A 51,525-nucleotide genomic window follows, 5' to 3' on the forward strand; every position below is an offset into this window, starting at 1 on the left:
ATCTTAAAACTTGGTTATCACTCATTCTGCAGATATATGAAAAAACTAACAATAAACTAACAACTAACGAGGAAAACACATATACATCCCTACAAGAACAGATATATATGTATATAAATGTGCATGCATCTTTTTCCAAACAATCACTATGAGTAATCATATATACATTACACGAGTAAGAAGAGAACAAGAACCAATACATGAACCAATACATGTGATCGAGATTGAGATGAGAGAAGATGCAAGCAAAGAAGAATCCCCCATCGCTCCGCTCCGCTTAAACCCTATGTTCAATTAGAGAAGAAGAAGAGTTTTGTCCATTATATTCTTTCTTTTTTTTGGATTTTTTCTATTTTGTCGCTGCTCAACACGTGTCCCTGTGTTTTAACTGTATACATGCTTAAATACATTTAATTCCCCTTATGCAAACATTTTCTTAACGGTTGCTCGACGGAGCGGTTTCGTAACTCTAATATTTAAACACAATAGTACCACTTGTAATTCAAAAATTCGAAGTGGTACCACTCATACAAGCCAATTACACAATAATACCATACATAATTTCCCTTAAATTAATATTTTATATATGTTACATTTATTTTTAATACTAATAGTTATAATAATTTTATGTCACGGTATTTTGTATGTAGTATTTATAAAATCATGTTTATATAATTTTAATTTATAATTAGTTTAATATAATTATTACTAATTATATTTTATAAGTTGTTTTAAACAATATACATAAATATAATTTATATTTATAATTATATTTATATAGTTTTTTTATTAATAGAATTATATTTATATTTAAATATATTTTTATATAATGAATCTATCTAATTTTAGTATTTTAAAATTTTAAAAAAATGTAAATATAATTATAGTTAAATAGTTTAAACCAAACACGTGTTTTATCAATATATTAATATATGAGCTCATTTTTAATAATCTTTTCATTTATTCTATAAATATCAATATATACTTTTTACTTTTAATGTTATATTAAAATTTATATAATTTTATTTAATATTACAACTCAAATTATTTCTATTTTATATATGTTTGTATAAATTTATTAATTTTATATTACATAAATAATCAAAATTTCAGTTACATAATTACATACATTTGTGAATAAACTCACCAAACACAGTTTTTTGGAGTTCCAAGTTAAGACTTATGAGTGATTAAAGTGTTTGGAAAAAAAGTTGAAGATGTGAAACAAAAACTAACATTCCTAACTTTTTACAAATGCTTCTTAATTTTTTACACAAACGATACAAGTACTTTTAATTTATAAATACAGAATCCGAACTTTGAAGCCAAACCAAACACCCCGTGAGTCTTTGTAAAACAAACGAGGCGTATATCATCCTGTATCTGAAAGACCATACGGGGATACTAGGACAGTTGCCAAGATACGATGGTGAATTATTAGATGTCCTCATCATATTTTCGCTGTTTTCTATTTTGAATTGAAAATTTCAAAGCCGTCGTATTCATTCGCATCTACTCCCTATTTTAAAGTCAAGAGAGCTTGATTCGGTGGAAAGTAGGGGTGGCAGCTTCGGGTATCGGGTCGTGTTCGTGTCAGCAATCGGGTCAATTTCGAGTCGATTTCGGGTAAGTTAAAATCACTTAAAATTGAATAAAACTGTAAATTGAAGTTATTAGAAATGAAATTAGAATTTCGGGTCATGTCGGGTCCATTTCGTGTCAAAACGGGTGATTTTCGGGTCACTTTCGGGTTTTGTCTCAGTAAATCGGGTTACGGGTTCGGGTCGGGTTCGGGTCGGGTCTGATATTGCCAGCCCTAGTGGAAAGGGGCGGCCGGCAGCTGTGCCAATACTATATTCAAACTCTTTGACAGAGTTAGTCACATGGCTTTGCTATATATGATGATGTTCTTTATTAATTTAAGGTGCCTCTAATTTTTTTTTAAAGTTTTTTTAAATTATTTAGTATGTGCTTTAAAATATAAATAAAATATAATTTTATATCTTATTTTTGACTAAAATGGTTTATAACCTTACAATTTGAGTATCTATTCTAAGATAATCAGTAAGAGTTTAACCTCAGGACCTGGGCCAACAGAGGATAAACCCTTAACCACTTGGGTTATCCATGAAAAATTTAAATGTTTTTTTGTTTAGAAAGAAAAAAATTCAAAATAATTTAATCAAATTATTTTATAAGAACATTAAAATGTGTGCCGAACCATTGTCCTATAATATAAACAATAAAGAATTGTAATGACAATTATTTTGACTTTTTTCTTGTTATATTAATCAATTTTTGGCGAAAATTTAAAAATTCTATCAATAACGAGATACATGTATATTTTTCAGTTATTAAAATTAAAAATTTGTAACTTTCGAAGAAAATCAGTTATTTTCGTATTAGATCTATTGGAGCCATTAAAATCATTTGTTTGTACCGTACGAATGTGCTAGCATGCCTAATCGAATTAGTTGAGATGGGCATAAGCTGGCCCAAATATCCGTTTAAGAAAAAAAAAGTCATTTGTTTAAAAAAAAAAAAGTCATTTGTTGAATGAAGACAAAACATGCAAAATCACGACAAACCCGTTTCAGTTGTGTTCCTTGGGATGGCGAAGACTGCAATAATTCCAAGCTTACTATAAGTTAGAAGTACACACAAGTCATCTTCATCACACAAATGAATAGTCCACGTTACTATAAAAAAAGGTAGAGACTAAAGATTTCCGTGCAATCAACAGAAATGGAATACCTTGTCTTAATAGCATCCTCCCTATTTTTCTTAATTTTAGTACAATATCTTTTCGGTTTATATGCTAGATCAAAGCTTCCACCAGGGCCAATAGGCCTCCCACTCTTTGGCAACCTCTTGCAGATCGGGCCCAAACCGCATAAATCGCTCGCACAGCTAGCCAGAGAGTATGGCCCTCTGATGAGGATCCAACTAGGCAGTGTCACAAATGTTGTGGTATCTTCTTCCGAAGTGGCTAGAGAGATATTTCAGACTCATGATGCTGAGTTCTCCGGGAGGTCTGTCCCTGACGCGGTCGCGGGGGGCCTGCAGAATCATGATGTGGCAATGCCATGGATCTCTGCTGGAGATCAGTGGAGAACGTTACGTAAAGCCTTGAGTATTTACCTCACGAATCCGAAGAAATTGGATAAGTTGCAGGAGCTGAGGCTACGAGTTGTGAAAAAAATGGTTGATCATGTCAGGGAAATTAGTAGGAGAGGAGAAGTTGTGGATATTGGGAAGTTGGCGTTTACTACAGCTCTGAATCAGATGTCCAACACTTGCTTCTCTGTCGATGTCGCGGATTTTGGGTCGAATCAGGATGTGAATGGGTTTCATTATGCTGTGAATACTGTGATGGAAGTTGATGGGAAGATGAATTTCAGTGACTATTTTCCTTGGCTTAAAAAATTTGATCCGCAGGGTATAAGGAAAGATGCTAAGGCTGCTTATGGTTGGCTAGATAAACTTTGCGAAAAGTTCATCATGCAAAGGATGAGCCATAGAGAATCCAATCTTCCGCCTCATGGGGATCTCTTGGATTCGTTTCTTGATTTTCGCCAGGATAATCCAGTTGGTTTCGATGTTAAACAGATCAAGGTCCTTTTAATGGTACGTTTTCATCCTTCTAATCCTTACCAAAGTCTCAGATAAGACTTAAGAGCAATGCTACGTACCCCAAATTCTGTTCCCAAATTTTTTCCCAAGTGACGTGGCAGACAAATGGCTAATTTTAATTAGATGATTGATGTCTCTTTATTATTATGAGTGAAACCAATCATATATTGCCAACTAGATCTGGGAACAATTTTTGGATACCTAACAATTTCCCTTAGATAATGCATACTCGCTATTTCAGTTTTGTTTGAAACAAAAATAATATAGAATTAACACATGTATATTGGTTTTTCAGGATTTGTTTATAGCTGGAACTGATACAAACTCAAGCACAATCGAATGGGCGATGACTGAGCTTATGATCCACTCGAATATCATGCAGAAACTACGCGAAGAGATCAGCGAAAGAAAAAGAGAAAAAGCACATCTGGAAGAAGCTGATATTCTTGAACTGCCATTCTTACAATCTGTTCTGAAAGAAACTATGAGGCTTCACCTAGTGGTGCCTCTTCTTCTGCCCCACAAATCCGAGACGAATGTGAAACTCAATGGCTACACGATCCCCAAGGATACTCGAGTCGTGATCAATGCTTGGGCAATTGCACGAGATCCTAATTCATGGGAAAATCCTAATCAATTTACACCAGAAAGGTTCTTGAACTCAGAAGTCGACTACAAAGGTCGATACTTCAGCTTTGTGCCGTTTGGTTCAGGACGTAGAATTTGTCCCGGTGTTCGCCTAGCTGAGAGGGTTATGAGCTTGATGTTAGTGTCTCTTGTAGGACAGTTCGACTGGGAGCTTCCCAACAACATGTCGCCTGAGGAGCTGGACCTTGATGATACTTTTGGCGTTACCTCGCAAAAGGCTATCCCACTTGTTTTAATCCCGAAAACTTTAAATCACTAGATGCTTAAACATATATGTTTTCCTTCCTGATTTATGTAAATTAGATTGGTTTGTTTACACACAGCAATTTCATTTCCACCTCCTGGTTCTTGTTTCTTATGTAATTTGTATGTACTCGAATATGCCACGGTCATTCATCTTCAGTCAGAACTTTATAGTCATCCATGAAGTTGAAAAATTCCTGCAAGCTATTATGGTTGATCATGAGCAAGATGCTAGAATTTGACAGGGATTTTGTTGTTGTCCTCCTATCTGAGCGGAACCAAGGCCGTGCTAGTCAAGACTCCAGCCCGGTTGAGTTTCAAAATTAATTGAATTTTTGTTTCAAATCTTAACTTTTTTTTTTTTATAGAAAAATTAGTAAACAATCATTTTTAAATTTGCATATGCGAGAGAACCTGGAGGTATGTATGAATCTATCTAGACAAATCTATCAAGGAAATGAGCGACTATTAGTTTATTAGTTAGTCTGGTGTGTGCCCATGCGCACACACTAACATTCTAACAACTATTTTACACTCAGGATTATTATTGGTGGAGATTTTTGTACATACAGGAGGGTCATCATTATCAATGAGATTGGAGACAACAACAATCCACCATCTAACTAAAGAGCTCTTCCAGATCCCATAGAGTAACCAGTCTATTAGGAAACCTCCCTCAACGATCCCTGTATGGTACCTCAATGTCCCTTCGTCTTGGCACTTCCCTCCGAGGGAGTCCAGGTATGCACCTGGGATTAATAAACATGAAACTGATAGCGGCTCAGGTGGTGCATATTCCACATTCTGGCACAAAACCTGATGAACTGGATCTCATATAATTAAAAAGCTCGATGATGCAGAATATTGAAAATAAGTCTACTTTTTATTTATCTGCAATTATTTTTGTTTACTAAATGTGTGATATCATTAAAATGTATCAATTGTTTCGGTATGCAAAGCTTCCATATATGTTGTCGTGTACATTGCAGTTTTAATACAGATTATTTTCGGCTTTTGTAGTACATGACACTCTGACAAAGGCGTAAACAAAATACAAAATATAGATAGACTCGACACATACACAGATCAACTGATTTAACTACACGAGATCGACCTTGTTTTTAAATCTGGCTGGTATATGAGCTCCAGGCCTCCAGCCGAGCACTGATAAACAAGTTTGAGCTTGGCCTATTCGCCAGCAGCCTTGAATTACAGCTCTATTCTTATATGAGTGATAATTCTTTAATTCCTCACCATTTTTGTTTGGCATTTACAATTTCTTTAAATATTATTGTTGTGCTAGTTGTGACAAAGCTTCTATGAGAACAACTTCAATCTTTAGCCTATTGTCTCTGAGACTCTCCCCAGAAAGTTCTATCAGGTCTGTTTTTTTTTTCCCAGCATTATTTTGGCAAATTTCATGTTACCAGTTAAAACTAAACTTATTCTGTCGAAAGATGGTCGCAAGTTCTGTTCTTTGCATGGGAGGACCTAGTAAAAGGCGAAGATATTATAATAAAATTTCAAAATAGGACACCAAGAAGAATGTTACTGTAAGACTTATTTCTATATTATATGTATTGAATTCGAATTATCATAATGCTAACGTATTGTAATGTTATTTTCTCATCCGTAACTTTTCAAGCTGCTATATTTCATAAATAATCTGAACAAAATCAGATTCTGAAACTTGCTTCTAATATATCCGAAACTAAAAAAGGTAGTTCTAATTTTTGATATTTTTCATCTAAAAATTCTAGAAAATTAGAAAAATAGAACGGGGCGATGTGGGAGGCGCCACCTACACGCCCCTCGCTTCTCCTTTATATAAGTATACTAGTTGAGAAGCCGCGCGTTGCGGCGGCCTATAAAAATTATATTAATTATTCAATATTAATATTTGTGGAATAAAATAATTTTGTGGCTGTCTATAAAATGTATATTAATGTTTCAAAATTAATATTTGTAGGATAAAATAAATTTTATAATATAAAAATCTTGATGTAATACCCATACTAATATATAAAATTGCAAAATTGGAATATAATTCATGGTAAAAAAATGAAAATAAATTTATACACGTATTAACAATTTAAAGCACGACGAATCTTAATTTTATTTGTGTTTTTTTTAAAAATAATCATGTTCTTACATTGTCACATTCCACAAAAATATCTAACTTAAATCCGTGAGATAGTGGTCTATAACTACCCTTTCTTGTAATAACCTTTATTTTTTAATACCATATAAACAGCCTTCACTTAGAAGTTGCTTGAACGGAGCAAACAGATTATGCATAAACAATTTTTTCCTGTATGCAAAGTAAATCATATAAACTTGAACGGAGCAAACAGATCATGCATAAACAATTTTTTCCTGTATGCAAAGTAAATCATATAAAAATTAACAACTAACATGTCTGATGAACAAAACAAATATTATAAAAGAATAACCAACAAACATGCATCACTAATAGTTAGTTTATTGATATCATCCATCAATATCATGTCAAGATATTTTTCATTCGGAAATTCCAGAAAATTAGAAAAATAGAACGGAGCGATCTGAGAGGCGCCAGCACCTACACGTCCCTCGCTTTTCTTTTGTATAAGTATATTGATGATGATTGATGATTGATGATTGATATATTGATTATGGACTAAAAATTTTAAATTATTATATTTTAACATAATTATCGTTTGTTTCGGAATTTTGAGAGGAAGCTTTATTTTCTAAATGCCGATTATTTTTTTCATGGCCTTCTATGGGCCGAAATTATACAATGGATTGATGCCGGGTCAAAAAAACCTGCCCCGAATTGATACATATATTTTCCCCCAAAATACATACAATCCCATTTGCCTGATTCTTCCTAGCTCTGCCCTAACCTGGTAATTTCAACCCTCTCTCTCTCTCTCTCTCTCTCTCTCTCTCTCTCTCTCTCTCTCTCTCTCTCTCTCTCTCTCTCCCTCCCTCTGTCCCTCTCTCTCTCTCTCACACACACACATACACTAACTCGCCACACACCAATCTCTCTCTCTCACTCTCTCTCTCCCCCTCTCCTTCTCCCTCTCCCTCTCCCTCTCCCTGCAATTGCATATGTATATATCTTTTCTGTATTCTGCTACTATTTTCTTGTTGAGTTTGAGTTTACATACATGCTGAAATTTAAAGTTTGGATTTTTACATGAAATCAGTGATTGAACTAGCTGTAAAGCTTAAAGATTTGAACTTTAGTTTAAAAGTCAACTTGCATTGCCCATTTTCTTTGAATAAATTATATATTTCGAGTGTCAGTAGCATTCTTCTAATGTTTATATGTCTGCATAAATAAACATGATTGGAGTTGCCATGAATCCTAAGGATTCCAACTTTGGCTTGAAGTTCAACCTGCATTGCCAATTTTTTGGAAAAAATTATATTTTTCGAGTGTGAGTAGCCTTTTTTTTAGTGTTTGTATGTATGTATATAAAATAAACATGATTGGAGTTGCGATGAAGCCCAAAGATTTCAACTTTAGCTTGAAATTTAACTTGCATTGCCCGATTTCTTGCAAAAGTTAATAATTTTCGAGTGTGAGTAACATCTTTTTTCTAGTGTTTATATGTATGTATATAAAATAAACATGATTGGAGTTGCGATGAAGCTTAAAGATTTTAACTTTAGCTTGAAATTCAACTTGCACTGCACAATTTCTTGGAAAAAATGAAGCGTGAGCAGCATTTGAACCTAGCTAGGAATTTAACTTGCCTTGCCCAGTTTCTTGAGAAAATATATATTACATCCTTCAAGTGTGAGTAGCATATCTACATGTAAACTAAACTTTGAATTTTAATTAAATGAAAACTTTGAATTTTGGTTTAGATTCCAAAGATAACATGTGAGTAGCATATCTACATGTAAACTAAACTTTGAATTTTAATTAAATGAAAACTTTGAATTTTGGTTTAGATTCCAAAGATAACATGTGAGTAGCATTTATATATGTATATCTTTAGGTTGTATACACAAATAGAGAATTAATAAATGTGCCCTATTGGTCCTATTTTAGTTTACAGTTTGAAACGCTGAACTGTAAATGCATTACGTATTTATGATTTATGACGTAGTTGAGAATCTGCTTATGGGGCTGTTAAAAATAAACTAGGAGTACGCTTGTTCTAATTTTAAATTTGCAAATTTTATTGCACTTGATCTTGTATAGTTGAAATACTTGGGGAAATATATAGAATTTTTTGACATACAATGTGCTCTGAAGCTAGTTGTGGATAACCAGATAAATCACCTATTTTCCATTGAGTTTGTTGTCTGAAGCTTGAGGTGAAAACATATGGTGACCAGGGGAATTTTTTTTATTGCTTTATTAGTTGTAGTAAACCTTTTTGGTGCATTCTTTTCCTTATATGTGTATCTTTCACTCGTGTTTATGTACAATATGATGGTCATATGTTTGTTGTCTTGATTTTAAAGGAATGATTCTGGCAAATTGTCTTCCTGAACCGGCACGTAACATGGTCTCAGAATCTGTGCAAGCGAGTTGTCTTAAAAATGACGAGGCTGAAAACAGTTCTCCAGAACGGAAGGACCAAAAGGATCTTCAGCATGAAGATATGACGCTACATGATATGTACTATCACAAACTTTCTGATGATGATAGTGACAGTGACTGGGATCCCTTGCAAGAGCCTCCTGCAGCGCTGAAGTGGTTTTGTGTTAACTGTACCATGCCTAACTCTGATGATGTTGTCCATTGTGGTGTATGTCCATCTATCATCTGTTCTATCCATTATACTGTTGATTGTAATTTTCTAGTAGTATTACATGGTCTCCATACTTGCATCCTGAAATGAGCCAGTTTTGTTTAAGATGTGCATGAATCATCTAAAATCATCTGATGCGATATTTTATGCAGATATGTGGGGAACATAGAGAATCTGAAATCCTTGTGCACGGATTTTTTGCATCCCCTTTTTCTAAAGGACTACTTGGGAGCAAATTAGAAGTAGAAGGGATATTAAAAGGTGGTTGCACATGGTCAACTGGCTTGCTCTTTGTCACGTATTATTCCTTTAAGCATTTACTTTTATCTTTCTTGGATATATATTAATTGCTGTATCATTGTCATCGCTTAATTGGGAAAATAATCAAGAATATCACAACACACTCTCTCTCTCTCTCTCTCTCTCTCTCTCTCTCGCTCTAACTATGTGAGTGTATAGGGATCAAATTATCTTTTACAAGCATTTTCCAAATACTGGTTGCTGTTTCGGATTGTTGAAGTGTCAGACTGTCATCACGACAACAATCTTAAATTTGTTTTTGTTCCATTGATGTCAGAATTTGTCATACATGGTAGTTTTCACTAGATGTTGTCGTTACTATCAGGTAATTAAATTCCTCATGCAAATTTCAAATTCATATATATGTCCAATGTAGCAAAAAAAAAATTGTAGTCCAGAAAGTTCCAATGATCAGTTGCTGCTTTTGGAATTGCTTGTAAATTATATCAAAAATTCGGTCGACAACCTCTTATCTTGCTGCTATCTTTCTTGGACTCTTCCAAGAAGGGACAACATTTTTCTTTCTTTAATCATGACTCAAAGATTAAGGTTGTACATGTGTATCTTATGCTTCACGCCATCCATACAGGAGTAGAAAGCAACTGTGTTGCATATTGACGCAGTTGCTAATGATATTGGAACTTTTTAAAATGAGTTGAAAAAGCTTTCAACTAAATCTTACATCTATGTAAATATCATATGTTGACGGTACAGGTTGTAGTATAAAATACAGGAATGCACACTCCACTTTAATGTCTAGTAATGATTATTAAGCATATTAAATTGAGGTAAAATATGTTTAACGCCCAAAAGTTCCATTTATGACATGTATAGACCTGTTGGGTTATAGTTTATATAGATAGTCATATGAGCCTACATATGTACAGAATACATAGCCAATATGTAGTGGAAAATTCGAAATTAAAACAAAGAGAGCAGTAAACTCATCTATGTTTGAATTCATGACTATTGTGCCATGGAAGGGAAGTGGATCTACTTGAAATATCACAGATAAAAATAACTTCATGGCTTGTTTTATCCAACTTGCAACAAGTAAGATATATTTTTATGTTATTTTGTCACTTCTCTGAGTTTCTTCTGTGGTGTAAAAGCTGCCATTGTATATTTGTAATATCTGTCTTATATTATGATAAGGATATATTAAACCATTCAACAAGATTTGAACGTTTCATTGTTACAGTGTCATATTGTATGGTGTCATGAACAAGGAGATAGTGAGATGCCAAGAATATTCAATTAAATGTGCTCTTGTATTATGTTTGCAAGATATGTAGCTCATACTGTCTGATGCCAAGAACCTATATTTAGATATTAAACATATTTCTTCAGGATCAAATATAGTTTAGAATTTTCTATACAGGGAGTATTGTTTTGACCGAATTGTTTAGCACATATTTTATGACTATGTTTATTGAACTGTTTTTATCTGTTATTAGATCTCGACTGAGTTACATGCAAACTTTCTCATCCCCATTCGTATCTTCAGCACAGTTAGTAATTAATTATTTTGATGAAGCTTGTCCTGCTATTACAAGCCTTGAAAATACGTTGACATCATGTAGTGGTAAAAACAAACCTATGATTTATTAGGGGCATGAAAAAGAGAAGTTTATAAGGATTTTGCTAGATATTTGGTGATATAGTGGATGAAAAAAGGAAATACCTGATTCAGGAAGACTAAAAGGAACTAATGCTTACAGTTATTATGACTAAGATAGAATACCAGGTGGGATCTTTTAGAGCCACTTGCTAGTTGGTAAATATATGGTCATAACAGCGGACAGGGTAAGAAATTTCACGTTCCTGCCTGTGCTGCATGGGCCAACATTTTTCACTAATGTCTTTTATTATGTTATTAGCTAATTTCACCTCTTGGTGATGCCAAGTCATTGTGTCTTATACAGTAATTCAAGTTGTAGTGTATATTGACTACATTCGTTGATTATGCTGTATTACATTGTCATACCTTGGGCCCACCAAACTCAAGGCTTGAAGACATTTGCTAGGTGTAAGAACAAAGTGGCCGGAATGAGGCCCAGTCCAAGAACTTGAGAGTAAAAGAAATGGAGTGAATCGGGATAAAGAGAAATATTAATAATGACAGAAACGGGGAAAATAATTAGTAAAAAAAAGAGTGAGTGGTAGGACCTGAGAAAGGGGTATGAGGGTTTCTAATGAAAAGTGTGATTTCTAATTAGGGTTTGGGAGAGGCGGTGGACTTCTCGAATTATCCATGCAACTTGTCTTTTGTTACTTTATTTTCAGTTTTAACAGTAGAACAGTTTGAGTGAGCTATTGTTCCTTATTATTCTCTTGTTTGAATTGTGTGTTCCTAAATTAGTAATTCGTAGACAAAATTATTGCATACATGTCACATGAATTGGTGGATTACTTGATGCATTATGTTGGATGCTTTCCTTTAAAGTAAAAATACTGAAATGCAGCAATAAGTGATGTAAAAATTATCAAAAAATGTCCTTCGAAGGTTTTATTTATGGTAGATTTGTCACAATGACATGATTTTACTGAACTTGTGTTCTTTTATTTAAAAAAAGTTTTGACTTTGGTTGGTTTGCTTGTAAAACAAAACCTTTCAGCGGATGCGCTTTGTTAGAAGCAATTTGCTTTCTGTCAATTAATGAAATAATTGCTTTGCTGCTCATCGACTTTTACTTTCTTCCTAATTGTAGATTCATGCTTTCAAGATTTAACATCAGACAATATCACAGCAGTAGGATTTGATGAAAGAATGTTGCTTCACTCAGAAGTATGTTTCTTCCATCATCTTTTATTTAACATAAATATATTCTGTAAAGCTTTATTTTTGTTATTGATAATAAATTTATTTTCATTGTTATTATTGCCATTTTCTGTTGTAATCATTATTGCTAATATTATTGTATCAGTAATATTTCTTATGTATGCTTATGACTAGTCTGCTGTGTCAATCAGTTACTCTCTTAGGTCACCACTTTATAGGATCTATGCTCTTGGTGATTTTTGGATGAATTCCAACAATTGTCCTATTCTACTTAGTAATTTATCAAGTGACCGCTAACTTCTAATCGCACACATTTAATTTTCTTGAGCTTTTACTGGATTAGGTTATAATGAAACCGCATCCGCATCCAGAAAGACCAGATCGACTACGAGTGATTGCTGCTAGCCTTGCAACCGCAGGTATTATGTTGTATGTGCCTGTATAATCTTATTACACGCTAATATACAAAAATTAGGTTTTGTATTTCTTTTTGCTTAAATCTTTTTTTTTTCCATTGAGTTATGGGTGTAAAAGCTCCATATTTGCACAAATAGAAAACCTTAAGATTCCAAACTTGGTCAAATTAAATGCTTTTTACTGATATTTAAACCTTAAAGAGTGCAAGGAAAATTAATTGTAATCTCCTCTACTGTTTTAAGAATGGAATGTTTTGTTTTCTGTTAAAACAAAATCTCTATAGAAGGCTAAGCAGGAATTGAAAAAGTTGTACTTGTTTCAGGTATATTCCCTGGAAAATGCTTCAATATACCTGCAAGAGAAATTACTAGGGAAGAACTCAAGAAGGTATGCCCACACTCATTGTCAAGGCCCACAAGGGAACATAATCATCTTGGCTGGGAAATTTATCATCAGACATATTTAGCTTCCTTACATATTTGGAAGTAAAAAATAGATATGGAATGTCGGAATTTTATACTTGGATCCCTCTGAAAAATATATACTTTTACCATATATTAAATGTGGAAGCATCATGTAAGTAGCTTTCCCCTCCACCTGAAGGTATAATCTTATAAGGTTTGTGTTTTTATGCTATTTATAGGTTCATTCTTTGGAGAATATTGAAGCTGTAGAACAGTCCAGCCAAATTGTTGCCAGGTACTTTTTTCAAGGCTTTTGATAATTAATTATTGTTCTTTTTCCAAAATTTAAGGCATCCCTCTGATTTTTAATTGTATAACATTTTCTTGTTTATATGTCCTTAACTGAGTATTTTGGCATGCTCGAATGGACGAGTTCAGTTAATATGAGTGTTGAATCGTTGGATCCATTATAGGGGAAATTGTTCACTTTGATTTATTTCTTAAACTGGCAGTTATTTTACCTCTGATACGTATGCAAATGAACATTCAGCACTTGCTGCTCGTTTGGCAGCAGGTTTATGTGCTGACCTAGCTTCAACGATTTTCTCTGGCCGTGTCAAAAATGGATTTGCTTTGGTAAGGGAAACTTAGTCTTAATATTTTGGTACTTTTGCTTTATTCTAACTTATTAGTTCTTGCATAGCTCGAGTGTCAAGGTGAAAATTATATGATTGAGACCTTTTCCTTTTGCTTAATGGACTGCATGTGTGTCAGGTTCGTCCTCCTGGTCACCACGCTGGTGTAAGTCATGCTATGGGATTTTGTCTGCACAACAATGCTGCAGTTGCTGCTTTAGCAGCTCAGACGGCTGGAGCAAAGAGAGTTTTAATTTTAGATTGGGTAATTGAAAGGAGCCCTTTGTTTGGATTGCTCTATTAATATAGAGGAGAAAGATTTCAGGTTTTATATTCTTGCCAGAAGTGCATATACTTTTTGTCGAGCAATAATTTTCTGTTTCCCTCTCTTTTAGGATGTTCATCATGGAAACGGCACTCAGGAAATATTTGAGCAGAACAAATCAGTGAGTTACATTATCATTAAAATTTTGAACTAAGAATAACTTAATGTGAGAAAGTGTTTTGATAAATGTGCCATGTTCTGTTGGAAACCAATGTAGTTACAAGTTTGGTTCTATGTTGAATGCAATACTAGTTACATTTAGACTGATATAAACATGGCAGAGCAACATATTGGGATTGTGATTACAAATTACATGTTATAATTTTTTTAGGGAGAAAGAGCAACATGTAATACTTAAAGTCTTAAACAATATATCATATTAGAATATTAAATCATTTTCTAATAGTCGATATCTTCGATTTGCTTTAACCCTCTGTCTTCAAGAACTGGCTGATTGTCGAGTTTCCTTTTACCCATTTTATCATCTTGTTTAATATCATTATATCTACCTAATCTAATTTTCCCCAAATTTATTGTCAAGAAATTCCTAATATTTGATTAATTTCTTGACAGAAACATTTCTGTAAGTTATTACCTTTTTCTATTGTTTTTTAGTTCTTGATCATGTTTATATATTTTATAGGTTTTATACATATCCTTGCATAGACACGAGGGTGGGAAGTTTTACCCTTGTTCTGGAGCTGCTTCTGAGGTACCTGCTTTCTCTTCGGTAAATTGTGTAGTGGTAACAGTATGATGCCAGTTAGCTTGAGGAGCATCAAAGCTGAGTTTTTCTCTATGATTTCTGTTTCTGTATGCACAGTCAGAAGTGTCTCATTTATGCAGCATGGTATCTTTAATATAATTGTTGGCCTACATGATGGTTTTAATCAAATAAAGTACTCTATATAAAACCTGTGTTACCCTCACTTATTGTATAACATCGTAAGCCCGCAACTAGATGCATATTGGACCTAACAACCCACCAAAGCTCTGTCCAAAGGAGCTAGTAATTTGGTATATATTAGTTGTTTGCTTGTGCTTATAAAGGCCCCAAATACTCTATCTCACCGATGTGGCATGTTACACTTTATTTCACTTTAAATACCCATGCCGGACACTTGGCAGTTGACACTTCATTTTGGGTCAAAACATGCAATTTGTTCCCAAAACATTGTTGAGTCCCACGTTCGGACACGAATCCATATTGAGACTTTCAGCGAGTCTTTTTAAACCATACTTTACTTTGTATTTAAACATCAGATTTGGCAATTTTTTATGACGAGACCCTACTCTTAATCCTGTATTATTCCTTTTCACCAACATGTATAATTAGGACACACTATTATAATACATTAATTCTAAACAATCAATAGTTTAATACATTGTAGCAGTGTTTTAAAACTGCTAGCGGGTTAGGCGGTTGGGATACCTTCTTTAGTTGGGTATTCGAGGACTGATGGGAACATCAGTTGGATTTGTTTAACTATTATGTTTGACTAAAATTATAATTCATTACTAGTTCGATCTTGGTCCATCTTTTTTCACCTATTCTTGTCAGATTAGTCCCTTATAATACCAGAAGAGAGTGTTATTGGATTTAATGCTTGTGTTTTGTGGGAAGATTGATGAAGGGAATGGGTCATGGGTGCGTAGGATTAGAGATGGAGAAAGCAAAGATGGTGCATGATAAGGAAGGGTATTAATTGTATTAATGGAAGAGGACCTTGAAGTTGAAGGGATGGGTTGCTTTGTCTCCTTTATATAATCCTTCTAACAAAACCAAAGAAAAATGCCTTAGCGTCCTATTTTCCCCTCATCTAGGCATTTTTATGCCTCCTAGTGCCTTGGCAACTGCCCAGCCATGTTTTAGAACTGCATAATAAATCTACATAAAACTTACAGATGATTAATAAATATAAATTTGTTGTTATACAGGTTGGTAAAATGGGTGCAGAAGGTTACTGCGTGAATGTTCCCTGGAGCCGTGGAGGAGTGGGTGATAATGACTATATCTTTGCATTTCAGCAAGTTGTGCTCCCAATAGGCAAGTAGATGTGCATTCAGTGTTTCTAATATAATTTTTAACCCTGAAATTTTGTAGTATTAAAAGATTATTATACGTCTTACTGGTTAAATGCTCGAGTGCAGTGAACTTTCTTGCGAATCTATAACTGCAATGATTTTGTTATAGTTTCAGTGATATACCATATACAGTGTTGATTGTTATACTTTGTATGCTAGCTACAATTTTAATGGTCTTAAACTGAACCGTTTATATCACTACTTAACTTTGTCAGATATGTTTCATTTTCAAATTTTGCAGCTTCTGAGTTTGCCCCTGATTTCACAATAATATCGGCTGGATTTGATGCTGCTCGGGGTGATCCTCTTGGTTGTTGTGATGTAAACGTTCTTGCCCATTAGTTCTTCCCTTGGTCAAGTTTCTGGTTACACTTCTACATTTTTTCAAGTTTAGCCACATTTTATAAAAAAATTATACCTTGCATTAGAAGGATATTACCCTTACCTTTGTAAAGAAGCTGAAATTATAGAAACCGGGCTCTAAAGTTGAAGCGCAGCACTTGGGGACCACCTAAACATATACTAGTCTCTAGAAACTGTTGTGTGCTGCAGAAATTCATAGACAAACCGTATGACCGTACAGAAGTTCAATTTTAATACCGAACTACTTTTTTAAGAAAGTCAAAACTTTGTGGTGTTAATAAAATTTAATTTGTACGCAGTGGATCGCGTATCATTATTAAAAGTAGGACATGTTACATGCGATTGTGTTTCTTATTGTGCTCTTGTGGTCCGTGATTACTACAGGTTAGATTTGGAATTCTAGCATCCATAAAGAAAAGAATCACCTGGAAGGAAAAGATTAAGGGTAGAGGCATGTAACCATCAGAGAGCTTGTTTTTCTGAAGAGAATTAAGATGCAGTAGTTTAGAAGTGGGAGAGAAGAGGAGTCTGGCCGATGTAGCTTAGGCAATTGTAATTCGTGGAAATACTGCAAGAATACATTAGACAGTTCTAGGACTATCCCATGAAGACATGGTAGTAGGCAAACATAGAAAGAAAATTAGCAGCAAGTTGGAAATATCTTTTTTATTTGTGCAAATTTTTAAAGAAGCTTTTATATGTTTTTTTTTTCAGTAGTATTGTGTTAATCTGTTTTAATTTTACCAACCTTAACAACTGTACTGCTTTTATAGGTAACTCCTGCTGGTTTTGCACAAATGACAGAAATGCTAAGTACATTGTCGGGGGGAAAATTACTTGTTATACTTGAGGGCGGGTTAGTTATTTCTTTTATGGTATTTTTTAACTGTTTAGTGGCTATTCGTTACTCTTTGTCTCTTTATTTGTTTTCTCTTATGTTTGCAGATATAATTTGCGATCAATATCATCCTCTGCTACAGAAGTAATTAAGGTAAACTATATTTAAACTATTTATCACATAATGAACTCATGATTATAGCTTGACAATTGTAATAATTTATAATTACTTGACTTAAGCTAATTATACTTTGAAAGATGAGCATATATACAGTTTCAAAATTATATATTACAAAGACTGTATCGACTTAGCCCCTTACCCCTTACCAACACTGGCCTCTAAATTATGGTCCTGGAACCTTGTTGGGAGGGGAGAAATAGAGAAAATGGTTCATCTCTTAGTTTTTATGAGAAATTGAATGCCTTTACCTGGGATGGGTATGATTTTCTTATTATTAATTATAGTATATATAGTCTGCCTTTTAGTTACCTAATATATTGGTATGCTGGTTCTCAACTTTATTTAGTAATCTCTCACTTCGATTATGCTGTTATTAATAAAGTGAGTTTCAAGTATGTTAATTATGCTGTTATGTTTTTTACAATAGAATACTGAGAGAGTTGCCTCATAACCTTCCTGCTCCAGTATGAAATCATTGATAGAGCTTTTAGGATTAGAAGGACTTGTGATTGTCTTGCACAATTATGTTGGTTGATGGCATCAGTTACAGACTTTTTTTTTCTTTCTCATTTGGAGCTTTTGACATGGCTTTCTTTAAATAAAGGTCTTGCTTGGTGAAAGACATGGATGCAAAGTGGACAAGGTTGTACCATCTAGATCCGGACTGCGGACTGTTGTTGAAGTTTTACAAATTCAGAAGAATTTTTGGTCTAAACTAGAACCAGTCCTCTCAAACCTGCTCTCAGTATGGGGTGTTCATCTGCAGGAAAGAAGTGAGTGTAGTTCTCAACTTTTCATTGTCATAGCGTATATCTTTTTCCAACCAAGTGCTTTCTGATTCTACTTCTGTTTCTAGAGTACTGTTTATCTTTTACCTTATTAGACTAACCCAGTCTGGTGTCTACCCCAATTCTAGAGAAAAGTTGAATTTCTCTTTTCTAATATTAACAAAGACGTGGAAATATTGTACATAATCTTTATAGTATAAGTAAGGGGGGCAGAAGAATAAGCATTGATATAGATGGTGAGCCTCTACATGACACAATGGGGATGGGGGTGGGGTGGACTTGAATCTGGCTTATTAGTTAATTTGGTTGCAGTTTATGGTAGAAAAAATTGTTCCATGAAATAACTTTTGGTTCTTGGTGATATTCCTGCATCTATACGTGTACCTTATTTCTAGTTGTTCATTGATTATTGATCGGGGAACTGCAAGCAACTATATGATCCATGACAGAGTTGATGCTCCAAAATCGACCTAGGATGTTTGGTTCAAATGTGGTTCTCTTATTTAAATATAACTTTCCATTTCCCTGTTTCTTTCTGGGTAATTTTTATGTCCTGGAAACTCAAAGACATGTATGTGGAAATGTGTATATCGACAGACAATTATGAGAAGTGGAATAGATCTACTTGTGTGCTTTTCTACACATATTCTAACTTAGCATGCCTTAAATTTCAGGGAAAAAGATGATAAAAAGGAAACGCGCTTTTGTACCCGTGTGGTGGAAATTTGGGCGGAAAAGGTTTGCATATCAGGTCCTGACTAGAAGTGTTCGATCAAAATCAAAGAAATGGTAGAAGTTAAAAAAGTCATTAAATGATAGGAATGTTAGCCATAGCAGCAAAGGAGCATGCTTCCTCAGTCTTTATTTTGATCGTCTGTAAAAGAGTCATCTCACAGAAGGTCTAGAATTTCAGGATGTTTTTTTATTGTGGAAAGCTACTTGTTGCTGCTGCTTTATTTTGTGCTGCTGATCGCACACACAGTGTGTTTGCAAATGACGTGGCTGTTGTGACTTTCCTTTTGCGTAAATACAGAAAGGTAGAGAACAATTGATGAGCTTCTGTGTTTCTGCTAGTTTTTCTTGGATTTATGGCCGTGCTAATTGCCTATTTACGGGAGTTATATTTTCACGAGGTATATGAAGTCGCGTCATAGAAAGCATAAATTAGGCAGATAAAATGAGAAAAACCAATAACATTAAAAAGTCATCTCTCCAATCCTTTGTTCTCCTTAATGCTCTATTGAGGCCTATACAAACATTGATCTTCCTCATTTGGAAGCAATTTCTAAAGATAGTAGGTACAGAGAGAATGAAGGCCAGAGAAGCTGGCTCCTCCTTATCCTTTTGATCAAAATTAGTCCTAAAGTTTGGTATCAACAATTCTAGACCATATGTGATAAAAATATCTGAGTGCATGATCATAGTCCTCTGTTCAAGTATTTACAAACACTTGATTAGGACACCATGGCCCTCCTGTTCTTCAAGTTGAGCCTATCGCTTTTCATTCCATGTGAATGCTTATTGACAAATTATGAAGCTGAATTATTACATAGTTGATAGGGATTGATTGCGACAGAGGGAAAGCGTGTGGCGCGGCCCTTGTTATTGGTGCATCGCTGGTGGTGGTGCCATAGGATATGCCACTGGAAGGACGTAAGGGTGATGATGATGAATCGGAGGAGGAAGCATGACTGGAGTTCCGACAGCTGAACCAAGATGCGCGGAGCCAGCAACCACCGGGTGTCCTAGTGGTGCACCGTACATCGCCATTCCCGGGGGCCCGGGATGCTTCATCGGTGGCCCTACTGCCATACCATTTGATGGGTCTGAGGTAAGTTGTTGGCCAGTTATTGGGATATGCTGAGAGGACACATCTCCATTATTGACACTGGTAATGTCATGAATACTTGTTCTTCTTCTGTCTCTGTTCATAGAATTCAACCTGATGAAGTATTTCTGGGCATGGCTAGCTACCTGTGTTGGTGTTCTAGAAATCACATAGTTCCGCGATATGCTTCTCCAGTCTCCTTTCCCGAACTTGTCCAAACCGATCAAAAATAACCTGAAAAATATTAGATTATTAGTTCTTTGCTGAAAAAAGGCGTATTACAGAACACCCTAGCCTTTCTCTACCTTCTTAGTTGTCGAGAATCATAATCAAATTGACTATTTTAAAGTTCAGTTTGGATAGCAAGATCATATTTGTGTTACCTGTGCTCTTCCTCAGTCCATGGAATCCCTTTTCGTCGTTCTTGCTCCAGCCTTGAACTCCCCTTCGATCCCAGACACGTAGAGTCACCTCCAAACGCAGAAAACCCACTAGAGAAGTTACAACTAGACCTCTTAGCTGTGGCATTCATTAGACCCTGCTGATGGTTACTCTTCGTCGATGATGATGAGACTGCAGCTGCAGCCGCCGCAGCCTCCTCCTCACCAGCATACTTAGGAAGAGGCACCAGACCAGCTTCAATAGCATTCACATCTTCAACCAGCAACTTATAGTGCTCATGAAGTTGCTCAACTGATTTTGTGGGAACCATAGTTGCAATCTTATCCCATTGCTCCTTAGAGTCTTCAATCCAATGCATGGCAATGGCATTTTCGAAACACTTCTCTTCTTCCCTGCTCCACATTTCTGAACCCGAACCCGAATCCGACATTCTTGATTCTTGGTTTTTTCTCTCACAACTTCTGTAACACAAAACTAAGAGCTGCAGTTTACTGCAGAACTCAGTGATGTGAAGAGAGTCTTGTTGGATATAATGCTTGTGTTTTGTGGGAAGATTGATGAAGGGAATGGGTCAGGGGTGCGTAGGATTAGAGATGGAGAAAGCAAAGATGGTGCATTATAAGGAAGGGTATCAATTGTATTAATGGAAGAGGACCACCTTGAAGTTGAAGGAATGGGTTGCTTTGTCTCCTTCATATAACCCTTCTAACAAAACCATACAAAAAAAGAGTCCCCGAAATTCGGTTATTTTCTCGTATCTCGTGAATTAGTTTGTTTCGGATGTTTACGGGAACACAAATAATATATGTATCTCGTGAATTATTTTGTTTGTATAAGTTTTTATGACAAATAATGTATATCTCGTGAATTAATCTGTTTCGGACCTGTATACGTTTTTATGACGAATAATACATGGATATTGGACTTATTGAATTATATCCTGTGGACAAAATTCATACTTATATAAGGAGTGGTGTACTTGCTTATACAGATGATATTAATAATTGTCAGAATTTTCAAACCTCGCACTTTTTTTTTTCCTTTCTTTTATGCAATGATTGGCACAAACTTTTTACCTTAGATTCTCCTACTGCCATCGAATTCATCATTCATATACATCTATAGTCTATACCTTTACTTTTGAATCTGTGTGAGTCCGAGTCCCTGACATATTTAAAGAACGATATTTGGTCAGAAGATTCAGAACTATGCATGCGAAATATCTCACGCATGAACATGAACAATTGAGATGACAAAAAATTGAGTGTCATTTTCGAGCAAACAATTTTTCAATCTTTTCACTATTGACATTTCAGAGTCTAGCGATAAGATTACAATTTTCATTGTGGTCCACGTTTCATCTTGAGATCTCTTCTTTCTTTTTTTTTTCTCCCCTCACTTTTTCACTTTCGTAAAGATAAATAAAATTACGTATTTTTTACTTTAATGTTATAAACAGATAATAATCAATATCAAAATGAGTCAACTCCAAGTCAATTTTGAATTTTGAATTTTAAATTTGAGTCGAACCGAGCGAACTCCATTAAACTGATAGTTTCGATTACATAAATCAAATCGAGTTGAGTCAAGTCCAGCGGAAAAAAACCTAGTTAAGCTTAGGCTAAGCTGATAATTTCGTGTTAGTCTTGTGCCACTACAGGGATCAGATAAAGCATAAAGTACCCATTAAAAAAAAAGGACGACGTGGTCAAAGCCAGACCAACACATTTTGTCAATGACCAAATTAACACTAGGGTTGTGTTCACTTGGCATGAATGGAATGGAGGGAGAATGGAATGAATTTTGTACTCTAAAATGGTGTTGCTTAAAGAAAATGTATATATTTTTCATTCCTTCAATCATTCCAATCATACTGTTTTAACTATAATTCTAACCCACATGTTTTGGAAGGAATGCTTATTCCATCTCTGCATCATGTTTCTTTACCTACTTTCTCACAAGAAGTTTAACTACATCCATATTTTGTCCCTATTATTTCATACTTTCTTTTTTTCTCCTTAAAACTTCTATATAATTTTTCATTCCATTCTCCCCTCATTCCTTTCTATGAAGTGAACACAGCCTAGATTTGTGGACTATAAGGAGTAGTTTTAAACTAAAAACAAGAGAATATAATCATGAATATGTATGGGCCTTTTAGATTGGTTGTGGTTCTTGCATGGTTCATAATACACTGTCTTTTTGGTAAATGCCACACACAATTGTAATTTTCTGATAATGGAAGTGGAACTGAAGTGGGAAGGAATACAAGGTACATAGAAAAACTAGGATGATCATTGGACAAAAATTTAAGTGAAAATTATTTCGCTACTAAATGCAAGACTTGGGTATGATGACAAAAAATTACGATGGATTATAGTCATTTAAGCTGCTTCTGAGTGAGACGCATCGTTCAACTAGAATTCGTAAAGATACCTTTGTGAAAAGGCAACCACGCTGCTGAAAGGATGTCCTAGAACCCAGATGCATACAACTCCCCCATGCTGGCCTTCTAACGCCATTAAAAGAAGCATGTTGTAGCTTCCTGGAGATCTCCTTTATTTTTAAGCGCGACATTGGGAGTCTTCAAGTCTATAGAGTAAACAGAAAATTCATGGGGAAAGTAAAATAACAGATACAAGTAGAAAAAGATGATATCACATAATATCCAGGAAAGAGCAGGATCTTGAAATTTAAAAATGAGAACAAATCAGAAAAGCAGGCCACAAGATCTAGACTGGAAACAGATGAAATGAAGGCCCAAAGAATATAGACTTGTGAAGGCCCAAGATAATATAATGCATGCATTGTTAAGCAAGAATGTTGTCATGGCTTTGAATCTTCATTATATAAGTCTATAGCAAGGAAAACCATATCTTCCGCATTCATTCACTACTGTTGCATGTAACATAGAAAGAAATTACTAAGCACGCAAAAATCAAAATCACCACAATAATCTTAACATAATATAAACTCTGCTGAGTAACTTCTAGAGGAATATAGAATACACGGAGATATAAAATCTTAAAACTCAAAAGAGTAAAAGCAAAATTGTACAACCTGCCTGCAGGGATGCTCAGGAACATGTAGCCACTTCCAAGTCTAATTGCTAAATACATCATAGTTTGTAAAGAGAGAATACATAACTAGTCATTAATTCGACAAGTAACCTCCACAAACATATATAATAAATCCCCGCTACTCTCATTGTTTGTATTCTTCTCCAGGAAAGCTTCATGTAGCTGATGTCAACTTACGTACCTTATTGTTCCCTGAGATTAGAGAAGCAGCAAAACATATTACATCCAATGAAATAGGAAACATTATTAGAAAAATTCAGAGTATTGTTAGGAAAGGAATTATATAAGCGGCTTAACATGTATATGGAATATACGCAAAAAGGTGTGCGTTAGACTGTTCTGCCCATCAATAGTAATAGTGCAGTAGGTATCACTAATAGGTTGAAGCATTAAAAACAAATGGTTGACGGGCTTCAGGAATCAGGGGTACAATAACTCTATCATGAGAAGTTATCTTCAAAATGAAGCAACGTGATAGTTGCCTGAGGATTGGGGACAGTGAAAGTCTTGTATAGCAACCGAGCGGTTATCTGAGACATAACTTCATGACGTGCCATCATTTATACGCCAACAAATGCTCATAGAGTATCCCTTTGCAATACTTATATACACAACAAATTTGATTTATTTCCTAAAATAAATATAAGTTTTTAGTATAATAATCATTAAATGGCATATGTTATCATACTTTAGAAAGATACGCCATTCTTTCTGTTTATAAAATTTTAAGCATACACATTTTGTAAAACAGAAAATGTGACGTAAACAAACAGAGTGCATATTTGTAAGAAAAGGACAGTGTTTAGACATTTGTAGACCTGTAAAATACACCCAACTCCAATATTGCAGCAATACACCTGAATTGTATATATGTCAGATTCATATCTTCATTATTACAATCTATTCTAATTACGCTACATGGCTGCCCCAGATAGCTTGCTATAAAAGTTATTGTTCAGTTTACTTGGGCAATTAACTACATATGTAGACAAAACATTATTGTTCAGGAGCAATAAACAGTATTCAATCTTCACATTTATATATCAGCAGTATGGTTAATAATGTATTAAAGCTAGATAAGGTCATGATCTGCTTCACTAGGGTTTCAGACTCAATAACATTTACCTAATTTAAACATAGGCCAATTGTATATCTCAGTAATTGCTACGGCCAACAGTAAATGAGATTCAGTATATATAATTTTTTGTGTAATTTCTTACCACGGAATGATTGATCCAAACAAGAAATGCTGCATGATAGGAACCTTTTCCAACACTTCCACCTTGTACATCTTAAGCAAACCACCATTGACCTTCTTCCAATTCGGCACGCCACTAATATCATCCAACAGAGGTGAATGCTCAGCAAACAAACCTTTTTTCACCTTTTTCACAAACGCAATGCACGAAAGATACAAATATTCATTCGAAAAGTTCTCAATAATATCATCATTATGAATAGACTTTGGCTTCATATACTTATGATCAATTAACTGAGACGACCCAAATATAAACGGCAGAAAATGATAATCATCAAGCCCCCAAACACCATGAGACCCTGCAGGCTCAAGACTATAAACCAACTGCAACTTCCTCATCAAATCCAAGTACTTAACAAACACTCTCAAAACAACAGCATGATAATCCTCAGTTTTAATAACACCTAACCTAGCCAAACAATACAAAAATGCAGCAAAATTTGTCTCGTGACCAGTCCCGTAATCTACCCTGTTCCAATTCCCAAAACTATCAGTAAAATAAGGAACTAGCTCAACAACAGCACCCTTTAGATCATCCACAAGTAACTCCAGCACAAAAGACTCGGCCTTTTCGGTCATTCTCTCATGCCAAGATCGATACGCTAAGTTCCCATATCTCGCAGCTTGAGGCAATGGAGGAATCTCATCGACAAACTTCTCTAGGTTTTCAAGAACTGACAAAAGACACATTATTTTCCCTGATTGGTTACACGGGTCAGACAGTTTATGACCCCTAATTGATTCGGACAGTGAAACAACAAACCCCAGGAAGTTTTTACAAGTGGGTGAGGATTGAAAATGATGTATATCAGATTGACAAGTGATTTTCTTAACGGGGGTTTGGAAATTGTAAGGGGGGTCAAGAATAGGGGTTTCTTGGGATTGAGGAACTGGGGTGAGCATAATAGCTTGTTGGGTGTTTTGGGGATTTGGGGGGAGATAATTAGCAGGTGCTCTAATGGGTACATAAACTGGTGGTGGCGAGTTGATGTCAGAGATGTGTGGGGGTGGTGGGAATGCTGTTGGGCCGCCACAGTTGGTGCAGGCTGAAGTGTGGTGGTGGCTTGGGGATGTTTGGGTGGGTGGATCCATCAGAAACTTGTTGAATTTTGTGTGTAAAAATGCTGAGGAATTTTTAAAAGAATGATGAAGCTCAGGGGTTATTTGGAGATTGAGAAAGCAAGTTTTTTCGAAGTTTATTATTTTAACTAGAATAGGTCACCTCTGTAAGAAAATAGCTTGTTGACCACTTGCTTGAACAAAATTCCTCTACCTGAAATACACAAACAATAACGCAATGTCACATAATTTGGATAAACAAAATTACAATTAAATCACATTCCCATAAACATTTTGCAGATCATTTGTCTGCATTAATGTATCATAATTACCAGCCGTCATAGCTCAGATCTCTCTCTCTCTTCCCCTCCCTCCCCCCCCCCCCCTCTCTCCCTCCCTTTCCTCTAGTCCTCCTCCCTCCCTCTCCTCCAGTCCTCCTCCCTCCCCCCCCCCCTCTCTCCTCTCTCTCTTTCTCCCTCCCTCCCCCATCTCTCTCTCTCTTTCTCCCCTCCCTCCTCTCCCCCCCGCCCCCTCTCTTGTCTAAAGCTCCTACTTCTCAGGCTCCATGTATAAAACATATGACAAATTAAATTAAAAAGCATGCATCTCTCCTAATTGAGTATAACAAAGAACCCATTTCGAGCTAAACATCATCATCCCATACCCATCACCAAAGGGAGCAGATAAATACAATTAAATAGTTACAAAACCATAAAATGAGCCCATTTTAAATATTTCAAAATTAACAACAGCATAGCAAAGAATTAGATGAGAGCGTTACCCGATGTTGTGAGAGTTGAGAAGAGAGGCAGGAGATTTGATTTCCAAGACAAACCCGAAAATCAAAAATGTGTGTTTTGTGTGCGAGCAAAGGAGAGGCAGTGAAATGAAAATATGCAGGTTGCTTCGATCAGAGAGAAGGCATCGCAAAATCGACCGAGTAATGTTCAAAATAACAAATCAGAGAAAAATGATCTAAATTATATTTATTAATATTGAATAATCTAGTATTTTGATATTCGGATGAAAACACAAATCATACAAAATATAGAATACATGAATTAACGTTTAAGATTCAAAACACTAGTTTGTGACTTTATGTAGCGCTAAGAAGGGAAAAAAAAAAATCCTACACAATCTAGAGGAAAGTTCAATGGAGACCGCTATTTCATCAGAGACCTCGGAGACCACGTATATTCTGCAATCAAAACACTATAAAATACATTATTTTGTAAAATATGTTCTGCAGATATCATGTATTCATTAAAATTGTTGAAGATCATCTGCGTTTAATAAGTAGATAATGTATGTTTTGCAAGTTGAACAAATGTTCTGCAAACCAAACATATTTCATAGAACAAAATATTTTGTAATGTTCCACATGTAAAACTTATATGATATTTAAGATTTTAAATGAAATAATGATTTTGTAGAACATGATTTGCAAAATTAGACGTTTTGCAATGTTTTTATGAAATATTTTACTTGCACAACATACGTGGTCTCCAGGTCTCCAAAAAAAATGTGGTCTCCATTGAACTTAACTCACACAATCTAATATTTTGAATTACAAAATGATAGTTGAGTATCAGGATTTGGTTTGGGACTATATTCTTCGTATCTCACATAAATGATATAATTTTTGAATGAATGATTTAATTAAGATAGTTAGTGACCAATTTGATATAAAACCGTTTTTACTATGTTCAAAATAAAGTTTCATAAAAAATTTCGGGTGTATGCTAATTACGCCAAAAAAATTTGTAAAATATATTTATTAATGCAATAATAAAAGTAGATTATATTTAATTAAGAATATACTTTTTTAATATCATTTCTCAATTATATTAGAACGTGTTTGGAAAGTATTTCATTTCAAAATTTGAATTTCAAATGATGTCACATTTGTCATTTCAAATTCTCAAGTTTATACTAATATATTAAATTTCAATTTAATCCAAATTCTTTTGATATCCGAACATATCAATTGATCAAATTCAAGATTTGAAATAAAAACCAAATTTAAGTATCCGAACATATCATTTGATCAAATTCAGGATTTCAAATACAATTCAAAATATGTAATTATTATTTAGTTTAATATCTTATCTTGAACATAAACATTTGCATAGGCAAGAGATTATAATCAACTGCTAAGAAAAGCAGGCGACAGAATTAACAAGTTATAAACCAAAAACAGAAGAATTAAAGGCCAAAACTTACTGAAATGCGAGTAATTCAACATCATTAGAGCCAATAGATTAGATTCTACTTACAAAATTGGCCAAGAAAACCACATTGCTAGTTACTACACGCAATAGTATGTTAACTTGAATGATTCTCTATACATAATTGCAAGATATTGCCCCCATACTTCTAAGTTTTGATGAATCAAAAGCTAGGAGAAACTATAGACAGCGCGGGACAAAGCTCTTGAACTGGAGTTGCTAACCGAAAGAAAGGACATGTTGCATAAGGGTAGTCCTGAATATGTAAAATGAAAAAACCATTGTCGAATTAACTAAAAGAACTGCTGCAGCCACCCGCAGCCAACAGCATCCTTTTGCAAATCATTCTTCAAGGTCCTTACTTCATGTAGAGCCTGTTCAATGTCCATCTTGTCAAGCGGCATCTCAGAGAACTTCTTTAAGAATTGACGAGCCTGAATAGCACCTTTTGACATGTCATCTTGGTTATACTCTCGCTTCCTCTTGCATCCCACCTGTGACTCCTGATTAAAATTCAGATCAAAATTCGTAACGGAGAACAGAAAAATGATAGCACTAGAAGCTTATAAGCATACTAGAGAGAGATAATATGCAACTCTGGGTATACTTTGTCCTCTGTTTGCGGCAGTATTATAGGCTACCTTATACGGTACACAAAGGGACAATTTAATGAGTAACAACGCACAATCTTATGACCAAATCCATCACTCCGTATATCCCACTCAGAAGTCAGAAGTAGAAAATATATATATATATATAACAGAAACTTAAAAGGTATAGTAAAGAATGAGTTCAGTGAATATGAACTACTATGACACAATACCTACAAAGATAATAAATGCAAAATATTAACCTAATAGTACAGTACAAAGCCTTTACTCTTTCTTTTTTTGTCAGGATACAAAGCCTTTACTTATTCACAATTGACATAGAGGTCAATAATTAAGCTATTATACATGAAAGTGAATTTGTATAGCCTAAGTTGAGCCATATAGTTTTCGGTTCGACGAAAAACTGTACTATACATTGCTCTTCTACATCACGGTAAATAGATAACAATTTAGAAGAAACATACTTCTTTAATGGCATCAGTCGTGACGAAACTGGTCGGTGAGAAATCTTCAAGCTCAGCAGCCTTTTCTCTAGCAAGAGCAACAACACTTTCTGGAAATTTTGCAAATTCAGCAACATGGATTCCAAAACTCTGATCACAGGCCCCTTGTTCGACCTGGAAATATGACAAGAAGAAGCGTGAGTCTACAGATATGCAATTTTGTTTTTGAGTTGATTTTTGGTTTTTTGGTATAATGATGTATTTTTGTCATCCTCTTTAGAACAAAGTTTGATTCTTGCTTCCTCTTCATGATGGAAATAGTACCATTAATATACTAAATTTCCTACCCTCACAAACAAGCTTTATATTCTTATATTAGCTAGCACCTTCAGGAAAGTTGAGGAATATATAAAGAATTTATTCCATGTTGTAATGACTTGTAAACTATAAACTCTGTCTGACCGGAAGAATTTTTTAATCGGGGGGGGAAAGCAAGTAGCTTATGACCTAAAGCGTAAGCCCAATAGTTACTCAACAAAGTAGGCCATTCAATTTGAGTTACAAGGTTTGATGAGACCAATCATGTATAGAAATTTGTAAAACATTCTTCAACAGATTTTGTGTTGTATGTATTCAGTTACTAGGTAAGGCAAAGATTAAGGCAACTGAGAAGGTGCCTACCTTGTAAAGCATCGTTAGCTTGCGATTTGATGAATCAATATGTGCACTGACATGATAATTTTTCACACCAACTATGTTATTCATATTAGAACTTTGAGCAGTATCTCCTTGAGCTAAAGCAGTCAGTTCATGAAAGTGGGTTGCAAACAATGTAGGTGCTTTGATCTCTTGAACAAGATGCTCACATATAGCCCATGCCAAACCTGTTCATGACAATAACTAATTAGGCAATGCTTGCAATTCAGCGTAGGATTGCACAGCAGCTAATTGCAGGTTAAACAGTAATTTTGTAACTTGAATTTTTGTCTGAAAAGTATGAACAAGTGAGGGGGGGGGGGGGGGGGGGGGGGGGGACGTATGAACTTACCAAATCCATCATAAGTTGATGTTCCACGACCCAGCTCATCAATTATGATCAATGACTTCTCAGTAGCTCCTTTCAAAATTGAAGCAGTTTCAAGCATCTCTTGCATAAAGGTTGAAACTCCACGAAGCTATTATGTGTAAAGACAGTGTTAAAAATTACTAGATTTGTTTGGATACTGAACTAGGATAACTAAAAAATGATTATAAAACCATCATAAGCTAAGATTGTGAAATTTTAGTCGACACAGTTAGAACTACCTAAACCTCAATGGACCATCAATTACTTGTATTAAAACTCTAAGATACAGCCTATCTAAGTTAAAGTATTTATTAATAAAATATTCAAGTTGAACGCCTGAGCTACGAAACTATGAAAAGGAGCAAACCCTAACACTTTCCTGGTAAATTTGCATCCACTACAGTATAAAAGAGAAATTCAACAATAAAGGGATGAGCGAGCGGTGACAAAGTTGCTCCTCTAGAGTTTGATTCTCACCTCCACTTCCCCTATACTTAATTAAATACATTATAAATCTGTCAAACTGCTGGGCCTAAAAAGTTACATTTAATAATTACCATGTATAGATTATAATAGAAGAACCCCTTTTTGCAAGCCAGGTTTAAAAACTTGAAGAAAAGATCTTTCACTTACATAAATCTACTACCAAGATCGCTTCCACAATCATGCTCACTAGAAAAATTCTAGAATCTATTAACAGACTCTTTTACATAATCACTGAATTTATAAGCTTTACTCTGCAATTCCACATTTATAAAAAAAAAGGGGGCGGACTTTTATTAAAAACCAAAGCAGTTGTAACACATACGAAAGAACTTCCATAGTTTAGCAGATTGTTTACTTTTAATACTATACAACCACTAAAACACAGCAAATTTACCTGACAGTCGCCAGCACCAACGCGAGCAAAAATACAATCACGAACAGAAATTTGAGCTCTGTCACAAGGAACAAAACATCCAATCTGTGCCAGCAGGATGTTCACTCCGACCTGATTGTACGAAATATATCAAAAGGATGCAATGGGGACATGGGATTGCTCAGAAACAAAATCACAGAACAAATTTTTTTCAAGGAAATATTGAATGTTTAATTTATGGAATAGAGCATGTTATTACTTTTAAAGTATCGATAGAGTAAAGTGAGAAATTACAACAAAATATCAATGACAAACCTGTCTTATAAATGTTGACTTTCCACCCATGTTGGGCCCTGTGATGATCTGGAACCAACTTTCACCCCTCACCTAGTCGGTGAGAAAGACAAGGAAGGAGACGGAGTTACCCTCAAGTATGCGCATGTAAAATTACCAAAAGAAATATTCTCCAAATGAAAAGGAAAAAACTCACAAGTTTACAATCATTAGGTATAAAATTCACCCAATCTTGAGCTTCCACACAAGGATGCCTACTGCCTTCTAGTATGATATCTCCTTCATCCTGTTCAAGTCAATATTGGCTATATTATTAACTAAGCAAAGCAAGTACTTGCGTCCTTGGCAGAATCAGAATATCACCATTCATACACAGATAATTAGGCAAACAACTAGTCATTACCGATGGGGTGACATCTGGTCTTGTGTAGGGAGTGGGACAACTAACAGCCAGATCAGCAAAGCTTAGCAAGACATCCAACTCAGAAAGCGATGCAGCTATACCCTCAAAAATCTGAACATAGATGATCTTTATAAAGAAATCAATTACCAAACAAAAAATGTAAATACAATATGATGCATGGGTACCTCGCCAAAAGATGCTGCTGTTTTAACTACACGGCCAACGATCTCTTTCTGACAGATTCTGTATTCCTCGACAATCTTTTGGTACTGGTCTCCTAGTTTCCTGAGCTTAGAATTTGTAAACTTTACCCCATCTTTTCGAGTTTCAAGGACAACAAAATGGGTGTTAAGTTTCTTTCGCACTTTTGGTTCTTCCTTCTTTGTAATTCTAAACACATGCCCAAACTGTGTTCCCTTCTCTAATTTCAAAGCCTTATCAATAGCCAAATCAAGATCACTGGCAGTTTGTTGATGCAATTTGTTTATTTGCATTTCTAGTGATGCTTGCTCATTCTTCAATATGCATAATTTATCATCATAATTTGGGGAAATCATGTATTCTCCATTCTCGAGTTGGTCAAGATCAACTGCAGTTTCCACGAGACCTAGGAACTTATTTAAGTGGTTATCATCAGTCCAGAAGTCGAGGCAATTCAAGTACTTTTCTTTAATCAGTGAAGCAAATTGTCCATCATATCGTTGCAAGGCACTCTTGATATATGGAAGTCGTATACTTGACTGCATATACACTTTTATATTAGAAAGAATTTGAACAAGCATATTACTGAAATGTACATTAATCAAAATTTTCAGAAGAAAATGGGGGAAAAACTTGTGCCAATATATATCCAAATATACTGTATCTATTTAAAGGAAATATCAATAGTTTCTTTTACTTCAAATACATATACTTCTCCCAAAAAAGCAACTTTAGAATATAATTATGGTCAGCCAGGACATGACAGGAAAAGTAAATTATAAATGAGAACACTATCTTCCCAGACAAATAAATAAAGCAAAAAACAAGTTCCAGATTTCCATGATGATAAGTTTCAACTCTTCCAAATACCTGATAAAGCTTCACAACATGCACGAGATTAGCACTCTTCTTCTCAAGACTCCGCATCAAACGCTCAATATCTGAAATCCTTTTTAAATGCTGTCTCAAATTTTGGCGAAGTTCAGGATCGTCCACAAATGCTTGTACCAAGTCAAGTCTACAGTTGATTTTATTAACATCTAATAAAGGTTGTTTTAGCCACATGTTCAATAATCGCTTACCCATCCCAGCAGTACAGGTTCGATTCACAAGACCAAACAAGCTGAAATTTTTGTTAGCATCAGTTTTGCTCTCCATGACATTAAGTGCCCGCACAGCAGCAGAATCTAATCTCATGTAGCTCTGAAGGCTGTACTGTTTCAGGTTATAATTTTCGTAATTGCTTTCATCAGCTAGCAATTCTGTGTAAGAGAGTAAGGCCCCTAAAGCACCTGTTGCGAATTCATATCCAGATACAAGATCCCGAACTGGTTCCATGGAACCTTTAACAAGCCTCCCAAGATCCTGTATTACATCACGACCTTTAAACTCGGTTTTCTTTCTTTCAGTTACCATTACTCCACACCTGGACATTGCATCATTCAAGGGCCTAGATTCACTGGATTTGGTACCATCCACAGGCAAGAGACATTCTTTGCAACCAAGTGCAACTAAAGCAGATTCTAAGTTGGTAAAGTGGCTGTCATCAAGAAATTCGGTCAACCCCAGTACCCTCTTAGTAAGATCAATATATCCAAGACCAATTGTGCACCCATTTTCCTTGAAGCTTGGGACAAGGGCAGCGATTACTGGAGAGTCCTGCATGTCATTATTGGCAAACAAAATGTCTTCGAAACTGCCAAGATTTCCAGGGGTCCCACTTTTTACCAATCTCCAATTTGAACCACTCCCCTCATATAACTCAACACTGTGATCAGTTCTCTCCAATAAAAGATCACGGACAATCATCTCAAACATATTTTTGCTAACACTAACACTTGAAAGAGAATATGCTCCATTGCCCAGTTGTCTTAAAGCAGTAGTAGTACGATAGTAATTCTTTGCAATAAATGTTGCATTCTCGCCGTGGGAAGTATAATAGTCCTGTGTTTTTAACACCAGCATATACAAAATTTTATAGTAAGTAATATATACACATAGGACAGTAGGATAGAAATGCTTTATGCTTTAAACTATTATCATCAAAATAATTAGACAACACAGTAAGATTTTTCAATGTCAAGTTTACAAGTACTTATTCATTATTGCAAAGAGACAATCGAATATAAAATTAAAATGGGTGCAAGTATTTAAAATCTCAGTCACATGAAAAAGAAAAAAACTAAGATGTATATATCATATGTTGTAAAAGAAATTAAACTGAGATTATTAGATAATTTTAAAGTTAGCATTTAATTTTTGGAAGTTTATATAATTCTAGAAATCGGTCTTGTTATAAGTTGCAAATTGAATTTTTTATATATGAACAATCTTCCCATCTTTCCAAAATTAGTATATACGTGTTAACTAATTAGTAATTATTACTGAATAAAGCACTAAGCTTTTTGTGCTGTCTATGATATGTCACTTCTTTTATCTCCTCTAGCCTTTTTCATTATGTGTTACATTGAAAGTGACCAAATCTACAATAGAGATAACAACAAGAGTGTAGTGCATTCAAAATGAGTTGGCATTTCTATAAGTATGCATATCAAAGTTACTTCCAGAAGAAAAAGTTACAACCATGAGTATCAAGTACATGCAGATAATGATTCAAAGAACAAATTGGACGATGCACCAATACCAAAAGCTAATCAATCTATATCACAAGATATTTCATCAACTATTTGAAATAAAAACAAACCAAAGTGTTCCACTCAGAGGTAGTGTAGGATGTAATGTCTGCTGACCTTATCTATACTAATAGGACTAGATAAGTTGTTCCCGTCAAGACCCTTGACTTTTGAGCATTAACTGTTCAAACTCTTCTTCACTAAATTTCACTATTAATGTATCTTATTAAGTTAAACCAGCACATACTTGTGTATGTAAGATTGACATTTACTAAAACTTCAAAGTGCTCAAGATTGGACCTAATCATTAAATATACACTCAAAGCACACTTACTTGATTAAAGCTATAATACTGATCAAACTTTCCCAGCTACACTTACTTAATAAAATCAAGATAAAATTCAATCCTTTAACAAGCAACAAACATTTGAAAAACTTGGTATCAGCACACAATAAATCAAATTAATTCACACTCGAAAGTCATCAAATAAACATTCTTTATCAAAGGGGCTTCCTCTATTTTACACTGCCTAGAAATTAACAATCGACACAAAACCCCACACTCACACACACACAAATGTACATAAACAAAAATGTAGACTGACCCGTCGATCGAAAAATCGAACAGCCCTGTTGTCCTGCAAAAACAAGTAAATTTCAAATAAAACAAGGGTATCTAACACACACACATGAAACAAAAAAAAAGTTATAGAAATGCTTACAATAGGTAGGGTTTTAAAAAATGATAGAAACCCTTGAGCTTGCTTAGCATCTGCAAATCAAAAACCAATCAAATTTACACTAACCCAATTCAAATAAATCAGTACTAGCATACACATACACACAAATTGATAAAGATTGTACCAAGTTTGAGCTCCGGGAATTTGTTGTCTTCTTGAAAAGGGTCATCCATTTTGCTGAGAGATGATTAAATTGGGATTTTTTGAGATGGGTCTTCAAGAAATGTTGTGTTTTTTAGTGGGCTGTTGTTGGATTTGTGTAAGATGTTTTTATACAGGGGGTTTAGGTATTGGGTAATGGCGGGAAATAGTGGCGGGTTGTAATGGACAAGAAGATGAAGAAAGGGGGCTTTTCATGGGTTTTCTAAATACGGCGGACAAAATAAATATGGGAGACGGACATACCATTTTTTTCTTTTTTATCTTTTTATATATATATAAATATATCATTTCCTGTATATAATCATTAATCAGAAATATTATTCTTGGTTGTAAATACACCTAGAGGGGGGTGAATAGGTGTAAATGGCTAACTATATCAATTTTAAACTTTACCAAATATTTCAGCTTACTGTTTTCAGATCAAGTGTGATTATAGCAGGCTATTATGGAAAACAGTAAAGTGCAGAAATGTAAATCAGACACAAGCAATTTTAGCCAGGTTCGACCCCTATGTCTAATGGTCTACGTCCTGGTCCCTTACCAACTTGGTAAGAGAATATATTATTACTGAAAATCCAACAATTACAGAATAATAATATATCTCCCTTTACCCAGTCACCTAAAGCAGCTTGCTGAAACCTTGAGCAGACAGAAAACAGCTCGACACTTTAGTCCCCTGTGCACCTGTTCTTGAACCTCTGAATTCCTTGAGCTTCCCTCCTTGAATTCACCTTGTTCCTCGAACCTTAGCACCTCAGACCTTGTGAAGACTAATTCTATCTAACTCCCCCTTTGTTCTATACTTAGAACCCCGCTAGCTTTAGTGGCTAATCAAATACAAACTTTGAATAACAATGAGAGATTACAACTCAAACTATATTCTCTAATAAGATATGAATCAAACACACGATATAAGCTCAAAAGAGAATTTCAGAATGTTTTCAAGATTGTGAGTTGTTAACTATTCTTGAAAACAGCAAGCCGTATATATACTGAAAAATACAACGGCTAGTTAAACTAATCCTCCATGAACGTTGGTGAACGTTGCAGGTGGTTTAATCTAACGTTAAACTCCATAAGAATAGTAGACTGAGTTTTAGAAAGACGTTTGAAGCAACAGTCCCTATTAAAATGGGATAAGGAAGTGTTTTTGAAAAGATAAGTTTGAAGCATAACCACTTCCTTAAATTTAGGAAACGTTTTCAATTTAAATAATCTGAGCTTATAATATGTATATTTAACTCATATTCAGATTAGAAAACGTACACCTTAAGTCCTATAAATTGTAGAAGTCAACAGCTGCAATCTTTGAAGTGTTCTGCTTCTGGTAGGACTCTATTATAGCTTGCTATTATAAAACAGCTTGCTATAACTCTGTTATAGTAAAATTCCTGCAGCACAAGGTTAGAAAGACAAACAGCAGGCTAAAATACTATAACTTAAACATGTCAAGCTAAGATATGACAATAGCTTGCTACATCTCTGTTTCCTGCAGAATCGGATTAGACAAGTAATATAGCAGGCTATAACAGAGTAAATATAACATGTTAAGCTGAATTGAAAGATAGCTTGCTATTATGTGTGATCATCAAAACTTGTGATTTACATTGGTATCACTTATTTTTTCAACTCCTCCGTCTCCTCGTAACATGAATATCTTGATCAATGTTGGATTCGCCAAATGAGTTAAGAATCCTAATTTGTGAATGTTTCTTATTCATGATAATTTGTGAATGTTTCTTATTCATGATAATTGGAGTAATCCTAATTTTATGTTCAAGGACATCTACCAAAGATATAGGAAAAAATGATAATTATCATAAATAGAATTTGAAATAAATTAGGATTAGAATATTTGTGGTGTACATAAATATAGTTATTTGTCGGAGTTTTGTATATTGCAAAAGTTAGAGAGCTGTTTTACCCTCTATTAAAATATTGTTGAATTAAAGCTGACTAAGTTTGATGACTTGACTTGAATACATCCATCGTGACACGTACAGTTAGCTGAAGTGGCGTTTTGGTCACTCAACAGATTACAACCTTGCAATTAGAGGTGTGCATGGTGCGGTTTGGTGCGGTTCCGGATATTAACTGTTACCAAACCGATGAATGCGGTTCGGTTCGGTTAATCATCATTAACCGTAACCGCACCAACTAAAACGATTTTTCGGTTGCGGTTAACCATTAGTCGGTTGCGGTTTTTTTTTCGGTTTTTCCACTATTATTTGCTACTCTTGTGCATAGTGATTTTTTAAAAAAAATATAAAATTTTCATGAACATGTACAATATGTTCGGTTACTATTTACTATTGTTTCTATATGAGGATATAGGAAACATTACATACTTTCATCTAAAAAACCTTAATACACAGTAAAAACTAAAACATGCATATTTTGACAAAAAAAATTAGATGATGTCAAGTCAATAAAATCACCCAAAATCAACTAATCATGAAATTCAAATAAAAAGTTTTCAAAAAGTACATAAATAAAAAAAGTAGAATAGGTTTCATAATAAAATTTGATCAGCAGATTAACAACAAAAATATTGCTTTGTGGCAAATCACAATGGCCCTAGTTTTCGATCAAGCGCTTCTCCAAATATTTGGGTGGCTGATTATTTAAGTGACTCTGCAAGTATGGAAGAAGAACCTCCATATAAAATTAGATGTGAAGTTTAAAAATGATTAAGGTGCTTTTTTATTATTATTATTATTATTATTATTATTATTATAATATATATATATTTCGTATTTACAGAAATCAAGCACACAGATTTATTTTCAATGTTTGTTTTATACTCAGTAGAGTGCAAACGCCAGTTATTAGCTGAAAGAGATAAAATAATTGGAGATCAGAAGCACTGTAGCAATATAAGTCTTATTAGCATTTTTCACACGTCTTTAGATTATGCGGCTGATTTCATTTTTATTGCTATTATACAGTTTCAAGACTTTGTGGTCTTTGTACATCCAAATTTTGACATACAATTTTGAACATTTTTAAAGATACTTATCAGTTTTGATCAGTTTTGAGTTTTAATTTGTACTATATTTATTGAATTAATTGTATAATTTATATATGATTTGAGAACATAAAATATGATATACATTATCTTCAAATGAGTTAATAGGCAAAAATATCACTGAACTCGTGGCCAACTTGCAGTTGGGTCACTGAACTCAAAAAGTTTGCAAACAGATCACAGAACTAGATTTAACTTGCAGTCAACTCACCGATCTAATAAAAACTTGCATTTAGGTCACTGCACCGTTAAGGATTAGTTGACTTTAACAGAATTCGTGACGAAAAATAATAAAATTTTGAAAAAAAATATAAACATTGATTTTTTTTAAAAATTTGAAAATTTTGAAAAATTTTAAAAATTCAAAAGTTTTGAAAATTGGGGAAAATTCTTAAAAATTTTTAATCTAAAAAATTTAGGTATATTTTTTGAATTCACTATATTTTTTTATCATTTTCAAAAAATTTAGATTTTTTTCGAAGTTTTTTACATTTTTTTCATATTTTTAAAAAAAATCTATTTTTTATAGCTTTTTCAAAATTTTCAAAAGTTTTTAAGATTTCAGTTTTTAAAAAAAAATCGGATTTTTATATAGCTTTTTCAAAATTTTCAGTTTTTTTTTTAAAAAATCAAAATTTTTAATTTTTTTCAAAGATTTTTTTTAACGGATTCCATTAAAGTCAACTGATACTTAACGGCACAGTGACCTAAGAGCAACCTTTTATTAGTTCAATAAGTTGACTGGAAGTTAAATCTAGTTCTCTGATCCGTTTACAAACTTTTTGAGTTCAGTAACCTAACTGCAAGTTGGTCATGAGTTCGGTGATCTTTTTGCCTATTAATCCATTTTTTTTTCAACTCTTACAATTTCTTAAAAAACACATTAATCTATCATAAATTAATTTTATCATAACTAGAATTTATCGTATGCGAATTATAACTATCATAACTATAATTTTATCATAACTATAATTTCTTAAAATAATTTAAGATTTCTGAAATGAAGCTGGATAGCATTTATGTCATTTTAGGCCACATGTTTGTGGGTAACGTTTAGTCTCTTCCCGGTGAGTTGATTGATTTATAATAAAAACATAAATTAATATTAATCCAGTCGTACGAGAATTTGAGCTAGAGGCTTGAGACCGGTCCCAACAAATTGCTATACTCACTTCATTTTAATTTTCTAAACCGTGAAGTAGGTTATTAGTGTTACTTGTTAGGTGCTTGTACTGGAGTTGAAGTGATAAATAAATAAGTTAATAAAATGTTTGAAAAAAGAGTAGAAGCTCTGTTGAAAAGTTAGCATTCTCAACTTTTTAAAAATACTTCTACTTATTTACACAAAGGGGTAAAAAAACAGAAGCTAAAAGAAACTTCTGCGTCCGGTAAACAAGCCGTTATACTTGTTGTTCTCCCAACTATTTATCCTGGACAACATTTTAATTTTATACCTATAGTAAAGTTCTCTCCTCCAATCTCTCTCTCAAAATATCCATATTGAAAAAACTTCTTATTGTGTTGTTCAGATTTTCTTGTGTAACCTTGTGACAAACAATGGAGCTGATTGGTTGATGCAACATCTCAAACCTTTTGGTTCTTTGTTGCAGTGATCAGCTGAAATTAAGGAAAGGTGGTGTAGTACTAAAAGTCCATGCTCCTTTTGCAGCTTATCATCAATCTGTCTTTAATTATAAATCACAGCTTTAATTTAGTACTTGTCCCAAATACTCTCAACTACACTACTCTTTCTTCATGTATCCTTATGATGACATCCAAGAAACAAGCTTGTTTGTGTTTCCTGATAGCATTTGTGCAGACCCCAGCTCAACAGATCAAGATTTTTTGCCTTCTTCGTTGCTTAATATTGTGTTCCCTCCTGATTTACTCGGTTTCAACCACGAGGGGATGTTGTTTCATGATGAATTGCACCAGGGGGGTAGTGTTCAAGAAATGGTGATCCCTGAGGGTGTTTGTGGTGCCAAGAAGAGGAGGTTATCAAGTGGAGGGTCTTCGAGGCTTCGTGAGCAGATTCGGGTGAATAGGAGGTGCAAGAAAGATAGGCATAGCAAGATTACGACAGCAAATGGTTGCTCTAGAGGCAGAAGAATGAGGCTTTCACTAAATGTTGCTAAGGAGTTTTTTGAGTTACAAGATATGCTGGGACATGATAAGGCTAGCAAGACGGTGAAATGGTTGCTTGAGAAATCTGAAAATGCCATCAATGAGGAGACTCAAAAGCGCGTCTTTGGAATGAAGGGCAGCCCTTGTCCATCCACCTCAGTGGTGTCTGCAATTGATGAGCTTCAACCCGATGCCTCGAGAAAGGGGAAGACAAGAGGAGGAACTCATAAATTAGGCGCATCTCATGCTTCTACAAGAAAATTAAGGGAAAAAGCAAGAGAAAGGGCAAGGAAGAGAACACTACAAAAGAAAGGGCTTCTGCTTGTCAGTGGTTTTACTGATAATTATGGATCCAGGGTAGACAATTGTCCACAAGGTACTAACGCTGGGGCTGCTTTTCCTTCACTGAGTTGCGAAAAATCTGCAGCAGCTGGGAACAAGTTTCTCAATCTGAGCACTAGTTATGCAGCTCGTGACCTGGAGGTTGAAGACATAGTAAACTATAGCAAGCAGCAACCAGACAGTTTTGAAGGGGGTACTAATACAGAACTTATAAATGATCATTCATTTTTCATAAGTAACAACTGGAATCCCTACACCATCTTCAATCTGCATAACAATTCAGGAACTCCACTGTAAGGTATACAAATTTCAAGCAAATATATTCATATTTATAGATGAATTTACTTCCAAATATTTAACTAGCTAGCGTAAATTCTGATTAGATTTCTATATACTTGCAGCATCAATGCACAAACTTGAAGTATGATCATCGCCATGGAAATTTTCAAAACATGGGAAGTGCATTGGTATAGCAATATCCTAAAAGACTATATATGTGTATCTGACATTAATGTCACTAAGTTCCTTCTTTGTGCTCCATGGGAGAAGGTATTTGTGTATTTATTATGTTATAACTACCCTAAAATCTCGATCAATCTCTCCTCTTCTGATTCCTACATGTCATTACCTTGAAATTTTTTGTGCTGTTACAGTTTCAAGGATGTGATATGAGTATATATATTCTCATTATATCTTAATAGATCATCTTGTTAATTACAACGTTTGATTAAAGTTGGCTGTTAAACTAATTAAGAATTTGACAGTAGCTAGCCTAATGGATTATTGCATTAAGATATTGATTTTAATAATCTTTATCCAGCAATTTACTGTAATTAACCAAGACAAATTCTATAGAAAGATAGAAGCCTAAGCATATATATATATATTTTGCAAGGATGATCTAATTCCCCCATGAAATCAGCTTTAAGCACTAAAATGGTCTCTCGAGCTCCCAGGACCCCGATCATGATATGATTAAAATTAGTAACATGATTAGCTATAAGTATATATACTGCAGGTTAAACTGATACACTAATTAATATAGTTTGCCTCTTTCTGTTAAGTCATGTTGGGATTACTTTGCAACTGTCAATATCTAGAAAAATATCATAACAAAACTTTTTCACGGGGTGATGGATGGAGGGAGAGATGTCACCACTATAAGATTTTGATTCATGCATCTTTTGGAAGGAGCGTTGACAATTGGTAAATTCCTCGAGTGATTTGTCATTTAGTACTGAATTGTATAAGAATTTTGCTTGGTTGCAGATAAAATGGATATCACTTTAAAGTGTGCTTGCTAATTATGATGCTGCAATCACAATCTAGCTACTACATTAAGTAAGAGCATGCATTTCTGTGACAATACATAGCTTAAGCTTGATTCATCTCTTCAATTATAGAGTAAATATTGTGATGACTACTGATATAATTAAGATCATGCAGTTGTCATTGAAGCTAGCTGACAGATAGATATTTTAAATTTCGTATGTAATAATTAATGCCGGCATGCCGCAGCTTTTAGTTAATTTCATTCTCAGACATAAGTATGATCATTGATCAGTATCAGATATGGTAAAGCAAAATGAAAATGAAATTCTTGATCCCTAAATTCGATTAGGTACGTACTGATTTTGCATAAACTTATAAGCTTCAATTTCATTTGAACTCTCAGACACGCAGTAATATTGTGTTATTAACAGCACTTAATTAGAATCAACTTGGCATTAGAACGTGCATCGTTAATAATATTGATATAAATTAATTATATACTATCAATTAGGCAGAGATACTGGAAGTTTCTTTTTTAATTAAATAATGATGTTAATTTCTTAATTAATATATACTGGAACCTGGAGGACTTAAGATTCATATGAGTTTCAGGTCTAACTTTTAAGTTTTATGCTCCACTGCTTTATGGTCCGAGAACGTTCAACATAATTTCATATTGAATTTACAAAGAATGTAGACTAAGTAAGGGTTTCAGAAGTTTTTATGAAATCAAGATCATATGATATTGCATATGTGGATACCTAGCTATAGTTAACTGTAAAATGATTCGGGATTGCTGATATAGTTAATTTACAACAATAGACTGTCTCTGCAGATGATAATTAACATTCGACAGCAATTTGCATTGCTAATCTTGTTGCCTAAGAAAGAATTTGCGCAAATACATGTCTAGGTAGAAAAGCACTAAAAAGTATATATCTCTTGTGGAAACAAAAGAGTGGCATAAATTCCATTCTGTGAAATAATGTCATGACAACAAGGGAAAGCTTGCAAGCGATAGAAAGCACTATCTTTAGGTTTTGCTTGGCATGTGAAGTGAAAGTTGATTGGAATGATGGCATTAAACATTTTTTATTGCACGTTTATTCATTTTCGCGCAAAAATCAGTTTGTCTCTTTGTGGATTAGGTGTCACTTAGTCTGTGAACCTTGAGCATCATATCCACATGAACAAGACACAATTAGTTTAACACATATACTTTACCTGATATGATACCGCAGATAAAAGCATGTGAAATTGGTGTATCGTAAATGCTTCTGATTCGTGTAGGGCAATGTGCTTCATCCAAGTTTATGGATGGGAAACCTTTTTCTGAGTAGTGATTGTTGCACAATATTCTTTTGTGATTGGCATTGACGCTACAATCCGGTTATAAAGGCATAAGTAGGTTCCGCCAATGGAGTGTCGACATTGTAGGTAAGACAATTATCACTATTTTAGCATGAACTGATGTTTTTCTTGACAAGATCGAGAGAGTATTGGCCCTAGTTTACAGATATACGAGAGTAAATTACATAGTGGTGGTCGTAGTTTACATCTCGTCGTAACCGGAATTAAGGAATCCTGGTCATACAGAGAAGTACACGCACTTAATTCTTTCATTTAGCTGTATCAAATTCGTTTATTGTCTATTGTTGCGCAATAATCCTTATAGGTAGCGAATTCAAGTAGTCATCGGTGAAGGATGGAAACTGGACACCGAAACCGGGAGAAAACGATACCGATACAGTAGCTAATTAAATCAGCTTGATTATCTTAAATGACTATTAAGGGAACAAAAGTTTACAAGAAGGATATACTATTACATAAGCACGAGAATGAGAACGAAACGATTACGAACCCTAGCTGGCATGTCTGATCTTTTCAAGATCAGGATTAGACCAGCATTATATATATTTGGCAAATATCGCAATTCTATCTAGAATTTCAACAACTGAAAAGAAATTAAGTTATGGAAGTATATATAGCAAGCTGAACTTGATTCGGATTCCAAATCGAGCACAAACAATTCCTTTGGCCTCGGAGGAAAACCCCAAAAAAGAAAGTAGTAGTATTCTAGAGGTAAATGAATTGCATTACAGACTTTCCTTGACAAATAATGTGGCAATACAACAAGAGACTCTCCATCCCTCGCCAAGGCCACTTTATGATGCCAAAAGGTATCAAAATACCAACGAGGCTGTCTCCGGGAAGCAGTACTACAGTTTTCTCCGACGAGACAATATTGTTGATGAAATAATATTGGTTATGAAGTTCATATATATGCTCCTTAGACAAAAGCCCCTTGAAAAATCCTGCAGACTATATATAAACTTTAGTTTTTAACAAATTGGTCTTAGAGCTACAAAGTGATGCTGATAAGTGATAACCTAGTGTGTAATAGTGCCCTAATTCTAGCCAACTCGATCCAGACTATATATATACAACTAGTTTAGAAGTTTGTAATTTATATTGGACCACTTTTTTCAAAAAATATTGTGGGGTTTAGACTTGAATTTAGTAGCCATGCACAGTGTAGTAAAAAGTGGAAATCAGACTTAATTCATGAAGCCACAAAATAAGGATTAATTGGAGATTAATTGAATTGATCGGAGATTAATTAATCGAAAATTTAATCAACATTAATCAGCAAATTTCATAAAAAAGTCATCCATATTGATGCCGAACACATACCGTGATATTAATTATTTGGTCTTGCGGGACACAAACTAGCAACTACTTTTACTTTGGTTCAAGATTTCGATTGGTGGAATTTTTGTATGGGGACTATCATTATTAATGAATGAGATTGGAGGCCACATAACTAAAAAGTGGTCTTTAAAAGACCAGGCGATCATCATTAATGAAATTGTCGCCCATATAATTAAAAAATGGTTTGTTAATTATTTGGCGGATAAATTTGAGTGAGAAAGTGTATGTTTTAAAAGCTTTCGACCCGAACCGAGATCTCAAAAATCCCTATTGCAGAATCCACTCTCGCTCACCCAAATTGGGGACGTATCTTTATTCGCTTGATGGCCCTTTAGTCCAACAAGAGTTGTATTAATTTCCCCCATCGTTCAAGAGTCTGGTGATTTTAATTTCAGTTTGATCATTTTGGTTCATTAGTAGCCGTTTTTCCCCCTAGGATTCAAGGATCTATATTTAGTAATACTTTGCACTGATTTAGATAGCTTATTTTAATATTTTGCTACTGACGAACAATGAATAGTGGTATACACCCATATCTGTTAATCAAGAAATTGTATATATTCTAGTATTTCGCAAAATTAACAAAGTATTAATTTACGAATTCAGATTCTTGACTAGTTAGAAATAAACGGTATCCACCCAATTTTACAGACACAAAACAAATAAAGCAGCACAAAACAACCAAACTACTCCCTCCGTCCCATTTTATACAAGCTACTTGCTTACAAATAAAGATAGTGCAAGTTTACAACACTAGATCTTAGTTCAATTGGTAGAAATTTTCTTGCTGTAAATCAATATCTACATCTAAGAAAGAAACACAAAGATATAAGTGGCAAAATTGCAGTGATTCCTGAGATCTAAATTCAGAAAAGGGCCTAGAGATAATGAGCACTCATTTGTAGCTGTAGTTAGCTAGTGAGCCAGCCAGCTTTGGTCATGATAATAAGTTTGATAGAAACAACTATTCAATCTAGCTATAATGCACCAACTCTCCTCAAGGATTGTACAGCTAAACTGAATGTGTCTCCATCTCTCTAGCATTGTAGGTTAGGTTTAGGGTTTAGTGCTCCTCACAATTCTTGTTTCTCTCACTTGAATTATTATTCATTATCTTCATAAACCTCATTCTACTTTCTTAATTTTCCAGATCAACATCTTTATGCAGAAATTTCTCAAATTAACCTAATATTTCTGGCTCATTTTTCTTCCTCGTCTTACTTATAATTGCTCTATTCACATTAGATCTACAATTAAAGATGCAAAAATATAAAAAGAAAGTACCATTAAAGATCAAAAAATTGACAGAAGAAAAATTAGCAACCAAACCCTAGAAGTGGTGATGTGAAACACTTGAGTTTAATTCTGCAGACCCATCGATCTTGCTTTCGAGTTCGATATCGAAATCCAGATCATATGTTGCTGAGGCTTGCTAGAAGTAAGATATGAAACCTTGTTAACCAAAGATGAAACTTAGAGAAAACTAAATTTGTGCATAAATATCATGGATGTTATTTAGGCCTCAGAGTGGGTTTCAGTCTGCTTTCAGCAACACTAACTGAGGGTTATTGGTAAACAAAGATTTAAAATACTGCATTAAATTATTAAAGTAGTAGTAGCGATTAACTTTCCTGTCTTTGAAAAACTGAGGCAGTCAGACACGAAGGTCGAGGAACTAAATGTTGGGACTTAGGGTGCTGAAATACTGTATCTTTTTCTTTTTTTAATGCAAAATCTTTGTGTTGTACGGACATCTTCTCTTCAGTTCCTTGTAATGTACGGCGTAACATAAGTTTTTTACGATGTCCAGTGATTGAGGACTTACTTATCTAAGTTCAACTCCAACCATGTGTCTTATTTTTAATACTCCTTTCGTTTCAATTTACATGTCCACTTTTAAGGAATTTTTTTGTTTCATATTACTTGTCCACTTCAACTTTGAATGCAAAATCATATTTCCAAAGTCAATTCTACTCCATATATCTCTTATTTATATTTGCTAGATATTTTGATCAACCTCACTCCACATATTTTGATCATTTAATGCAATTAATTTCTGAACATCCACTTTTCTTAAACTGTGTGATTTTCTTAAAGTGGACATCTAATTTGAAACAGAGGGAGTATATGTTTAATACTTTATTATTAAAGATTCTCTTTCATCATTAAAGCACAATATAAAGTAAAGAGAGAAAGAGAGTGGGTATAAGATTTTATATTAAAATATAGGATAGGGCAAGGAGGGGGTGCCCTATTTATAATAAGGCTTGAAGAGGTTGTCCTAGTGATATGAGGCATCGCTAGGACATTGTTGGATCAACATTTTTCATCAAATACCTTAAATTATGACTTAAGACATTTTATAAGGCATCTCTTGGATTTGCTCTAAGCACCAACTCATCTTACTCCCTCCATCTCATTCATTTATATACAATTTTGAGTATAACATAAAATACTACTACACCCATTATCTTCTTAAATTAAAAAAAAGTAATTTTTAATAATATAAAATACTACTACACCCATAATCCTCTTTCACTATCTCCATTCTATGATAATATAAATACTATTACCCCATTATTTTACTTCATTGTCTTAAATCTGTTACTAAATATAAATGGACCTCCACCCTTCATCTAACTTTACTTATTTTTTACATTTTTTCCTTGATTTCCGTGTCTACACCTAATGTATATAATTGGATGGTACGTAGAGAGTAACATTTAAAACGCGGCTGGTATTTAGAATAGAAAAAGTAGTGGAAATAAAAAATTTAGAATGAGATAATTTTCCGATGTATTACATAAAAAATTTAGAGTTAAATAGGTCCAACACTTTTTTTTTCCGATAATCATGTTAACATGCTAATGTCATGGATCTGGACTCCATTTTAAAATGAAATATAATATATATGTTTAGGAAAAACTTAATCACAGTACTGCTACAGGCAAAAATAAAACAATGAAAGGGTGTTGAGCTGCAAACCTAAAATTAGCTAGGGTTTCTCTGATATAATTAATTAAGTAATAATTATCCCATAGATATGTTTCAGTGACCAATTTTATGAAAATTTTAAAGTTAGGGGAGCTGGCTAGAAACTCTTGAACTTGCCTGCAGCAAATTTTGTAACTAAAATATATATAATAAAAAATAATAAAGTATACTCCCTCGTTCGTTCCTATTTATTATTCACTTTACTATTTACGTTATTTTAACACATATATAAAATATATAACTCTGTAAATTATTTTACTATATTTTTAGAATAAACAGGAAAAAGTACGAAACAAGTCATACATGGCCAGAGCAATACAGTGTGCAAGACAAATATGACTGTACAACAGGTACGATGTAGTTCCTTTACCATGCTCATTAAATCTAGGTTACAGCGACCTCTGCCTCTGCCTACATATACTATTGTAAGTCCATACGTCCGTACAAACTGTAAATACATTTACAGTGAATTTATTGTTTAAAAAAATTGTCCAAATATGATGTTTTCATTTGCTCTCCAAATATAAACAATTTTGAGTTTCGTATTATGAATAAATATTGAAGCTGCATTAAATAATCGAAGGACGAAGTGGAAGTAATTTACGTTTCTGTTACTATAAGAAAAGGGGGCATTTCCGACCGCCAAAACCGACTGATCCTTGTGGTTGGAAAAAAAATGGTCATTTCCGACCGTTTAGCGACCAAACGAAGTCAGTCAGAAAAGATTGGATTATTTCCAACCGCCAAAACCGACTGATCCTTATAGTCTTATTGTTAGAGCATAATTATATATTTGGTCTCTCGCCAACATTTATGGAAGAGAAAATATTTTTGAGTATGGATTAACTACTCCTTTTTTTAATATATTTTCTAATTTCTAAGATAAAAAATGTGTAATTTTGAAATTGAAGGTGAACTTGGAAGTATATTTTTTTAATTTTTAGTTGAAATTGAAGTTGAAGGTGAACTTAGAGGTATAAAATATTTTCTTTTTGTGTGTATATTGTTTTGAGTTGCTTATGCATGCTTGTATGTAGATGTCGACCAATGATCGTAGTTGGATGCCTCGTCGATTAGAAAGTCGTCGATTAACACTTACTCCGGAATATTAATTGGGTGTTGAGCAATTTATAAAATTTGCGATTGAGAATAAAGGTGAAGTTGAAGGTTTGATGAAGTGTCCATGTGTTATTCATAAAAATAGAATATGGGAGGCTATCGAAAATGTAGATATCATTTATAGCTAATAGAATATGTGTGTGGGTTATAAAATTTGGACATCTCATGGGAGTCATTACAAAGACAAAAGAAAAATCATGTTCGAAGAGAAGTTGAAAACTGATAAATATTGAAGCGAACTAATGTAATGTGTCGGTCGATAATGACTTCATAGTTGAAAATGTATTCAGTTGGTCAGTTTTATTACAGAGGCTCCCCAAATGAACCCCGAAATTGCTTTCCGTTCGACTTGTTTCCGACCGCATGTGGTCTCTTTTCGGTCTATCCACGTGTATGACAAGTCACAGGTGGGACAAAGTTCTAAACAATATCCCGCTTTTCTTGTAGTGTGCTTTATTTTGTTATTGATCATTATTTTTATAAAAATCGAAAAATAGAACTTCTAACCTCGTGTGTGTTGTTCTTTAATCGTTTAACTTGTAAAAGATTGTATTCAACCCCCCTTTCTACAATCTTTCTCATAATCAGTGTAAAATAACAATTGGTATGAGAGCCAGGTTCCCACTTCCCAACATATAGGGAAAAAGATCAACACAGCTAGAGAAAGATGGGAAAGAAGGATGCCGGAGTAAAGATTCTTGTTCTTGACAAAGACAATTACTTTCACTGGAAAGTAAGAATGCATCTGCATTTGATATCAATTGATGAAAGCTATGTCAACTGCATAGAGAAAGGACTTCATGTTCCTATGAAGGTTTGTACCAGTATTGGAGCTGATGGTGAAGACATGGTAGGCAAGATGATTCCTAAGCCTATCCATGAATATTCTCAAGAGGACACTGAAGAAGTGCACAAGGACAAAAAGACCATGAACATTCTGTTTAATGGTCTAGATAAGAAATGATTGACAATGTGATTAGCTGCACAAGTGCCAATGATGTTTGGGACACCATCAGAATAATCTGTGAAGGAAATGAGCAAGTGAGAGAAAACAAAATGCAGTTGCTGATTCAACAATATGAGTCATTCCATTTCAAAGCTGGAGAAAGTTTGAGTGACACATTTAACAGGTTTCAAAAACTGTTAAATGGTTTGAAACTTTAAGGAAGAATCTACCAGGTCAAGGATTCAAATTTGAAATTCTTAAGGGCCCTCCTTAAAGAATGGAAATCCATGACTGTCTCCCTAAGGAACACACAAGAATTTAAGGACTATACTTTGGAGAGATTGTATGGGCCAGTGATCAAATACAAACCTAAATAATATTATGCGGCTCCAAAGTAGCTAGCCCGTTTGGAGAGTCTCTTATCTGTTAGTATCGCATCCACTATAGATTGACGTTAATCAAACACAATAACAAGCACGAAAGTAAAGAACACAAACAAATAACGTGGAAACTCCTCAAGGGAGGGTAAAACCACAAATCCACTAAATATGAATGTAGTCTAAGATTGGAGTCGCTCCCACATTCAACACTCTCGAATACAAACCCCTCAACTTGATCACAAAATTTTTCTCTTGTGTATCTCTCACACAACTCTCTCACTTTTGCAATGCATAAAAATCCTACAAATAGTTATATTTATAGGCAACCCTAATATTCTAATCCTAATTTACTTTAAATTCTATTTATGATAATTACCATTTTTCTTATCTTGGATAGAAGTTCTTTCACACAATTAATATTCTACCAAGAATAAGATTACCTCAATTATCATAAATAAGATACTTTCCCCAATTAGAATTCTTGAGTTATTCAGGAATTCGGGACGGAACCCAACGAATCCTCCCTCAGCTCGAATTCCTTAAAACTTCAACTGAATCCGAGAATCTCACTTTTTTCTCGGTCTTCATCTTCGTTGCTCCACCATCTAAACAATAGATGTTCTTCATGTTCATCACCCCTTGTAGAATCAAGCTCTTTCCTTTATACACCTTGCAACTTCGCCCTCGTCCAATGAATCTATACCCTTGTGATGCCAACACGCACAAAGACAAAACATTCTTTGATGCATCTGGTACATATTTCACATCAAGAGATTTCTTGATTGTACCATTATGAAGTTTAAGACAAACAGTTCCAACACCTTGAACCTTCATCTTCTCATCATTTCCCACAATGATATTACCAAGATCTTCATTTGTGCATAAAGTCTCAAACATCACTCGATCCCTACATATGTGCATGGAAGCAGCAGATTCCATC

The 51,525-nt window shown here is 34.4% G+C and overlaps 6 protein-coding genes across 6 annotated transcripts; 3 read left to right on the forward strand and 3 right to left on the reverse strand.

The window, feature by feature from the left end:
* The first annotated feature begins 2,671 nt into the window (after positions 1-2,671).
* LOC108225123 (geraniol 8-hydroxylase) lies at positions 2,672-4,618 on the forward strand. The gene is made up of 2 exons (XM_017399938.2): positions 2,672-3,627; positions 3,929-4,618. The coding sequence occupies exons 1-2, from the start codon at positions 2,746-2,748 to the stop codon at positions 4,538-4,540; spliced, it is 1,494 nt and encodes a 497-aa protein (XP_017255427.1). The 5' UTR covers positions 2,672-2,745; the 3' UTR covers positions 4,541-4,618.
* Positions 4,619-7,298: 2,680 nt separating this feature from the next.
* LOC108227232 (histone deacetylase 15) lies at positions 7,299-19,456 on the forward strand. The gene is made up of 17 exons (XM_017402276.2): positions 7,299-7,415; positions 8,995-9,281; positions 9,437-9,545; positions 12,296-12,372; positions 12,710-12,785; positions 13,106-13,170; positions 13,427-13,482; positions 13,700-13,823; positions 13,962-14,087; positions 14,218-14,268; positions 14,791-14,859; positions 16,086-16,194; positions 16,474-16,553; positions 17,369-17,451; positions 17,541-17,586; positions 18,218-18,386; positions 19,076-19,456. The coding sequence occupies exons 2-17, from the start codon at positions 8,997-8,999 to the stop codon at positions 19,192-19,194; spliced, it is 1,644 nt and encodes a 547-aa protein (XP_017257765.1). The 5' UTR covers positions 7,299-7,415; positions 8,995-8,996; the 3' UTR covers positions 19,195-19,456.
* A 123-nt stretch (positions 19,457-19,579) lies between these two features.
* On the reverse strand, positions 19,580-21,298 carry LOC108227234 (transcription factor MYBS1). Its single transcript, XM_017402279.2, has 2 exons — positions 20,613-21,298; positions 19,580-20,463 (listed from the first exon to the last, which is right to left on the reverse strand). The coding sequence occupies exons 1-2, from the start codon at positions 21,059-21,061 to the stop codon at positions 20,004-20,006; spliced, it is 909 nt and encodes a 302-aa protein (XP_017257768.1). The 5' UTR covers positions 21,062-21,298; the 3' UTR covers positions 19,580-20,003.
* Positions 21,299-23,575: 2,277 nt separating this feature from the next.
* On the reverse strand, positions 23,576-26,951 carry LOC108227233 (uncharacterized). Its single transcript, XM_017402277.2, has 3 exons — positions 26,810-26,951; positions 24,932-26,242; positions 23,576-23,903 (listed from the first exon to the last, which is right to left on the reverse strand). Exons 2-3 carry the CDS (start codon positions 26,059-26,061, stop codon positions 23,894-23,896), a joined length of 1,140 nt encoding a protein of 379 aa, XP_017257766.1. The 5' UTR covers positions 26,062-26,242; positions 26,810-26,951; the 3' UTR covers positions 23,576-23,893.
* Positions 26,952-28,233: 1,282 nt separating this feature from the next.
* Positions 28,234-35,863, reverse strand: LOC108192774 (DNA mismatch repair protein MSH2). The gene is made up of 13 exons (XM_017359256.2): positions 35,631-35,863; positions 35,489-35,538; positions 35,372-35,404; positions 33,004-34,077; positions 32,118-32,672; positions 31,933-32,043; positions 31,726-31,815; positions 31,551-31,622; positions 31,257-31,367; positions 30,359-30,485; positions 29,992-30,194; positions 29,332-29,484; positions 28,234-28,759 (listed from the first exon to the last, which is right to left on the reverse strand). The coding sequence occupies exons 1-13, from the start codon at positions 35,677-35,679 to the stop codon at positions 28,550-28,552; spliced, it is 2,838 nt and encodes a 945-aa protein (XP_017214745.1). The 5' UTR covers positions 35,680-35,863; the 3' UTR covers positions 28,234-28,549.
* Positions 35,864-40,092: 4,229 nt separating this feature from the next.
* Positions 40,093-41,736, forward strand: LOC108227017 (transcription factor TCP12). Its single transcript, XM_017402008.2, has 2 exons — positions 40,093-41,460; positions 41,564-41,736. The coding sequence occupies exon 1, from the start codon at positions 40,452-40,454 to the stop codon at positions 41,457-41,459; it is 1,008 nt and encodes a 335-aa protein (XP_017257497.1). The 5' UTR covers positions 40,093-40,451; the 3' UTR covers position 41,460; positions 41,564-41,736.
* Positions 41,737-51,525: the final 9,789 nt, after the last annotated feature.

Source organism: Daucus carota, chromosome 6 (assembly GCF_001625215.2).
Source record: "Daucus carota subsp. sativus chromosome 6, DH1 v3.0, whole genome shotgun sequence".
In the NCBI taxonomy this organism is placed as follows: Eukaryota; Viridiplantae; Streptophyta; class Magnoliopsida; order Apiales; family Apiaceae; genus Daucus; species Daucus carota.

Bases quoted from the DNA above. Each gene is read 5' to 3' on its own strand.
- LOC108225123 (XM_017399938.2), top strand. From the start codon at position 2,746: ATGGAATACCTTGTCTTAATAGCATCCTCCCTATTTTTCTTAATTTTA. The intron at 3,628-3,928 runs GTACGTTTTCAT...TTGGTTTTTCAG, and splicing joins AGATCAAGGTCCTTTTAATG to GATTTGTTTATAGCTGGAAC.
- LOC108227232 (XM_017402276.2), top strand. From the start codon at position 8,997: ATGATTCTGGCAAATTGTCTTCCTGAACCGGCACGTAACATGGTCTCA. The intron at 14,269-14,790 runs GTGAGTTACATT...TATATTTTATAG, and splicing joins TATTTGAGCAGAACAAATCA to GTTTTATACATATCCTTGCA. The intron at 14,860-16,085 runs GTACCTGCTTTC...GTTGTTATACAG, and splicing joins GTTCTGGAGCTGCTTCTGAG to GTTGGTAAAATGGGTGCAGA.
- LOC108227234 (XM_017402279.2), bottom strand. From the start codon at position 21,061: ATGTCGGATTCGGGTTCGGGTTCAGAAATGTGGAGCAGGGAAGAAGAG. The intron at 20,464-20,612 runs GTAACACAAATA...AATATTTTTCAG, and splicing joins TGGACTGAGGAAGAGCACAG to GTTATTTTTGATCGGTTTGG.
- LOC108227233 (XM_017402277.2), bottom strand. From the start codon at position 26,061: ATGGATCCACCCACCCAAACATCCCCAAGCCACCACCACACTTCAGCC.
- LOC108192774 (XM_017359256.2), bottom strand. From the start codon at position 35,679: ATGGATGACCCTTTTCAAGAAGACAACAAATTCCCGGAGCTCAAACTT. The intron at 31,623-31,725 runs GTGAGTTTTTTC...CTCACCGACTAG, and splicing joins TACCTAATGATTGTAAACTT to GTGAGGGGTGAAAGTTGGTT. The intron at 29,485-29,991 runs GTAGGCACCTTC...TCATATTTCCAG, and splicing joins AGCTAACGATGCTTTACAAG to GTCGAACAAGGGGCCTGTGA.
- LOC108227017 (XM_017402008.2), top strand. From the start codon at position 40,452: ATGTATCCTTATGATGACATCCAAGAAACAAGCTTGTTTGTGTTTCCT.